Below are 62,044 nucleotides of genomic sequence, written 5' to 3' on the forward strand. Positions count from 1 at the left end.
CGAATGACCAGCTAACCTTTCAAGCATTTGATCAATGAATGGCAGGGGGAAATGATACTTCCTTGTGGTGCATTGAGCTTTTTATAATCGATGCAAACTCGCTAACCTGTTTGGATACGGGTGGGCAAAAGCTCATTCTCTTCATTCTTCACCACAATGACTCTCGATTTCTTTGGAACAACTTGAACCGGCGAAACCCAACAACTATCCAAAATTGGGTAAATCACTCCACAATCAAGTAGCTTGATAATCTCCTTCTTTAAAACGTCCATCATTAGAGGGTTAAGTCGTCATTGAGCCTCTCGAGATGGTTTAGCCCCCTCCTTCAAAAGTATGCGATGCATGCATGTTGTAGGGCTTATACCTTTGATGTCGGCCAAGGTCCATCCAATGGCCGTTTTGTATTCCTTCAATACCCTCACCAACTTCTCCTCCTCTATTTTTGTGAGTGTGGATGATACTATGAACAGCAAAGTCTCTTGGTCTCCCAAGAAAACGTACTTCAAATGATTGTTAATGGTTTAAGCTCGAGGAAGGGTGTCTGAATCATTGAGGGTAACAACTTATTAGTAGAAACAGAATCTGAAATTGAGATTGGAAGCTTACCATGTTGTTGTGGCAATGACTCTAGGGCTGCCACCATCTTGGCTACTTCTTCACAAAATGACACGGCTAAGTCTTCCTCATTGGTGTCGTGGGTGTGTACTACCTTTGCCCCTTGGTTTTTAAGTCTGATTCCTTTTGTAATGGTCGTTTCAAGGGCATCCCCATGTAAGTCTTCAAGGTGATCATGTGCCAAAACATCGAGTATATCAATTGAAAAATAAGAATGATCATCAATAGGATACCTTATGGCTTCAGAAATGTTGAAATTGATAATGTCGCCATCAAATTCCATTGTCAATGTCCCTTTGAACACATCAATCTTGGTGCGGGCTGTTTTCATGAATGGTCTTCCAAGTAGGATCGGCAATGGGGTAGAATGGACCGTATCTTCCATCTCTAGTACATAGAAATCGGCTGGAAAGATTAAATGGTTAACCTGCACCAAAATATCTTCCAAAGCTCCTTTCGAATATGCATTAGAACGATCGGCTAATTGAATAATAACTCCATCATTTTCCAGCTCTCCTAGGTTCATAGATGCATAAATAGAATATGGCATGACATTGATGGATGCACCTAAGTCTAACATGGCATGCTCGAATTTAGTATTGCCAATAACACAAGGGATTGTGAAACTACCTGGATCCTTGCATTTAAGGGGCCATTTCTTTGCAAAACTGCTGAAAAATTCTCACTTACCCATACCACTTCCTTGTTCGAGATCCTCTTCTTTGTTGTGCAAAGTTCCTTAAAAAATTTGGCATATTTTGGAACTTGTTTGATTGCATCAAGGAGTGGGATATTGACTTGCACCTTTCTAAACGTCTCTAGAATGTCCTTTTCACTTTCTTCTTTCTTTGATAGCATAAATCTGCAAGGGAAAGGCGCATTTGAAGGAATAGGGTTAGAATTAACTGAACTTGGACCTAACTTACCTGTGTTGGACATTTGAGAAGCTTTAGGGGGCTGCGGCAAAGGTTGCTCTACCCTTGCCGTGGCCTTGTCTTGTTCCTCTTCCTTAAGCTGTAGCTTTTCGTCCTTCTTTTGGCTTGATTTGGACGTTTGTGGGTCGATTCCAACTTCCTTGCCGCTTCTTAACATGATGGCCTTGGCAGATTCAAATCCTCCCCTTGGATTCATAATGGTTGAACTAGGCAGTTTGCTTTGTTCTCTAAACTGTCCCATGAACTCTGCTACTTTCCCTATTTGCTTCTTCAATTCATCTACCTCTTTAGCTTGATTTTGCATCTCTTTGGTTTGATTTTGTACTCCCTACGTCAAAGAAGTGAGTAATTGAATAACTTTATCATTATCCAAAGACATACCTAAATTAGCTTGAGCCGAATGTGGTTGAGGTTGCATTGGTGCGAATGGCCTTTGAAACATCCCAAGGGGTGGTTGTCGAAATCCTCCTTGTTGTTGAGGTTGTTGAGGCTCCCTCAACTTCATGTTTGGGTGATCTCTCCAGCCCGGATTGTAAGTGTTGGAATATGGATCGTACATTGGCTGATTTTGGTATCCGATTTCGTTGGCACTTTCCCATCCCCCATTCTCTATTAAATTAGGGCATTGATCCAAGGGGTGTCCCTGCATAATGCACACGCCACAAGTGCTTGTTCCTTGCACTTTTGATCTTTCCACAAACTGTGATAAAAGAACAGTGAGATTAGCCATTTGGGATTGAAGTTCAAAAATTGCACTTACCTCATTCACTTGAGTTTGCCATAGGGCTTCTCTTTGTCCAATTCCTTCGTTTTGTTGTGCATTCAAGGCTCGATTTGCAATTAAGATCTTTGCATCAATTGGTGTTTTATCGACCAAAGCACCACCTGCTGAGGCATCTAGCATTTGTCACTCAATTGGAAGGAGTCCTTCGTAGAAAATTAGAAGCTTTTCCTTCATTTGGTGTTGAGGGCACGATGCAACTAGAGCCTTGAAATATTCATAATATGCTGGAAAGGATTCGCCTTAGCCTTGTTGAATTTCGCTAATTTCTTCCTCAAAAGAATGACTCTTGAAGTTGGGAAGAATTTCTCTAAAAACGCTCTTTTCATGCTTTCCCAAGAAGTAACCGTTCCAGGTGCCAATTCGAATAACCAATCCTTAGCCTTTTCAAATAGAGAGAATGGAAAGGTTTTCATCTTCAAAATGTTCCCATCTACGTTGATTGGCGTCATGCTCGAGCAAACAACTTCAAATTCTTTCAAATGCTTGTTCGGATCTTCCATGGACAGTCCATGGTATTTGGGAATGTGGTGTAACAAGCTATACCTCAATTCAAACTCATCGGTCTTACCTTGAGATATTGTAGGGTATAGAATGCAAAGAGGCACGACATTGTCCAATCCCGAGGTGGAGAGTTCCTTGATTGTTCGATTATCCACAGCCATGACTTGTTGTTCTTCTTCCTCTTCTTCTTCCTCTTCTTCAAACTCGGATTCAGAGCTAGAACTAGGTGGATTGGGTTCTGGCTACTTCCTCTTCCTTCTCAAAGTGCGTTCAAAATCGTCGTCAAACTCCAAGATATGTGCACAAACAGGTTGAGAACTCCGAGTCATAAACTAGTACCTAAAACAAAGAAAACAAAGCAGAAATTAGAACACAAAGCAAAACACATGAAAATAAACAAAGGGAGAATAGCAATGTTCCTAATCCCCGGCAACGGCGCCAAAATTTTATGTGAAATTAAACTAGCACACAAATTAAACCCTCTTTTTGACAATTGTAGTATGGATAAATAGGGATCGCTCTAGGCCGGGGATTAAGAGGGACTGCCAATCTACTCAAATTAGACTCAATTTTACTTAACTAGACTTAAAAACACTAAACTAGACTCCTATGACTCAAAAGTGACTCAAACCACTCAAAACAGCACAAAACAAGCAAACTAACTCAAAACTAACACTAAGGATGACTTTGGATGAATTCTAAACTAGAAAGACTCAAAACAATGAAAAGAACCCAATTTGGAGAGATTCTAACCTAAAAACACGAATTATAAAAGGGGATTGGTTTTTAGACGAATTTAAGACTTAAACTAAATACTTGCAGACACAAACTAAAGCTAATACTAAATTGGATGTTTTAGGAGGTGAATGGCTAGCTAGAGGGTCCTTCTCCATACATGACACATATGCATACAAATCGATTTCCAGTTACTCTTCCTATAAACCATGAATAACAACGCCCTAGATTAACCGTGAACAGTACTAATTAACCCTTAGATTCTCCTAAGTTCATTGAATTGGACTCAGTGTCACAACCAAATTATTCTTATCAAGTTCCCTACACGAACTGCATGATAAAAATACATATCAAAGATCATTAAGTTATATGAAAATCATAAACATTGACAAGGCATTCGTAACTATGAACAGCATGATACTCCTGCCAGGAATTCACTTAACACGATTATGGCCAGTGACCTCCATTACTTGTAAATATAAGTTCATAACTATTAGGTGAAACTCCTTATATTTTAGCATCAAATTCATGCATGCAAACTAAGTATGCATTCTTAATCAACATACAAGAATAAGTTTTGAATCAAACAATTAAGCAAATTGCATTCACGATTCATGGAATAATAACTGAAAGTAATCAATTCATATGCAATATATGTTCATGGCTTTGAATTCACCTCTAGCTAAAACGAGTTTAGTTCCTTATGTTCGCTCTCAAACAAAGATAACTTAATTTAAACATTGAAAACAAACGATAGAAAACACCTAAGAATGCTCCAGCAATCCAAGGATCTTGAATGGCAGGGCACGGCAAAGGGTCTCCTCTCTTTTCTCCTTGCAAAGCTGCAGCACAAAAGGGAATTCTGAGTATGATGGATGTATGGTGCGAATTTGTGGTGAGAGTTGGGTGAATTATGTGTGTTGCAGCACTATGTATTTATAAGGAGAGGGGAAGGCACAGCATAGGCTAAGAAGGAAGGGAATTAGGACTCCAAATTAGCAAGGAAAGATGACACTTCTCATCAAATTCTAGGGAGGAAAAGGAATAGTCCTTGCATCCGGAAATATAGCTTCTAGAAGGGCTAGGTGTGGCACCAATTTAGGGATAGGGTTTTGCTTCTAGAAACCTGATTTGTAGGTAACCTAATCTGAAAATAAGTCCCCCTTGCAGCTAGAATTTAGGTAGATTAGGAATAGGATAGGATAAGATAAGATAAGATTAATTTGGATAAGATAAGGTTGGATAAGGTTTTGGATAATGTTCCTTCTTTTTAGCTGATTCCTTATCTTTTTTGTCTTGAATTTATTTTCTTCATCTCTTCAGCATATTCCTAGCCTCTTGGACTTCAAAAACATCCATCCACCTTGCTCCATTCACATGCTATCCATTCTTGGCCCAAAACTGCTCCAAAATGCTTCAAATTTCACTTTCTTGCCCACTTTGTCATTTGAACCTGAAAACACACGAAAATAGCTTAAATCACTATAATAAACAGAAACTAGCTATGAAAATGCAAGAAAACAAGCTAACTAAGTCGCATAAATATGCTCCTATCACTTGGAAAAGAAATAAAGACATAAAGAAAAGGGAAAAATTAGAACTATCTAAAAATAAACCTAAGACATGAAATAGGTTAGAAACGTTTTTGGAACATAAATCTGACTTCAATGAACAAAGGCCTTCCCCTAAACATTCCTGAATAAGTGATATGATCTTTTAACTTATCCCTTTCAAATGCACAACTAAGATGTTCACATATCTAGCATGGCATATAACTAGATTGTATGAATCCTCTCTTACTTTTCATGTTAGATGCATGGTATATACATAAAACTTATATTTGTAGGTGCAACCTAGCATGGCATATACTCAGATTTAGCACCTAGAAACTCATTAAGAACGAAGAGGATTTTGAACATCACATGAACCCTAGAACATGGCATTTATCCTAGAATTTCATGGAATCAGTTTACATGATTAGTTTTGAACCTAACCACATGTTGCTAATGAATGAAAGAAGATATGGCAGTCATCCTTATCATTCTCAACAGAAAGCAAACATAAACAAGGTAGCTAAGCTTGAAAATATGTGCTTGAAATGATGGACACAGAAAACTGATTCTAACTTGCAAATGAAATTGATAAACTAAAACTGCATCATAACATTAATTCAATCATGTCTAGGGCTTCAAAGCAACCCTAAGTATCCATAAAAACAAAATACATAAAAAGTCAGGAAAGCTAGAACCTAGAAACTGCTCAAGGCCGAAGACTCCTGCTCTCTCTCCATATTCTCCTCCTTCTGTTGTGTATTTGTCTCCTATTAAAAGGCTTAGGACTTATTTAACATCTGACACATTTACATCCTTAAATTGACTCTCATTTATAACACATAACAACTAGCTTTTAGTATAGGAGTAACTGAAAACTAGTTGTTATCAGAATTTGTATCTGAACAGCTCCTTTTTATTATGTCATAACTTGTTGTTGAAACCTCCAAATCACAATCTGTAAAGACCATCAGAAAGAAGACTTTCAGGGCTTTCCAACCATGTATGGCTCGTTTTCTAATTCGTTCTGAGCACTTCGGGGCAAAGCTTGCAAGTTGGCTGTTCTGCAAGGGCCTTTTCTGGCGGATCTTGGGCCACTTGTTACAATATTCAAAATAAGATGATTTCTTCAAGCCCTTACTTTCATTCTAAAATACAATACAAACAACAAAATACCTTGTGATGCATAGAGATTTTAAGTAAAAAACCTAAGTAAAAGAGAGCATATAAATATAACTTTATGCACTCAACAAATATAATTTTCAATCATAAACCTATTTGTCCTATGCAGTAATACAAGCCATCTTTTTTGCTTATGAAAACTATAGGGAGGCTAAGCGAAGTCAAGATGATAATCGCCATCAACAAAATACTTAGATGTCTTTGATGCAGCAAATTGGTTGGTATCCTCCATAACACCTTTTTTTTTCACAATAAATGTTGATGCAAGTTGGAATCCAAGTACTAGGTAAGGTTATGTTGGTATTGTGATAAGGGATGCTGGTGAAAAATTTGTGGCAGCCATAAAATCTCCCCTTAAAGTTCCAAAATTTTCTATTGCAGAAGCTATAGCTGTGCTTGAAGGATGTATGCTTGCAAAGCAGCAGGGTATCAATGATGTTGTGATAGAATGTGACTCAAAAGAAACTATATTCTATCTGCAAAGCTCCATAGAAAATGGAAGTTGGGAAGCTCATCCTACACTTCAAAAAATCATGAATAGTGCGGAGTTTTTCAACTTACACCGTTGGTTTTGTGGTTCCTAGATCAGCAAATATGGCGGCAGACTTCACGACATCACCCAGAATTAATGCAGAGATGAGCGTTTGGTACTCGGGTGAAAAGACACCCATCTTCGCTGGTTCTATATAGTGATTTTGTTGGGTGTTTATGGGGAGAGGGGTTAGCATTTGATGCAACGTTAGTGTTCTTGTAACCCATTTTCACCATATGTATTTTGGGGAGTTGTCCGTTTCTTCTCCCCTGTTAGTCCTTTCTTGGACTTTCTTTGTGACTTTGGCTTTTGGCCCTAGTTAATATAATGCCAATTTATAAATAAATAAAACCAAAAAAATAAAATAAAATAAATAAAAAAACACAAGTTTGTCCCTCCTCTGATAATTTCTAACTTGGCCACTGTGTGTATTTATAGAGTATACTTAAAAATGCATGCACTAGCTATTTAACTTGTAAATGTTTGTTAAATGCTTGGGTTTATTGGCTGGACCTTTCAATTTCATTTATTGTGTAGCCTTTCACAACCTGTGTCTTTTGGGGCATCAACTTCCAACTGGCTAGCATATGAGATTGAGTAAACAGCCGCAGGCTTCCAGCTCTCTTGTGGGGCCTCCTTATTAGACTTTGGGTGATGTATCATCGTGTTTTGTTCTGTTTTGTGCTACCGACCGACCACCTATATCTAATTAATGTATTACCATCTCTTCCCAAATTCACCACAAAACAGAAGAAAACGTTGGTATCAAAACTAAACAAAGTCTACCAAATTTTGAACTTTGACACCAAAACAGAAGGCATATATAATAAGGTGATATATATCGTATAAGGTGGAACAAGTTTGTTATTTTCTTTTATCACATTATGCACGTATATATATGTTGATGTAGCACTTAATAATAAATATTGTTGGGAACCTAGCATGTCGGATACTTTTATTTTATTTTATGAACAAACGATATTATCTACATTAAAGGAGTGGGGGATTGAGTTAAGCCTTACAATGGACTACGAATAATGTGATTCGAATTTACCTTTGGAAAGAACCTGACCTAAGATCTCTCACTCTCAAGTAAAGAGGAATATCATTAGACCGTAATACTAAGTATCTTTATTATTCTTACTCTCTAATTAGTAATTAGTATAAGTAATGCTATGTAGATCAATTAGCAATTATCCAATTTGTAATTACTATGGTCTCCTTGGCCTTACCCAATTTGTAATTACTATGGTCTCCTTGGCCTTACCCAATTAGTAATTACTATGGATATAAAATAGGGTCTTAAGAGTCACTCAGTACTACGGTATGGTGCTATTCCTCTTCACTTGTAAGTGAAAGGTCTTAGGTTCAAATCTCATGAATGGCGGCTTCGATACCAAATTAGGTTACACATTATGTGGCTTAACCGAACTCCTCTTAGTGTAAAATATATTGATGTACTAAAAAAAGATCTTAAGAAATCACCTTGGAATAAATTAGTAATATGGAAAGTAGTCTAATTATTTATAAACACATGTAAAATTACTCATTTTTTAATGTGAAATTAATACTCTCAACAAAATCGATGTATTTATGTCCTTCAATTATTTTGTAACTTGCTTATGTGTAATCACTAGCTCGCAAATTTCATGTACCCACCACCTTGATTATACTATAAGATTGTGCAGTGGGTTTCAAGATGAATTTCACTTCTGAAGCTTGAGGAATTTTTTATACTACATTTATCTCTCCATGATTACAGCATGTGCGGTGCTCTTTTTTTTTTTTTATCTCGAAGTTTTATCTTACGTGATTTTATTCCCGAAGGTTTTTTATTGAGTCCCACGTCGTTATTGCACTACATCTACTGTACTATTTCTTTTCTTTGGATATGTATTTGCACTCAGAAAAATACCAAATCTCTCTAGAGTTAACCAATTAGGGTGATACATAATAACACACACATGTAGAGAGATTTTTTTATGTAGCGGTCAAGCGGCATACGTGCCTCAATATAAGTGGAGAAAATAATACATTATTTTTGTTTCTCTACTTATTTTATGACTAAAAATACCAGCTTGAATAACAATTAAAAAAATTTCAGTGTGAGTCCACCAAGGAGCAAAAGAATTGCGACGGTGAAATTAATGTATTGACAATATTAATAGCGATTGGTTTAGTTTGGTAGTCGTTGCGCCCATTTATTAATTTCGGCTTGCCCAAAATTGAGAAAAAACCCTTTCCCACTCAACCCACTCAGCCCAATAATATTTAACTTGAACCTCCTCCTCTGTCCTCCCTAAAAAAACCCCAAAAAACATACCTGGCTACCTCCAACCTCCAAACCCCCAAACTCCAAACTATTTTGTGCAGAAAAAACCAGAGAGCTAGAGCAACAAAATGGGCAAAGCCATTGTTGCTACCGGTTCCATCATGTTGTTGATGACAATACTTGTTCATGGCGTTTCAGCGCAGCCGGCACCAGCCCCGGCCCCGGCAACGACTGATTGCTACACGAGCCTGCTGGGGCTGTCAGATTGCCTGACGTACGTGGAGGAGGGAAGCAATTTGACCAAGCCAGATAAGCCGTGCTGTCCGGAGCTGGCGGGGCTCGTGAAGGACAACCCCGTCTGCTTGTGCTACTTGCTCGGCAACACCAGTAGCAGCTTAGGCTTTCAGATTGACACCAACAGGGCTCTCAAGCTTCCTACTGTTTGCAAAGTTGATACTCCCCCCGCTAGCACTTGCACAGGTATTTTATTATTTAATTAGTTTTTAATTATCTCTCATTCCGTAATTTATTATCTTAAGTCTTCGATGATATTGCAATGAAAACGTGCACCCATCTCATATCAACAACAACCTAATTAAAATTGATTTAACATTGTAGAAACCACTTACAAACTATAATTTATTTAATAGTAAATTGTTTGTTATTTGTTTTTTGTGATAGAATAATATATTTACAATAAATGAGTTAGGAGTTAGTAAATTGATATCAAAATTGTGTTTGAGCCTAAAATTTTTGTTGTATCAGTGAATATGAATATTACTAGACTGAGCAAAATGATATCAAATTTGCGATTTGAGCCTAAAACTTTTGTCGTATTAGTGAATATGAATATTACTAGTCTGAGTAAATTGATATCAAAATTGCAATTTGAGCCTAAAACTTTTGTCGTATCAGTGAATATGAATATTATAGATGGAGACATTTTTCATATGATTTTTCTTAATATAAACAAATCTTTTTTCTTTGGGGTTATAAAAAAAATGAGCTTGGAACATCCAAAAATGATGAATGAAAAACAAGGCACCAAATATATGTTCTCATTCACACACCACTATATGATTAATTAAAGACTGTATATATTCTGATGGTTTTATTCACTTGGTTACCCAAGTCTTGCATTCGACTCACGCGTTTATCAAATATAACAATAATTCTAACCCTCACTTAGTAGTTTGATTGATTTTATGGCGCTTCAATTTTTTCTTCATGCACTTGTTATTTTTCTGTTTATAAATTGAATAAATCAAAAGAAAGTTCAGAAACAAAAATAAGAAAACGAGTGGATAAGGTAAAAATGAATTAAAAAAGAGTGAAAAACAATAACCTATATACGTGTGATACATTTTCCAGTTCTTGATGAGCATTGAATAGCGGCATGATGCATGATGATGTAGGTGAGTTAGGGCTACCAACCATCCACATTTGAACGCTCCCATTAAAGCTTCCTACCAGCTAATTTTATCTCATCAATCATCACATGCATGTCAGTTTTGAAGAAATCAACAAAACACACTCACAAGTCACATGGTCTCTCTCTCTTCTTCTGCCAGCAACCCAAAATCATAATAAACATGCAACTTCAACACACTTTTGGTTTTTGTTTTTTGTTTTTTTTTTTTTTTTTTTTGGTATTGTGGGGGGCCAACAACTCTACCGTTGCTTATTGTCTTGGGGATAGGCAACTCAATCTACTCCCTTCGTTTCCCAAAACACTCCAGCCCACTCGGAAAATTAGGTTCAAGGCAAGCCCGATGGAGCAGTAAAGCAATAATCGTCTGGCCCAACGCCCTGCTTATGTGACGCAAGGATGACGTCAGCCATAATTTAAATTATTAAAAAATAATTAAAAATAAAATTATATATATATATATATATATATATATTATATAAATACCTAATCATGTTCTTCCACTTTACACTACATTTCAATAGTTTCAAATACTTTAAACCAATCTTTTACTATTATCCGAAATTAAAAATAAAATTATCTTTCATTATTTTATAAAATAAAAAATACTAATATGTTAATACGAATTTTCTGGGCTATTCAGTTAGAGGTGGAGATGCATTTAGGCAATTACTGTTCACTACAGGCATTCGTTTAAGAGGATTAAGTTGCCTATTGCCCAGAGGGGCCTTACTACACTGGAAGTGCTCTAAAGTTTAGGGTAATGCTATCCACATACGCATTTTTACTTCTCACACAACCTCTTAATTTTCAACCGTCGGATCAAATGAATTGAAGAAGATCGGTGGCCAAAAGTTAACAAGGGTGTGTAAGAAGTAAAAATGGATGTGTGAATAACATTATTCTAAAGTTTAATGCAAAATTGTTACAAGGAAAAAGAAAACCACTACTCCCTTTTTTCCCTTCCATTTTTATTTCCGGTCATTGATTGAAGAAAAAGGGTGTGAGGACTTGAGATTTCAAATATTGAGAAGAGAAATACAGTTAATTTGAGGGTTACTTTGTAATGTACTTTCATATCCTAAAAATTAAAAGTGGTAATCCTAAGATCCATTGACGTATATTAATTTAGTGTTGTGATTAGTGATACTAACCCTTTTTGTTATAATTTTTTTCTTGAATGATACAGTTCTGGGAATCCCAGTGTCTGCTCCCATAGCTTCTGAAGGGCCGAACTCTCCTGGTATACATTTTTGTTTTAATTCATATATACATATTTATATATGTATGTATGTATATATGTATGTGTGTATATATATATATATCTATGTATATATTAATTAATTAATTAGAATATAGATCATTCTTCTAATTAATAATCTCGTCTTTTTTTTTTCTTTTCTTTTTGTTATATATATAGATTTTGCGGAATCACCTCAAGGACCTGCTGCGGCTGCTGAAGGGCCGAACTCTCCTGGTATACATTTTTGTTTTAATTCATATATACATATATATATGTATGTATATATGTATGTATATATGTATGTATGTATGTATGTATATGTATGTGTGTATATATATATATATGTATATATTAATTAATTAATTAGAATATAGAGCATTCTTCTAATTAATAATCTCGTCTTTTTTTTTTCTTTTCTTTTTGTTATATATATAGATTTTGCGGAATCACCTCAAGGACCTGCTGCGGCTGCCCGTTCACCAGAAGCCAATAAAGATAAAAATGGAGCTTCGAGGACTGCTGACTCTGTTATTGCTCTCCTTGGTGGCTTAGCTATTGCAATTCTTCCCGCATTCTTCTGATTTTACTACATTTGCTGATTTATTTCGTTTCAAATTTATTTGAAAAATGTTTATTTAATCGATTGTTGTTGCATTGCCAGATGATATGTGGTTGTTATTGACTCTAATAAATATATATATATATATATGCTATATTTAGGAATTTTATTTAATTCACTTTGTTAAAGAGGGAGGAGGGATCATTGAGTTGATATACTTGCATTAATCTCAATCGAGGAAGAGTATTGGTTTGTGCACTCAGAGTTTAGTGGAGCAATAGAAACTTGGGTACATAGGTGAGTATTCTTAATTACTCACGGGCCACGGCTGTTTAATACCATTTAGTTTCACTTATTTTGAAAATTGAAAATTGAAAACTCGTTTGGTAATTCTTTTAATTTTTAAATTTTTTTTAAATAAAAAAATCAAAATTTGAAAACTGTTGCAAGACATTTATGTCCGTCTACTAATCAGTGATGGATAGGCCATTATAGTTGGTGATGGATAGACCATAATGTCTCAAATGAATAGGTTAGTCATTCCACAATTAACTGTTGTAACCGTTAGGCTGTTCATCCCTCAATTGATTAGGCAATTGATTCTCACTATTGAATTAGGGTATTTGTGTAATTTTTCAAGAAAGCCACACCACTATATAAAGGTGGCTATGCCTCACATTGTAACACCAAGAATTTCTCTAATAGAATTCTCTCATTCTCTTTCAAATTATTTTCTCTACAACACGTTATCAACACTTTTGCTCTTAACATAATTAAAACCTGAAGTTTGGTTTCTCTTACCTTTGTGGCAACAATCCTCTGAATTTTTTAAGTATTTCGTTTCATGATTTCAAGTTCATGTCAAACTCGAAATTACATGTGGAAACATTTCATGAAGCACAAATCCGATTATTATATTTTTCTATTGCTATGTGATTTTTTTTTTATGTTTATCATATTTTGTTTTATTTTTTTTTTCACTTTTACGAAACCCTCACTATAAAAAATCACCATGATGCATAACCCCTTTAATCTAATTTTATGCATATTAAATCGAAAACAATTGTTTGTGATTTTTTTATTTATGATAAACATCTGTATATAATATGGAGGATCTAAACGATGCCTCAATCCTTATTGGAACAAAACCCTAGCAACTTTGTTGTTAGTGGGCTTCCTAAAGTAAGCTAAACCCGACACCCAGAAGTATATCCCTATGCATTCTAGTCGAATGCCCAAGTTGGCTTTCCAGTCGAAAAGTCCAACCCGTATTCCAGTTGAATACAAAACCCGTATTCCTGTCGAATACAAACTCACATTCTAGTAGAAACCCCAATTTTCTTCCAGTCGAAGGCCCAATTTCATATTGCAGTCAAATATGCGAATAAGAGCCCAAAGAATTCATTCAAATGGCATAAATTGAATTAATTTGTTTTGAGTTTCAAGCTCACTTGACTTTAGAAATTTTCTAAGCCAAGAAACAACAAAACTTGTGCCTAATTGGATCCAGTAACTTATGCTTCACTAAGAGTTCACATCTTTAGTTCAGCCTCACACCCTTGAACTCTTATTCACCAAATAAAAACCTGAAATTTTCTTGCAAAACAACCCTTCAATCTGATTTTTTAACATACATATTCATTAAACCTGAAGTTTTAATCCACTTTTGTTATTGCAAAAAGGATGTCAAACTTGAACAAGTTGGACTTCACAGCTCTTGATATGTCTGGCGCCAACTACCTCAAGTGCGCCTAAGATGTCAAGATGCACATCAAGGCCAGAAAGTTGTACGGCATCATCCAATATGATGCTGCCAATGAATCCCAAAAGGCTAAGGCCCTCATTTTCATTCAGAAGCACATGGCGGAAGCCTTGCAAACTGAACTTCTAGCTAAGGAGGACCCAAAGTCCTTCTAGGAAGCTTTAGTGGACTGCTTTGATCACCATAAGCTCATTTTCTTTCTTCAAGCAAGAAACAATTGGCAGAATCTTCGCTTTCAAGACTTTAAAATTGTCGATGAGTATGGCTATGAAGTCTGCTTCAAGCAAGAAACAATTGGCAGAGTCTTTGCTTTCAAGACTTTAAAAATGTCGATGAGTATGGCTATGAAGTCTGCCAAATCTAATCGATTCTGAAGTTTTGTGGTCAGGTACTTATTAATCCACCCTGATAAGATTTTTACCAGCTACAAAAGTAGGGATCAAAATATGTAAAAATACTTGCAATAGTACAAGGTTATCATAGTATAGCAGCTCAAGCAAGGTCGTTCTTGACAGAGATTGAATGAATAATTTGTACCAAAATCAAATCTTAATTAATTATTTAAAACAAAGTTTAGAACAAGTTGAGTTGGAATTTAAAATAATAAAAGTGAATTTAATTAAAATAATTAAATAAAGAAAGAAACCCTAAAGAAACAAAAAAGATCAAGTATAAAATACATTAGTGTTCCGTCGTCACCATAACAATGCTATGTAGTCTTACCAATTACTTATGAATTTCACATGCAACTTTGCACGTTAGGTTTTTCTTATGCATATTCTCCTCGTGATATTAAGTAAGAACGTATATCTAACATGCAATCCGTCTGTGATATTCAGATCAAATGTATACATGCAAGACTCATTAAGTTTTGTGAAAACCTTTTGAAAAACCATGCAATCCTTAAGAGCGTGATATTCACCTTAAGTGAAATTACAATTATCAATCACAAGAAGCCCTACTCAATCCTTCGGTGATATCCGAATTGTATCTGATTACTTATCTAAACATCCTAATGGTAGCTAAGCATTAAGATATAGAGACAGTTTAAACACAGTGATTAATAATTCAAAGTACACTTGCATAATATCGTAAGCAATTAAATAAGGACTACATATTCGTGCTAAGGCTGATGGCTTCGCCTTGGCAAAAGAGATTATTTATGAACAACCATAAAGTAAAATATCATTAAGAACATAGATATAAAACACTTTGGAAATAAACTTGAATCATTAAAAGCTCTCTAAGCCGAGTTCTCCAAAGTAGTGCGTAGAAAACCCTAATGGCTAATCATCCTTATTTATACTACTACAAAATAAAATCCATCCTAGAAAAGGTCTTAGAATAAATCTAGAAATTAAAATATATTAAGAAAACTAGGAAACAATCTCCCAGTCAAACATGGAGAAATCTGCCAATAAACTGATCAGCCACGTTCTAAGCTCAAAACAGCTCCAAAACAAGCCCAAGACAACTTATTTTAAAGATTAAGATGTCCTAAACATATCTCCAGAGGTACTCGAACCCAAAAAATGCCATCGTGGCCGCCATGCCATCATGGCCGCCAAAAAAGTATAAGCCCAAAACGGCACTTTCATAGTATCACACGTTGATCCTTTATTTCATCACCATAAATTAAACGCTTGGTAGGAAAACCTGAAACTTTGACACAAACAATCAGAGAGACTCATGAACATCCTCCAATTGAAACTCCAAAATTCTACTATTTGATCACTTTTTTATTAAGAGGAAGTCACAAGTCCTACATTTAAAATATAATATAAAGTATCAAAATTTCACCAAATAATAACCAAAATATACTAAGAACAGGGTAAAATATATAGTATGAAATTGACTTATCACACCCTTAATGCCTCTAACATTGTGCTCTAGTAGCAGTACAAAGAGTGGAGCTATCAAAGGTCCTCGCACCTCATAGCAGTTCTACTTCTAGCTGAGAAGAGTAACAACTTGCTGATGAAAAATCATAATTCTTGACCTACTGGTTCCAATGTCATTCCATTGCCAAAAGTCAATGTGAATGTTTCCAACGAAAGGAAAAAAATTGAATCAATGAGACGGGCTAGTTATCCCAAGGTTCGTAGAACAACAAGGGGAACGACAAGTAAAGTTTGAACCAAGAGTCCTAACCTCACAAGAAATCTAGGAATAACAGTGATAAGGTCAGTCGTCATGAACCAAAAAACAAACTGAATCTTTGCTCTTGCTCTAGTGGAACTGATAACTGGCATCGCACCCGTCGTACACCTGTCAATGTTGTTGATCGCTATCATAACCGTCGTCAGAGGGAAGCCAACCTCATTGAGCATGACAACATGATATGAAGTTGTCCAAGATTACACAACTTTCATCGTTTCGGATTTCATGGAGCGGGACGGCTATTAATGGATTGGTGTCATATCGCCAACTTAGAGTTTTTCATAATGTTTTTCGGATAATTTCTATTTTATTTTCATATTATTGGGCTATTTTGGGCAAATTATTGGTTCTTAACCCCTTATGGTTATTGTTTTGTTTCTTTTGGAAATTTTGTTCTCAAATAATTTAAGTTAATAAAGTTTACGTTAGAAAACTTGTTGTGTGACTCAACTTAAATTTTCGTAGGCATGTTCCTTGAAGTTAATTGTCTAGCAAATAGTGTTACCACACACATTGTTTTACATAACATCGTTTATTTTCTCAACTTCATGTCTATTGAACCCTCGGTGACAACAATATGTGGCCCAACGTCATTAACAGAGGGGCGTGGCATGGTACTTTGCTAACCATTGATGAGGCCTTATATTCTTCTCATTCTGATCAACCATTGTTGAGTTTTAAGGACATTCGAGCTAACAAATTTCATTGTGAAACCATGAAAGAAAATGGGGTTAAATATCTTTGCACCACTTTAGCTTCATATGGCCGAAAGCTCATCTTTAAGAAGTTAAAAGTACTCTCGTCGAGTCTTTATAAGACAACTATGAGCCAGATTTCTTATATTTACACGTATTTGGGTGTGTTGTATACGTGTCGATTGTACCACCACAATGTTCCAAAATGGGCCCCCAACGGAGAAAAGGGATTTATGTCGGTTACATGTCCCCTTCCACCATCTATTACTTGGAACCCTTGACGAGAAATCTATTTACCGCCCGATTGGTGGATTGTGACTTTGATGAGTCAACCTTCCCATCGTTAGGTGGCTTTGATGAGTCAACCTTCCCGTCGTTAAGGGGAGAAGGTCACACTCATGTTCCCAAAGAACGTCGAGAATTGACGTGATTTGCTGCCACTTTGACTCATCTTGATCCCCAAACCGTACAATGTGAAACCAAAGTGAGTAGAATCTTAGATCTTCAGAGCGTTGCTTAGAATATAGATCTAGCGACAATCATAAGATCATACATTCCTTCTACAAATGTCCTTGCAAGGATTGATATTCCTAAAGTCGTCCTAATTGAACGTCGTGTTCCTGAAGAACATGTCGCTCCTGATGAATAAAGAATAATATTGGCAGCTAACCAGTGTAGTGTCCCCTTCCTAAATAGAGATAGATCCATTGGTTCGAATGACAAGCTTCCCCGAAAAAGAAAAGTAATGGCACATGAAGACATAGGGTTAGTTATCCCAAGTGTTGGTCCTTCTGTCACTACCTCGTCCGTTCCACAACTTGATATTGTTCTGGATTATGGGAGTGTCTTAGTTGTAGGACCTAAAAATCTGGATCCCAAGAAGTTTGTTATGTCTATCAACTATACTTGTCTTGAAGACATGTGAGAATGTAACAAGACCATCATCAATGATGTATTTTCTTATACGATGGCCACCGATATGGTCGCCAATATAGTAAAAAAATGATGACATCGGACCACAATCTGTTGTTGAAGCACAACGACGATTTGACTGGCAAAAATAAGATGAGGCAATTTAGGTCAAATTTGATTCCTTAGAGAAACATCACGTGTTCAAACCAGTTGTTCCAACACCCTCAGACGTAAAACTCGTAAGCTTCAAATGGGTATTCGTAACGACGCGTAATGAGAATAATGAGGTCATACATTATAAGGCAACCTTATGGCACAAGGTTCCTCACAACGTGCTGGGATTGATGATGATGAGACTTATTCTCCCTTAATGGACATTATTACGTTCTAGTTCTTAATTAGTTCGGTAGTTTCGAAGAACTGAGTATGCAACTTATAAACGTGGTCACTGCGTATCTTTATGGGGATTTAGATATAACAATTTATATGAAAGGCCCAGCATGACTGGTAATACCTGAATCAATGTGTTCCCAACCATGGAACACGTTTTCATTTAGGTTGAAGCGTTTGTTATATGGTATGAAGCAATCTAGATGGTTGTGGTACAAATTCCTAAGCGAGTACTTGATCGGAATGGGATATGTAAACAATGAATTGTGCCCATGCGTGTTCATTAAGACCACCAATTGTAGTTTTGTGATAATTGTAGTATATGTAGTTACATGAACCTCATTAGAACTACAGAAGATATCCAAATGACTGCTACAAACCTGAAGAAGGAATTTGAGATAAAGGATCTTGGTAAGACTAAGTATTATATCGGCCTGCAGATTAAGTACCGTGAAAACAGGATCTTAGTCCACTATTCAAGTATAATCAGAAAGTGTTGCGTCAATTTAACTTCTTAAAAGCAAAGTCAACTAGTACTCCGATGGTCGTTTGATCTTTGGATCCTACAAAAGATCATTTTCGTCCTAAGGAAGATGACGAAAAGATGCTGGGACCAAAATTTCCCTATCTTAATGCGATTGGAACTTTGTTATACTTATCCTAATGTATTAGACTAGACATCTCGTTTGCAGTGAGTCTCCTAGTGAGATAAAGTTTTGTGCCAACATGTCGATAATTTAAAGGTGTTGCGGATATGGGCATGTTTTATACCTACGCATTCTAGAAGTCTAATGCATTACTTGTTGGGTTTGCTGATGTTAGGTACTGATCAAACCCACACAAGGCACGTTCCTAGACGGGCTATGTTTTTACTGTCGTAAACACCGATATATCTTGTGACTGTCGCTAGATCAGTAAAGGCATCAGGCAGATTCTGAGTAATGCTCTGTAGATCTAGAATTCTACGCACTTCACTTTCACATTGTATGGTTCAGGGATCAAGATGAGTCAAATGTATTCAACATAAACTTTGTGGCATTATCAAGTCTTATATATTTTATTGGATATTCCGAGTGATGTGCCATCAACTTAATGATATGGGAAAACGTCTTGCAAATGCAACATTCCTTGTGAATAATAGGGCGATGTGTGACCATCGAGTCGATGCATCAACCAAAACCATAGAGCATGGTGGTTGAATCAGTCTACAAATATCTCCTTGGATCCTTTCCAAGAAAGTTGTGTGCTCTTTAGAGCTATTTATATAGAACAGCTTATGGTCGGCTCTACCTACCGAATAAGCTTCACAGGGTATGGTTGACTGGATCACGTATCTCATATTTCCTAATGGATTACCATATGATGCACGAAGTATACAACACATCATATCCCTTATGAGGTATCCAAGATGATCGTGCCAAAGTTGGAAAGTGCTCGAGCCAATTGGCTTCGGGCAAATGACTAAGTTTGCCTTGATCGTTCAGATAGTCGTCTTATAAAGACCCGGTGATGGTGCTTTCAACTTCTGTAAGTTGCGCTTTTAGCAGCATGAAATGGAAGTGATGCAAAGATATTCAATGCCATCTTCTTCCATAGTTTCATAATGGAATTTGTTAGCTCGAATTCCCTTAAAACTCAATAATGTTTGACCGGAACGAGGATAATATAAAGTCTTGTTAATGGTAAGCAAAGTACCATTAGGCAACACGAGTTGGGCTTTGCCATGCCCCTCTATCAATTGTGTCAGGCCACTAATTGTTGTCACCGAGAATTCAGTAAACGTGAATTTGAGGAAATAAACACGGTTACATAAAACAGTGTGTGGTAGCAGTGCTTGCTAGACAATCAACTTCATGGAACATGTGTATGAACATTTAAGTTAAGTCACACAACAAGTTTTCTAGAGTAAACTTTACTAACTTAAATTATTTGAAAAAAAAAATTGTAAAAGAAACAAAACAATAACCATAAGGGGCTTAAGAAGCCAATAATTTGCCTAAAATGGCCCAATAATGAAAAAATAAAATAGAAATTATCCAACAAATATTATGGAAAATTCTAAGTTGGCAACATGCCACCAATCACATCCATTAGTGGCTATCTTACTCCATGAAATCTAAAATGGCTAAAGTCATATCATTCCAAACAACTTTAATTTTCATGTTGTCATGATAGAAGAGGTTGGCTTGTATCTTACAACAGTTATGATAGCGATCAACAACATTGGCAAGTGCACGACAGGTGCTAGCCCAATAATATGTTCCACCACTGTAGAAGCAAAGATTCAACTTGTTCGTTGGTTTAGGAAAACTAGCCTTATCATTGTTGTGCCTAGACTTCTTGTGAGGTTGGGACCATTGGTTCGAACCTTGCTTGCCTTTCCCCTTGTCGTTATTCGGACCATGGGACGACTAGTCCTTCTTATTGACTAAGTTCCATTTACTTCCCTTGGAAGCATTCACATTGACTTCTGGAAATGGAATAGTATTGGAACCAGTAAGTCAAGAATTATGGTTTTCCATTAGCAGGTTGTTATTCTTCTCAGCTAAAATAAGATCTTATGCGAGGTTCAGGAACCTTTGATAATTCCACTCTTTTTACTACTACTGGAGCACAATGTTAGAGGCGTTAAAGGTGGAATAGGTCTTCTCCAGTAGGTTGAAATCAGGGAGTTCCTGACCATAGAACTTCAGAATTGACCAGATTCAACATACTTCAGAGACATACTCATTGACAGTCTTAAAGTTCTGGAAGTAGAGATTGTACCAATCATTTCTTGCTTGAGGCAAGAAAATTAGCTTCTGACGATCAAAGCAATCCACTAAGGGCTAGTTTGAGATTGTTGTACTTTAAAAAAAAAAAATTGCTTCTGCTATGCTTTAAGAATAATTAACTACAAAATAAAACAATTGAGCAATTGATAAATTGTTTTTTTTTAGTGTTGTGAGTATGAAAAGCAGTGTAAAATCGTTTGTTAAATTTTAATATAAAAGTAATATAATTGTATATAGTGAAAAAAATGGACATAATAGTGTGGGCGATAATGGCGACGAGGGCATTGGTTGTGATGGTGGTGGTGTTGATGCTAATAAAGGGGTATAATGGTTGGGCTGCAGAGATAAAAATGTTGGTAGGGGGACAACAATGGCGATGGTGACAGTTGTGGTAGTAGGAGTGACGAGTATAGTTGCGGTGATGGTTGTAGTGGTGGTGGTAGTGGCGTGATTGTGGAGTGGTGGTGGTGGCAACAATGGTGGTGGTAATGGCAATGGTGGTTTCAGAGGTTAGGGTTTGTAGTGGTAAGTGGTGGTGATCACTTTGTTCTCCAAGGATAAAATATGCGTAGAAGAATAATAATGTCATTTTTTAAAATTAATAAGCATATTACATAAATTAAAAATATTTATTAAAGGCTGAACTCCGCTTTTTTCATTAAAGTAGCTTTAAAAAGTAACCTATAGGTTGCTTTTAGAAACTGCAGTATGGAGGCTGCTGCTTTTAAAATAAGCAGGATATTTTATTTTACCAAACACTTTTTTACTGCTTAATTTTAAAGTGAAGCAACTTTTGGTTAAAAAAGCAATGCCAACATGGGCCTAAGCTTCCCATAAGGACTTTGAGTCCTCCTCGGCCAGAAACTCAGTTTGCAGGGCTTCCACTGTGCTTCCGAATGAAAATGAAGGCCTTAGCTTTCTTGGACCCATTGGCAGCATCATCTACTATAGCGTTAGATAGCTTCTCGCCCTGAGGTGCATCTTGACATCTTGGGTCCACTTGAGGTAGTTGGTGCTAGAGATATCGAGAGCAGTGAAGTCCAACTTGTTCAAGTTTGACATCTATTTTGCAAGAAAATGGTGGATTAAACTTCACGTTAATCAAAATGGATGTAAAAAAATCGAATTAAAGGTTTGTTTTGCAAGAAAACCTTCAGGTTTTTATTTGGTGAATAAGAGCTTAAGCTGTGAGCTTGGACCAAAGATGTGAACTCCTAGTGAGGCACGAGCTCAAGTTTTGTTATTTCTTAGCTTAGAAAATTTCTAAAGTCAAGTGAGCTTGAAACTCAAAACAAATTAATTTAATTCATGCCGCTTGAATGGATTATTGGGCTCTTATTTGCATATATGACTGGAATATGAAACCAAGCTTCGACTGGAAAGCAAAAATTGTGCATTTGACTAGAATGCGAGCTTTGTATTTGACTAGAATGCGAGTTTTGTATTCAACTGGAATAGGGGTTGAGCTTTTCAAATGGGAAGCCAAATTGGGCATTCGACTCGAATGCAGAGAGACACATTTCTAAGTGTTGGGTTAGGCTTACTTCTGCAAGCCCACTAACAACAACGTTGTTAGGGTTTTGCGGCAATAAGGATTGAGGCATCACTTAGATCCTCCATATGATAACACATGTTTATCATAAAAAAGAATCACAAACAACTGGTTTTGATTTAACATGCATAAAGTTGGATTAAAGGGCTATGTATCATGATAATTTTTTGTATCGTGAGGGTTTCAAAAAATTGCAAAAAATAAAACGATATATGATAAACATAAAAAAAATACATAAGCAATAAGAAAATATTATAATCGGGTTCATGCTTCATGAAATGTTTCAACATATAATTACGGGTTCAACATGGACTTGAAATCATGAAACAAAATACCTACTCCAATCGCAAAGATGATCCTACTTTCAAAATTCAGAGGATTGTTGTAAAAAAAGTGAGAAAATCCAAATTGCAGGTTTTGAATCCGTTAAGAGCAAAAGTGCTAATAACGTGTTGTAGAGGAAAATAACTTTAGAAAGAATGAGAGAATTCTATTAGAGAAATTCTTGGTGTGTTACAATGTGAGGCATAACCACTTTTATATAGTAGTGTGCCAATCCTGACAAATACCCCTAGTTCAATAGTGAGAATTAATTGCCTAATCAATTGAGGAATGAATGGGCCTAACGATTACAGCAGTTAATTGATGAATAAATTACCTATTCATTTAAAGTATCAATGACTATTCATTTGAAGTATCAATGACTATTTATTTAAGGTATCAATGGCCTATTCATCACCAATTAGTGGATGGACATAAATATCTTGCAACAAAAACTAAAAAATAAAACAATTATTAGCATTATTATTATTATTATTTGGTCGAAATAGCACTCCATTAATGCAAGGGAAATTACAATTTGTGAAAGATAAGCCTAGGTCCAAACAAAACAAAAAACCTTACATAAAACAAAGCAAGAAATAAAAGATAAAACAGACCCAAGCAAAGTAGAGCTACAATCCAAAACACAAAAAGAGGCTCATACATCTTTAGGCCCGTAGGCAACAAGAAGAAAAAAACAACAAAAAACCTAATCTTCAACATCTAAATAACCGCCGTTTGCACTACGAAAAAAGTCATCGCTCTAAAATGAAAAGAGTACCCGAACCATAAACTAGATCTGAGAATATTGCGCAAAACCGTCCACAAAGAATCAAAGCCACCACATCCACACCTGCAAGGACAGTCACAAAATGTAACAAGAGGAGGAGGAAGGCAAAGGGGGTGTGTAAAACACCCTTGTTCAGATGTAAATCGTTCCATACTTCGCCCAAACTTTTTGGCAAGCCAAATCGGCAGTGGGCTGGGAGGGTTGAGTCTTGTGTCAAAATAAAGCCCAATACTCTGAGATCTAAATCGTGGGTTGGAAAATAAGAGTGGGGGCAAGAGGAAGGATGGAAAAATGAGTGCGAAGGTGAAGGGAAAAGGGGCAGGCAGTGAGCAGCTTCTGAGTGAGAAGTAGGGAGAAAACTGAGATTCAAGAATTCCCAGTTCAAACATTTTTCCTCCGCTTTTTTGACAGCTGATCTTGGCCCCCAGCTATAGTTTACATGGCAATCCATCTTGTTGAAACTGGGGTTGAGCTGGCGCATTGGAGATGGGAAGTCTGTAAGGGTGTATGGCGAACCATGGGAGCCCAGAGATAATGGATTCTATGTTCAGTCTAATCTTCAGATTCCTTTGCATTTGAAGATCTGTGATTCAATGACAGCAAGTGGGAGTTGGAATGTTCCAGTGGTGTATGACAATTTTAATTTTGAGGAAACGGAAACAATCGTATCGATATCTTTTCTGCATGATTATGATGATCGATGGATTTGGCTTTTGAATAGAATGAAAAGTGGTTATTGGACTGCGATGGCGTCTCCGGGTCCTGTTCTAAGTGTGAATTCATCCTCTTGGTCCTCTCGTGTCAACAGATATGGAGCTTGAAAACTACTCCCAAAGTTTCTCATTTTTTTTTTGGATGGCCCATGATATTTTACCGACCAGGGAACATTTATGATATCGTAGAATAACTGACAACGCTATGTGTTCTCGCTACCAAATTTTTTCTTTTTGAGTGAAACGATAGTAGCTACCAAATTGAGTTAGAGACAATGGTGTATGCTAGGGTTGTGCTCGAAGTCGAAGCCAAGAGTTCTGGCTTAATAAGCTTGCTTACGTTGCTTCCAGCGGCTAATATAGTGCGGAATGGTTGCAACAGGTTTAGAATTTGACCCCCAGGTCTCAGCATTTGCTTTGCTTTGGATTATGTGGAAGTGAAGGGAATATTAATTGGTTTGAATCTACTTATAAGAATGTGTGGATATGCTTGTAAAAAAGGCTAAGGACTATGAGGAAGGAGATCTCCTATGTCTAATTGAGCGGTGCTTTGGTGTCTGCCGCCAGAAGGCTCTTTTTAAAACTGAATGAAGACGGAGTTGTTGATAGTAGAGATAGGCGGAGGGGTATTGGGGTGATGGTTCATGACTTGCTGGGTACACCGCTGGAGGGTTTTGTTCTGTTGGTGGTGGAGTCTTGGTTCTTTGAATGCGGTTAATCTAATACTGCAGGAGGAGGAGTGTTGGGCTGTGGAAGGGGCAATTGTCCATGCCGTCCGTGAGCTTATCCTTCTACGTCAGCTAACTTTGCAGTTTGTGCCTCGAAGTAGATAATTGATTGGTTTCTCTTTATGGGAGGGTAGTGGCCTGCCTTGGCTAATGGATTGGATCTCCGGCGAGTATATAATTGTCGATTGAATAAGTGGCATGTGTGGCCCTTTTTCCTTCTTTCGGGATTCTTCATGTGTTTTTCCCGTTCACGGTTTTTTTCAGAGTCTCTTTTATATACAATACCCTAGTTTGTACTGCAGTAGCCTTTTGCAGTTTAATGAAATCCATCTTTACCCTAGAAGAATAACAATTACACAAGTACAAGCAAAGCAACTATACAAGAACATAATTGGTTGGTTTTAGTATATCGCGCATGTGTTCACTTTGGTGACTAGAAAAAAAAAAAAAATAGGTACCACTTTGGTTATCACAATAACCTCTTTGGTCACTTGGTGAAGAGATTTGTCAAATGTGGTACAACATGTGTCACTATACAAATGGTAAGATACTTGTGTTAAAAAATTAACAACTTAAAAAGTTAAACTTCCCTCTACTTATATAATGACAAGTGGTGTACATGTACTATCTATATTACAGGCATAATGAAAATTTTCTCCACTTGGTGATCGTTGCTGTCACGCCCTATCCTGACATACTTCCAAGATCAAAACGTGACATCATCAAGTCTCAGTATATCTAACATACCCTGCCTCCGGGATATGGCAAAGCACAACTCGAGTATCAGTTCGCATAGTAATTTTTGTATACTTTATGGCTACATCTAACCTCTTCGTTAGACTGCCTACATACCCTCAATAGGGATCAAGTCATTCGTAGTTCACCACCAATAAACTCCTATCACCACTGCAAGTCATTACTACATACATGTAAACATAGTAACCCTTGTGAGACGTATAGGCACATAGCTTCAGAATGTGAATTGTCAAATTGGTTTTGGTTTCAGTGTAGTAATGCATATAAATATATACTTATTAAGACACCCATTTTAACATTCAAACAAAGAAAGTGATGTATAAACATGAAGCACTTAATCAATATAGTAATCACACCGAATCGGATTTGTCAAACTATTGATATCTATACCAGCCCTAACGTTACCAACCAATATAATTTAAATACAATCATAATCAATTACCATATGCATACCCCTTTCAAATTCTATATCAAAACATGGAGCCAATAGTCCATATAAAAGCAATAATCAAACTATGGTGTGATAATAATTAGCTGGACTAATTGTAGCAAATAAAATAGCTTGTTAAGTGAGGAAGATATTCATGTACTTTGATACACATGTATATTTTCTCTTTATAAGTAATTTTGTATTCAGTATACAATCGTTTGGAAACAACCAGCTTCCCGAAGTGGACTAGTAAAAATACTTTGCCAAGGGTAGTAATACAACAATATAGCTTTCTGCATAATACAAGTCTTCAGAAACAGGGCAATTAAACAAAACATCCCTTTCGGCTTTTATACCATTCTAGGGTTTAGGCATTTGCATATATATATATATATATATATATATATATATATATATATATAATAGTTTTGCAAACAATAGCTAATCCACGACAGATTAACCGAAAGAAATATTAATAAGAATTAGCTAAACATAAAGGATAAAGAGAGTTGAGAGTATGAACCCATACTGCAGGTTGACATCCCAAGCGAGAAGGATACGAATATCTTCAACTCCCTTCTCTCTGCTCCTAATTAATTTCTAATCCCTTCCTTCCATTTGTCCTTCTTCTCTTTATTTTTGGGTCGACTAATGGGGAGAAACCAATAAGCTCGTAAGGCTGCTCGTCAGGACTATCTGCACATCCTCTCCCATTTCTTTCTCTCTTCCCTGGTAGTGTTTTGGTGATCACACTCGCAAGACTCGCTCCCCATGGGTGTCCTCTCAAACCACCCCAGAAAAAATCAAGAGAAAAGGGAGTCCCCCCTTCCTCCCCCAGAAAAAGAAAGAGATCCTAGAGATCCCCTCTTTTGATTTCCTTCTTCCCTTTTTCTCGATCCTTCTCCACCTCTCATTTTCCTTCTTTCTTTATTATTTTATTCTATCATTAATATTTTATATCTAATGCTATTATCTTTTACATTACTTTACATAAAATGATTTATAAAATCTTTCTTCTAGTTCTAATTTATGCTACGTTTATGATCAGTCGTTAATAATAATAAGTGCTATCAAAATATACTAATTAATATGTCACATGTGACCTAACTAGTAAGTCAATGAAAGTCTACACATACCCTCTAAGGGCATTTTGATCGTTTCACTTTAAAAAAATAATATTATGGACGGGATTGTAACAGTTGCCCACGTGGACTTGTGCAGTATGAGCATATTGACCAGTCAATGTTGACCGCTGGCTGCTCATTATCACTAATTTCACTCGTCCAACTACAATTTCTTTTGTTCAATCTCAACGTAATATATAGCAAGTCAAGTTTCACAACATCTTTTATATAAGAGATAATTGGAGCAATAGTCCCTAAAGTTTAATCTAAATTTGTTACAATGTGGAGAAAAGATCCCTTTTGTATGATTCCGTTAGAACTTCTATCTTTTTTTTTTTTTTTTTTTTTTTGGCCCTTTTAAAACATTTATTCTATCCTTGAGTCTAAAACTGCTTACTAACTTAACCATCGGAGAGCCTTTGGATGGCACAATCCCGTTCTTAAGCTTGCTTAAAGCTGTTTTCTATCTTGCAAGTTTCTTTAGTTTGTGCCTTCACCATCTACGATGGTGCGCAAATTTGGTTCTAACATCCTGGATGAAGTACAACACTTCCTTACACGACTGCATGATAAAGGCTACTTTTTCATAAAGAGTCAAAGATAAAGTAAGAGATCTTCAGATGTCTCCTGCCAAGCATCTACCAAAATGAATATTCCTACATCAGCAAACTTATCAAAAGACACTGCAAATTTTTCAAGTTCTTTGAAAATATCTCTGACTTAGGCATTGGTGGGCTTAGACATTAACTGTAGTGTCATCTTTCTTGCATTTTTTTTAGTCAGTCTGCTTGAACGGAAATTTGGATCCACAGAAAGAAAGAAGGAAACAAACGGAACACTTCCTTAAATTGTAACGTACTTAAATACAATACTCGTCAGTTAAAAAATAGAAAAAAATAAAACTAGATCATGATCGAGAACAACTCGTCAACTAAAATAGAAACGTGTATGCTGATGAGAGTAAGGATTATGGATTATGTCTTCTAAGTAGCCGGAATATCTATTAGCAGCACGATCAGCAGTATTGTGTTGTGTGAAATCTGATGACCCAACTGGATCGAAGGGAGCTGTCGTAGCAGGGAAAACAACATGTTCTGCAGGTGAAACATCAATGGCGCCGTTCGGATCATTACCATCTTCCCCTTTAAAGTAGTTGAGCATTGCAGAATATCGAGTTTGATCCACTGCACCACCTATATCCTCCAAATCTTGCCTTAGCAAGAAGTTCTCCAAATCTTCTGCATTCCAGGTGAAAGGTCCATTGCCGTTACTAACATGATGATCATCAGCCACCCTTGTTAGGGTTGTATTAAGCTGTGTGTCTTCAGATATCAAAAGTGGTCTGATCGAGATACGTTGCGCGTTATTATCTTCCAAAAATTTATCCTGGCTGACAGATCCCTCGCCACCACCTTTGTTACCATGACAGTGATGATTAATCTCAAAATTTATGGTTGAACTAGGCGGCGATATGTTTTCAGATTTAACAATTGGTTTGATTGAGACGCATTGCCTGTTAACGACATCTTGAAACGAGCAATTGTTGTAATGAGGATGCTCATGATCAACCACTGCATGATGACCAGTCTCAAAATTTAGGGTACTTGAATTAGACCACAAGTGATCTTCAGATTTCGGTTGTGGTTTGATCGACACACATTGCCTCTTATTAACAGGAGATTTTTTCAATCTCTTGTTAATATTGTCAAGAAGCACCGAATATTTTTGTTTAAATGCCACCAACTCTTCAACTATTTTGCATGTTTGCAACTCCTTCTCAATCGACTCTTTCACCTTCGCCACCTTCTCCTTCTCCGCAATCTCGTTCTCTCTCTTTCGCTTCTTTTGATTTTCAAGTTGGTTTCTGAGCTCTTGAATCCTGTCTCTTTGCTGCTGATCATCTACTGTAAGTACGCCGCTACTAGAACAAGACGCTAATTCCTCTATTTTAACGCTGCTACTTGAAGGCATTTGCTCTACCTTAACCCGGCTGGTAGAAGGTACTTGCGCTATCTTAAAATAGCGATTGAGAACGGCATCCACAGAAGAGTGTCCAAAAGAGTAAGGCCTACCAGCAGGAGACAACACTAGAATGGCAATTTGTGCATCGAACTTCAAGCAAAAATCCGTAGCCTTGCTAAACAGCCCGTAACGCCTCTTGGAGAAACTCACAAATTTTCTGTTTAGCTCTTTCTGCCGTAGTACTCTCGGATCCACTCCTTCTTGTGGCTCCAGTTTAATTACTGGACCGACTCTTCTTGTTCTCGACATGGATAGAACGATCGCAATATCTAGCTTGGTAAATAACAATGCCTCGTCGATCGATCGTTGCTTCTTGTTTTCAATAGCTGAATTATTGTTGGTCTATGTGTGTTTATTTGTGTGTTCGTAGCTATTATCACAGCGATCTCTCTATATATACTGTAGTTAGTTTTGCGCGCGGTTCACCTTATTGCAGTAGGAAACTGCATGCCTTAATTCGGACAAGGCAAAGTGACGAACGGGAAACTCCTCTTGTCTTAATTTCCCAGATCAACTAGATAAATTAACAATAAAATAATTATATCCAAAAGAAAATAGGAAATATATAGCTAGAACTAGAAAGGTTAAGCGCCGGATTTTTATTTTATTTTTTATCGGGAAAGTCCTTTTTGAACTTCCCAGTAGTAGTATACATATAAACAATAAGAAATAAATTATCCCACCACTTAGTTTTACGGTTTAATAGTATTCCTCTTCACTTGTAAATAAGATATCTCAGGTTCGATTCTCGCCCCACTGTGAGGCTTAGCACACTCCAAAAAAACAAATTATCCCAAAGAATGGAAAAGAACGGTTAACCCAATTCCGTTTGGCACCCCAAGGATTATATTTAATTTTATATATTTGTAATAAACTTCCCAAATCATAAAGGGTTCTCAATTATGCAATGCAATGTTTGTGATAAATCTCGTCTGAACCAAATTTTCTTTCCAGGTTCCAGCAGCGACGTCTATTCTCTTATGCGGTCTAAGATCGATAATGAATGTTGAAGTTTCTCATTCTGCAGCAATGATTCCCTTCCAAGCCGAACCGTACCGTTCAAATACCCATTGTCCCAAGAATACCGACAACCAAAAACACTGGGCGGCTATAAATTAAGAACCTTAATTATAAAGATTGTACAGCATCTAACCTTACCTTTTGTTTTTCAGCGTGTTCATACGTAGTTGGAGTGAGTAGTTGGCAACCTAGAAAGATGATGAGAAAAAAGATGAAACCAATTCCGTCACATTGGCAACAATTTCGTGGTACAAGTGTCATACCGTGCAATATAAAAGTTGATCGAGAAATAGCTCAAACATTCGGAAAGACACTTGGGTTGGTTTGAATCACATATGAGGGAAAATGGTGAAAGTATGAGTATCAATATCAACTCCGACGATGATGTTGAATAATTGAGATTGTAGCAACAGATAGAAGAAATGGAAGGACTACTCATGCAAATTTGAACACAATACGGAAATTGCAATGGGATCAAATGGTTAAGGATATATACAGGTTGTCCAACCTTAGTGATTCAGCACACACTGGTTCTGATACGATAACAACATATATAATAATTACTCTCATCCAGTAACCCTCAAAACCTAGAACAATTTACTAACTATAATCTGAAACCCTGAATTAATTGGATATGATAACAACATATATATATTCAAATCACTGAAAGAAACGAAACGAACATATATATGAGTTTCGGATTATTCATTGGATATATATTGTCCTAAATTATAAACGTTTCACAGTTAGTAATGATAAAGATGTGAAGAGCAGTAGCAGATCAACCTAGATACTGATAACTCGAGATTTAGGAATTTCAGTTGGATCAAAAATATCATCTTTGGCCGCCGTGTTGGTCAGCCTAAGCAGACTCCTAGTGGCCAAAATAGCCTTGGGATTGATATCATGCATAGACCTCGCATACAAACTGGTACAAGCCTTGCTCGCCTTATCAATCAGCTCCTTGTTTTGGTTTGGACACAAAAGGCAGTGTCCCAAAATTCGCAAAACCGGTTGCAGTAATTCCCACGGCAGTGGAATTCTCCCCATGCCCACGCCCACCGCAGCCTTTCCCGAACCACCTTCCTTATTCTCATCATTTCCATCCTCCTGTACTTCACACTTTCCACCCTCTTCTTTACGTTTATTAGTGCTGCTGCTACCACTACTACTACCAGTCATCTCCTTGTACATTTCGCCGTCTTGACCAGCCCAAACCCTACAAAACTCACAAAATTCGATTTTAGACTGCACCGGCATTTCACATATCTTGCTGTAGTACAACTCCAGCGCAACCCCAACAATCCTGGCCCTCCTTGTGGACCTCACTGTGCCATAGGGTTCCAAGCTGGGGGATATAACTGCCAAGTTTAGGCCTGTCGAATTGTTCTTAATGGGTGCCTTTGTTTCGTGGTAGAGGCTGGGGTGAGACAAGTCAGGCACGTTGACGGTAATGGCCTGGCTGGCACGTGTGGTGGTTTCGTGGGCGTAGAGGGCTAACAGAACAGCCTCAAAGCCGGCTATGGGTATACGAAGAGACACGCGGGAGAGGTAGACACCAGCGATGATGGGAAGGAAGCGAAGGACCACAAGTTGGAGGTCGTTATCGGAGGATTGGAAGGTGTCGTAGAGCCAACGGCAGAGGTTGTTGTCGCCCGCACCGGAGTCGGGTAGGCGGAGAAGGGAGGAGATGTTGGAGGCGGTGTGGTGGTCATGGAGGAGGGAGCGGGAAGGGTTGGAGGAGGAGGCGAGGGAAGGAGGGAGAGAGGGGAGGATGGTTGAGAGGGACTGGATTGTTGATTGGGCTTTGGAGAGGGATGATGAGTGGTCTGATGAGGCAGAAGTGGTAATTGTTGGGGTGGTGGTGGTGGTTGTGGTGGAACTGATGGTGTCTTGATGATCTTCTGCGGTGGATGAGGTGGAGGGATCGTTCGACATTGTTAGAGAGAGAGAGAGAGAGAGAGAGAGAGTTATTTGAGGCTTGAGGTAGAAATTGAATAGGGAACGTTTCAAAGTAGGTTAAAACGGATGTTTGTTATATGGTCAAAGGAGATAATTTAGTATTTTTTTTCTCTTCTTTTTTTGGCAAGTAATTGCAGTTTAATCGCATCGAGAAATTTTTTATTGTGACAGGAATATGGATAGTACCCTAGTTTTTATATAAGTGGTGAAATATTGCATTTTTTAAGTTATTAACTTTTTAGCACACATATTCTACCATTGATATATTGACACGTAGTGTACCACTCCCGTGTTCCAATCACATTGAAATCTCTCAATCGCATCTATTCATTTTTCTTTCCATTTTATCAGATAACATTTTTCTTCATTTTTACAGTTACGAAGATTAAAGTGTTACAAGCATTCATTCATACGACAAAATTGCTATCTATAACCTACTAGTACCGTCAGATCCCTACATTTCTTGTTCATCAAGTCATCTTTTACAGAGCAGACGATGCAGAAGCCAAATCTTCGGGTGTTGCTGGTTTGTGCGTCTCTGCAGTTATAAACAAAGATTTGATTTGATGTTTAGTCTATAGTGGCAGGAAGAACATGTTTAATAAAATTAATAATATGTGTCCAAACAATCCAAAATTCCGTAAGAAAAGAAAACAAATGGCATTTCAATGTCATAGTTCAAGAGTTCATGGATATTTCAACTGCGTGCAACTTTGGTCCAGCTCCTCAAATCATTATGGATTATAATTTTTTGGCAGATCTAGTTTCGATTCCTTTCTGTAACACTGTAATCCTTTGAAAATTATTGAAACCAAGATCAGTTCTAATCCAATTATAAATGACTTAAACTGCTTAGATGATAACTTAGAGAGCAAGAGGACTCCATGCAACCTAGCTATTGGCAGGTAAATTTCATAACCATTTCGGAAACGACATAGAAAAGGAGAACCGTTTTCATCATCATGCATTTTCCCTGAATGTTTGAATGTACGTGTGTTTGAATGTGAATGCATATGAAGCAAAATCTATAAAATAGGACCTTAATAATTCAAGGAGAAAAAAGGAAGACAAGAAAAATAGAATTCACAAAGATTTACCGATACAGAAAACACCATCTTCAACTAACAAGGGAATCTCCTTGCCTTGAAAGCTAAATGTTGTTCTGCTCCTTTTAAACACATGAAACATAGAGGCTTCGCCGTTAGGTCTTAAAGGTCGTCACATCTCGATAGCCTCTCCTAACTAGAACCGCAGCAAGTGGCGACGATTAATTGCTTCCTACTTCCATTGTTGTCCCACAGGTCAGCTCACAACATGCAGTGCTTAAACAGCTATGATTTGGTTGCCTAGTTTTTACTCCCTTTCTCTCCAGCTTCTTTTGCATTTTTTCTTTGCTGTGTTGCTACCACTCTAAGGGCTCGTTTTGGTAGAAAGGATTGGTTTGGAAGAGATAACCCTCCAAATATTCAAGGCATATTAAAGGTAGATGAGAATGTTTTTTTCAATTCGAGGGGATTAGCTAGAAGAGGCTTAGACATGAAGAAAACTTTTCCCTTCTAATCCTCCAGTGTTTCAGTCACAAACAAGATAGAATCTGTCTACAAATTGGGCAGAAGCACACCGCTGCAACTCCTTTTTTCTTTCCTTTCTACCTTCACTTGTTCTAGATAACACCATTTTTCACTTTCTACTCAACGGGAAAAGTGCCAGCAGAATATCCAAATACTAACCTTCAAAGGAAGAAGAGAAAAGTCTCTCTATATATACACGCATTAAAGGATTGTTAATCAGGCCAAACAGCAAGTAGTTTTCCAGTGAAGAGATGACACTAACCAATTGAAGAGGGCAAAAAAAAAAAGACATGAACGTGTACAGAAGCATATTGAAGTTTAAATAAGGCAAAAATAGATGAACAAAATGATTAAAGGATAAGAGGCCACAGTCTCCATCTGGGACCTTGCAACTTCCTTCCTTCCTCTGAAATTAATGACCTTCCTTCCTCTTCCTGCACCCTCAAACCCTCAAAACCCATCACTCAATTTTGTCATAAAAAATGTTGGTAGGGCCTCCATTCCATTTGCTCAGTGCTCCCCAAATCCTAAGTCACACTCACAGGTATAAAAAGCCCCAAGAGCATCCAATAGGAGCTTTATGCTACTATATTTAAAGCCCTAATGAGATATTTCATCCTTAATGAGCCTGAAAATGGGATTAGATCCACTACTTGAGCTAACAACTTCCTTTATTGAATAGCAAAAAATTAGACTACATCTAGCCCAAAAATTAGGCTACATCTAGCCCCAAAAAACAATGGGTAACACCTTTCCTCTTCACTATCTCATTTGCTTTCCTTCAAAGTTGGCTTGGCTACAAATATATCATATGAATATGGGAGACATAGTGGTGGCAATTTGATGGCCCATGGTAAATTACCCAATAAAAATATTTTCGACAGTTATTCATTTTATTTTTAATACACCCTTATTTATTTTCCGTAGAATTATAAAATAATCCAACAATGTGAAGGACTCGTTAAGAACTGCTACTCTACAAAGCAATTTTACTCTCTAGCGTTTTTTGTCAGTAGCACTTGTGCCAAATCCAAAAAAAATAAGTTTTCAGTAATGATAAGGACTTTGTTTTCTCCAAATTAAAATTTTGCATCAGTATTTTTTTTGTATATAAGTAACTGTTTGGACCCAAATTTACATCATTGGCCTGTGAAATCAAGGTCGTTGAGTGAATATAGTGCCCAACTGTCGAATCAAGAAATAAAGGTCTTTATTAAAAGATAATGGTTTTTAAAGTTATGATTTTTATCATAATTATCTTTTAATAATGATTTATTATGAAAGATGAGATATATATATCTGGAAGCATGACGGCACAACTGGCGTGTGAATGTGTGGATGGGATTGGATTTAAGTGACAGCCATCATGATGCATGCATGGATGAGTTTAAATCATAGGGAACCTAGGTACACTAGGCTTTTTGTTTTACTTGGTAATGGATGTGGCAGACGTGCCGTGGGAAAGGCTATCAAATATATACATACATATATATATATATATATATATATATATATATATGTATATATTTGGTGGATGTCGTACATTTTGGCAGTCTACATGCCATGGGAAAGGTGCAAACTATATATATATATAATTGGTGGTTGTTTAGGTGAAGGTTATCCGATATATATATATATATATATATATATATAATTGGTGGTTGTTTAGGTGAAGGTTATCCAAGTCACGTTAGATACATGGGAATTTGAAATAGGACTCTACTCGAGAATCAGGCCATGCCAAGCAAGTACATCAGTCCTATAAATACAGATGCAATGGGAACGGAAGAAGGACCTCCAACTCAACACACAAACTGTCCTGCGCAAACCCTCGCTCTACGCGAAACCTCTCAAACATCTTGAGATTTTTTATTTCCTTTTTTGCCAACACATCTTCAGTTTGGATAAACAGCACTGTGAAGGCAACCGGCGAACATCTTCAGTTTGGATAAACAACACTGTTGCCGTAGAATCAGCCGACTGTGAAGCACCTTCAGTTTGGATAAACAGCACTGTGACGGGGCCGACTGGTTAGCTATCCAAGTCTCGGTCGAGAAGTATTTTGAATCTTTATTAGCAGAGGTCATCTCATTAGCCTTCTCGGCGAAGTGAGGTGTTACAAGTTACTACATTCGGCACATTGAAAGCCGAATTTGATATTGAACTTCGCAGAACTAGTAGCCTTGTCTTCAGGCTCTAAAACCCGAAGTCGCAAGATCAAGAAGTCAACAGTGCACCCAACGCAACATAAACAAATTTTACTCATCGGCCGAGCTCGGCCGACAAGTTGGCACGCCCCGCATACAACCGAAGGACGTGGTTAGCTTACTAATTACTCGGCATGCGTGCCACGTAGGCTTAGTAGTTTTTAGGGTCAACATTTTGGCACGCCCAGTGGGACCTAGTGCTAAAACTACGAAGTTCACATGATAGATCAATATTTCAATCAGGTTCCGTTGGAAACTTGGCGCCAAGTGAAGCATTGCTACAAGAAGAAAGCCAAACTCCTTGAGAAGTTGTCTAGAAGATGGGGGCAATTTTCCGCTCCAGCAACAATCAAACTTCGGCTTAGGAAAATTGTCAAGATAGCCGAAGAAGAACCTAGGCCACTTGTTTGTTCGGTCGAGACTGAAAGTGTGGTAGGCTTAAAAGAAAAAGTTCAAGTTTCTGACCCAAAAATTGACTCAGAAAATGATTCATCAAATGAATGTTCCAATGATGAACGAGGCCAATACATGACTTTAGATGAAAAAACCACATCAATTGATATGGTAATTGGAGACATGATCTTAGAGGCCAAAACCACGCCAATTGATATGATTATTGGTGATAAAGCCGATATAGAGAAATCTCAGTCGGCTAAGTTGTTCAAGTTAAAAGTTGAAATTGTCAAAATTATTATGCCCGGGGGGGTAATAATTGTCCAACACAGTCTGCGGCCGATAAAACATCTTTCATCAAGCCAAACGTATTTGAAGATGTTATTCTATTCAGCTTTGAAAAAAGTCAAACTGAGAATTTTGATATAAAAAAATCTCGGCTAGGAATAAAACATCGTTGGCCTCCTCCACTTTATGATTCAGCCACTTTTGTTTTCCTTTGTTAAAAAAAAAAAGAAAAAAAAAAGAAACAACAGGTGAATAAACATTTTCTTAACCATTCGGTCTTTCAGACAGATGCGCAAGAAAGTAAGGTTAAAATTTTAGTCTTGCTGAGACTACATATAATATATATTGAGTTTTGGTGTTGGGCAAAAATCACGCGGTATTTGTCGAGTTTAGTGGTGTTGATTCATGTGGCGGTGTTAACAAAAACAAATTATTTTCTCAATCATTCGGCCGTGTAGGCCGATACTTAAGAAAATAAGGGGGGCAAACATTGGTAGTCGGCGGCGTGGGTTTATTTGCTGCGTTGCTGACATTGGGTTTAATATATCACGTTCAGGATTGATGGACAAGCCGAGTTGCAAAGAATGGTTCTCCTCAGCCCAATGTTTTGCGACCTCGCCCTACTTTTTCTCGACCTCGGCCTAACGGTAGGAATGCATGCAAATTCAACATTATATTTATATATGCATGGCATGCATGTTGGCAGAACACATTCAGTTGAGTTTTGTTATGGAGTTTAATATATATATATATATATATATATATATATATATATATATATATTCAAAATAGGTAGTAGGCTTCAGCCTATGGACATGGTGGCGTGATGAATCATGATTTGCTTCAAGGTACCAAGCTAGTAGAAGTTATGGTTTGCTTTCATTTCATGTCAGAACACAATTGGAAAGAGTGAGAAGTCATGGTTTGCTTTCATGTCATGTCAAAACACAATTGAGAAGACAAAAGTTTTGCTTATTTATTTAGGCCGAGCTCGACCAATTCGTCGAATATACTCGGCCGAATCTGGGTTTTATTGTTGTTTTGCTCAGCCAATTTTTGCCAAGCTCGGCGGACATGAGTTGGTGTTCGGCAATAAAATCATGGGTCTCTTCTCTTCCATAGCATGATATCTACAGTAAAAGGCTATCTAAATGGGGAAGAAGAAGGCCCTTGGCGTTTCATGCTTGCAGATTGGAGCGTTTTAGGTGTACTTCGTTCTTGTTTTCAATGTTTCTTTTGTTATTACTTTCTGATTTTGCTGTAATCATGAGTGGCTAAACCCCTAATTAGTTAGGGGGAAGTTGAAGCCATGAACATGCTTGAGATATGAATTGATTTCTTCCAATTGTGATTTGTTAAGTTATGATTGCAATTCAATTATCTATTTTAGTCATAACTGATTCTTGTATGTTTATTGAGGATGCATACTTAGTTTTCATGCTTGAATTAGACGCTAGAATATAAATGAGTTTCACCTAATCGTTACAAGTTTATATTCATTAGTAGTGAAGGTTGCTTATCACAATCGCGTTAATTGAATTCTTGGCAAACGTATCGTGCATTCATAGTTACAATTGCCTCGTCAACACTTATGATTTTCATGAAACGTAATGACCTCTGATTGTATCTCTATTATGCATTCATGTAGGGGACTTTTAGAGAATGATTTGGGTTGTTGCATGCATTCATCCAATCCAATGAGTAAAGGAAAATCTGAGGGTTAATTTGTGCATCACGGTTAATCTAGTGTGTTGAGCATCATAATCTATTGAAAAGCAATTGGAAATCGATTCATGTACAAATGTGTCATGTGTGAAGAACGGACCTCTAACTAATCCATCCATTATCTTATTTCTTAAATTCATTTTACAATCTGCCTAGTTTTATAACTTGTTTGTTTGTTTGTTTCAAATTCGTCCAAATCAATACCCCCCTTTTACTTTCTGGTTTCAAAGTGTTCAATTTATGTTTTGTTTGTGTTTTTGAGTGTTTTGATTCAAGCCAAAACACTAAATTCGTCCAAAATTGTGTTAAGGTTAGAATCTGCCCAGATTGTGTTTTTAAGCAGTTTTGAGTGTTTTTAAGCTATTTTGAGTCTTTTGAATATGTTTTGAGTTCCTTGAGTCTATTCAAGCGTTTTTAACTTTTTTTTTATGTTTTTGAGTCAGTTTAGAGGTTTTAGCAAGCCCTCCTAATCCCCGGTTTAGAACGATCCCTACTTGCATTTATACTACGATTTGACAACAAGAGGGTTTAATTTGAGTGCTTAACTTTTATCACATCAGCGCGCCACGTAGGCTTAGTAGTTTTTAGGGTCAACAGTAACATTCAACTTGTGTTGATAAAAGTTCAATAAATAAATAAATAAATAAAATCATTAATAAAACGATACCTAATTAATTGAAAATATACAGTGACAATTTGTTTTTTTTAAACAAAGGACACAATAGTTCTATGGCCGTTAACAATTCTCTCACACGACACTAAAGTTGTGCGGCAATTCATAATTTTTCGTTGGCGGCGCATGAAGGCTAACTCCAACCAATGGCCTAAAACCTATAATTCCCCTTCTATTCTCCCCCAATCCATTCCAACTAAGTTCTAATTTGGACCTAAAACCTAAAACCTAAAAAAAACCAGATTTAGGCCAGGATTTAGGCCAAGATTAGTGGTGGAACCCCCACCCACATGGTTGTGTCTCCCACTTGTCTGCCTATAAAATTGAGCCCAACGACTCTTTTGGTTTTGCTCACATTTAAATGAGATGTTGGTTATCCAACGGTCCACATTTAATTTAGTTAATATTTTTGTTTTATATTTATAAATTTATTGAATCCAATGACTTAGATCAAATATGATCAAATTTAACAGTAAAAAAAAATCTAACGGTCCAAATTTAAATTCAACGGTTAAAATAATTATAAAAAAATATTTAACTCAAAATTCACTAAAAAACTCTATAAATATCTATATATTTGTTGAAACATCCACACAAAACTCACATTTCTCCTACAATTCTCCCAATTTTTCTTTCTACCATCTTCCAAAACCATGTGTTTGTTCATGTGTCTTGTGTTTATACATCTCTATCATGTGTTTCATATTCTTATATAGTGTTTCATGAGTTTCATGTGTCGGTTTTAGTGAATTTTTAATATTTATCGGAATTTAAATATTTTTAGGTTAAAATGTTCATAAAATTAATTTAGGATAGTCTACATAATTTTTTTTCAAGTTAATTTAAAAAAAATTAGCCTAAATTCATTCTTTAATAATCTGGGGTTAAAATTTTAGGTTATAAGGGTTGGAGCAGAAAAGCTGTTTCTTGGTTAAAACCTAAATTTTCAGGGCTAAAAATTTTAGATTTTAGGTCAAGGGTTGGAGATGGTCTAAGAAGTAAGCACCTCCCAGTTGTTTTTTTTTTTTTTTTTTTTTTTTTTTTTAAACCACTTTAAGTACTTCTACTTCAAACTTAAAGCAATTTTGCAAATTTTGCCAAAATACCGTAATTTAAAGTGCAATGCTTTTACTTCTTAGCACTTTGACTTTCCAAAAAACACATTCAAACAAGCCCGAACTTTTTGTATGATTGTATTGGCTTCAATATGACCTTTAGTGATGCTGATGCGACTTCTTTGCATTAAGAGGAGTAATAAAAAAGGAAAACTAATGAAAATGGCTTGAAAACTTTGAGTTTTAATCAAAAGGACAAAAAGGTGTTGTAAGTGAATAGTATCAGGAGTGATTTTTTAGAGTAAAAATGTCATTTTCGTTAACAGTGAACAATACTAGGAGTGTTTCGTTAAAACTTTCATAAAAATCATCTTCCAACTAAAGAAAATGCAAAATACTAAATTATACTAATGACATCAAATTCAAAATTTTCAACAGATAAACTATGAACCAGTCACTAACACTATAATGGGTAAATTACAATTTACCACCTTGGGTTTGAGATTTATTGCAACCTCATACAATATCTTCAAAACATTTCACTTTCATACTTCATGTACTATTTTATTTCAAAATAATACCTCCATTACATTTTCCATCCATTAGTCTGTTAAGAGCTGACGTGGCTATCACATTTATGCCATGTGGCTAAACACTTGATAAATTTTTTTTAATAATAATCCCAGAAACCCATTCCCCCGATCTCTCTGCAACTCCAACCCTCTCTTCCTCCATCTTCATCTCCCTCCCATGGCCAATTCACCCCAACCCCACCACTGACCCAAAAGCATATCAACACAAAATCCATACCTCCCCTCCCATTTCCTCCCATTCATCCACCCACCACTGCCATAAACCGCCCAAAAAACACCACCATGTCGATGTTGGCGTCCATGGATTCCTCCAATTAAGCAACCTGAAGAATTTTTCTTCACCACAAGTCCAGAAGGGCCAACAGATCTCACAGCCTTCGTCAATCTACATCAACCGCCCAAAACAAAAAAACCCTAATTTTTCAAAACCTCGCTGTCCAATTGAAAGGGCAAAGGAAGACTTCACAAAAATCTTACCTCGCCGAAGAGTCTGAGGGTGGGGGAGAGGGAGAAGAAGAAAGTGGAGGAGAGGGGGTGGGCCGCCGGGGGGTGAGGGGGGGGGGAATGGTTTTTGAGTTTGATTGTTTCTTTGTTTTTTTTAATAGGATAAATATTATAATATTTAAAATGCATAAAAATTATTTTTTTTTGCCACGTGACACAAATTTGGCAACCACGTCAGCACAAATGTGGATCCCATATTTGCCACTTCATCACTTAACGGTTTATTTAACAAATTTTCTAACGGATGTATGAAATTGAAATAAAATGATAACTAAATGTACGAAATTGAAAATTTTTAAAATGTTGTAAGAAATTGAAATCGACCACAAACCTGAATGGGTAAAATGTAATTTACCCCACTATAATTTAGTGGTATTCTCCAGATTATAAATGATAAGTCTTAAGTTCGACTTACTTGTGTGTAAAGGTAGAGCCATGGTTAGAATTGTGGCGGGAAAGAGGCAAAAAGTGCACAATGTTATAGAATGTGAGGTTAGTTGTTGACTTTTAAGCTACATTTGGTTGGCAGGAAAAGAGACTTGAGAAGAGGAGACTTCCTCTTTCATGTAATTAATGATGAGAAAATAGAGGGGAAAAGCAATCTCCACCCCTAATGGTATCTTTTTGAACAAGGATTCTCTCTTCTTTTATTTTCTCTTTCCTTTCCTTTTTTTTCCTTTCTTTGTGTTTGAACGATCATAATTTCATACTTGTAGAGAGATAGAAAAAAAAAGTAGGGAGAGAGAGAAAGAAGAAAACAAAACCGTAAGAGGAGATGAGGAAGGGGAGAGAAAACAGGAGGAAAGAGAATCTCCTTCCTTTATTTTTTCTTTCTTTCCCAACATTATTGCAACTAATTAACATTAATTTCAAACTTTTAGGACAATAATACTGTTACTTAATATTGAAAAGTCATTTACACTCATAATAACTTCTCGTACCAAACTTTTATTTTCCTACTTTATCCTCACTATTAAACTAAAACACTAACTTGTCTTTCTCTTTCCTATTTCATTTCCCAACTTCACCAAACATGGCAATGGAAATTGAGAGATTTTTCAAACTGACGTAACACAGCATGATACACTAACAAAATCTCTCATTCTCAATCAATTGTATTGGACTGTGTTTCTAACACAATAAAAAATTTATTTTACAAATGAGGTGGGCTGCAATTCAAGCCCACATAAAATAAAGACATTCTTACTTAAATTACGAGTTTGATACTTAATTAACAAAAGACGAAGCCAAAAATTTTCTAGTAGAAAACTAAAGAAAGAAACAGTAAATATGAATAATATTAGGTCTTTCTTTTCAATATTTTTCTCCTTTGACAATATCCCGTGAAGATGCTATAAAGCGGGGTCTGGAGTGAATCGGTGGATCCTATTAATCACACAGATCCGTACGGTCGGTCTTATTACGGAAATGGTGACAGCCCTCATCCCAACCGCTCATCTCTTCGCAAATCCTACGGTCACTAAATTATCAATCCCCTCGTCTTTCAACCAACCCTGTTCTTTTCTTCTCGTTTTCCCTGTCCCCTCCAAACCCAAAGCTTTCCCTTCCTTCTTCTTTCCTGTGAATTTTTCATGCCTGCGTGCTCCTCCAAGGTACTTTCGAAACTCAACATTTATTTAATTCCCAATCTCTCAGCTTCTTCTTTTTTTTTTTTTGCAATTTTTTTCATGATTTGATCTTGTGGGTCTCAATTGGATCCAATAATCTTCTGTTTATCATATTCCGTCTTTGATTTTGTTCAATTCTGCCCCTTCTTATTCCATATTTTAGTTTCATTGTTTCGATTTTGTATTATTCCAGTTTTGATTTGTAGGGTTCACTCTCCAATTTTTAGGGATTTTTTTTTCTTTTGCAGGATATCAATTTTGGATATTAGGGTTCGTCTCTGATTAATTATAGATTTTGATTTCGGGGTTTGTGTAATTGGAGGTGTTGGGGGTTAAGAGAGTTTCCTAAAATTCAAGGTCAGGGCCATATCTTTTTATGGAATTTGAATGCCAAGTGACTACTGAGGTTTCTAAGAATTTGTGTGACTCTGTAGACAATTCGTATCGACGGAAAATTGAATCGAATCAATTCAATTCTAGCCCAGAATCTGAAAACTTTGGCATTTCAGAACAACCATTAGATTCCAATACTGAAAAGGAAAAAACTTCAATTCAAAAATCCACACCAACCAAGAAGCCAAACTCCGATATTTGTGGTTCGAAACAATTTTTTTCTAGTGATGTCGTTCTTCATTCTCGTAGAACAATCACCGACCTTCCTCCAGCTTTGTTATCCGAAATTCTGAATTTCCTTGACCCAAAAGAGCTAGGCATAGTTTCGTGCGTATCAGCTTATCTCTGTAAGCTTGCGTCTGAGCACCATGTTTGGAAGGATTTTTATTGTGAGAGGTGGGGAACTTCAACTCTTCCAACACCTTTGGGAGCAGGAGTCTCTGATGAGACATCATGGAAGGAGTTTTTTGTTGAAAGGGAGTTTAGGAGTAAGACCTTTATGGGACGCTATAGCATTGACGTTATGTATGGCCATACTGAAGCTGTTCGAACAGTTTTCCTTTTGGTTTCCGCAAAGCTCATATTTACTGCTGGGTATGACCAAACGGTAAAAATGTGGAAGATGGAAGAAGGATTGTTGATTGCTTCTTCAAGATCTCTTGGTTGCACTATGCGGGCAGTTGCTGGAGATACAAAACTCCTGGTTGCTGGTGGTACTGATGGGTTTATCCAGTGTTGGAGGGCAGTGGAGGGCTTTCCACACTTGTTTGATATTAAGGGTTCTCAAAACCAGAATACCGAGTTTCGGCTATGGGACCATGAGGGGCCCATAACTTCTCTTGCTTTGGATCTGACTAGGATTTATAGTGGTTCCTGGGACATGACTGTTCGTGTATGGGATCGATTTTCACTAAAGTGTGTAAAGGTTTTGAGGCATAGTGATTGGGTGTGGGAACTTGTGCCTCGTGATCTTACAGTTGCTAGCGCATCGGGTTCAGATGTTTATATTTGGGATACTAGTAGCGGCGGACTGATGACCATTATTCATAAAGCTCATGTTGGTAACACCTACTCTTTGGCACGAAACCTCACAGGGGATTTTCTATTTACTGGAGGAGATGATGGTGCAATACACATGTATGAAATCACTAGTCATGATCTCGAGACTAATCCAGTACCTGTTGCCACATGGGTTCCTCACTCAGGCCGTGTCTATTCCCTTGCTTTTGAATTTCCATGGCTTGTTTCTGCTTCTGCTGATGGTAAACTTTCGCTAATTGATGTAAGAAAGCTTCTAAGGACTAAAAAGCGTGCTTCAGATAAGAGTTTCTCATGTGTTAAGCATGTGGTCCCAAGCACTGTGGAACCCCCACAGAGGATGTTACATGGTTTTGGGAAAAATCTTATGTCAGTGGACATTGGTGCTGATCGCATTGTATGTGGAGGTGAGGAAGGTATTGTTAGAATATGGAACTTCACAGAAGCTTTGGAGATTGAGCGGAGGGTTTGTGCTTCAAGAGCAATACGGTTGGAGAATAGGATGAGGCGGCGTAAGCTCCACTTAGAGAATATCAGCAAAACCAGTAGGAATGATCAATGTTTAGTTGCAGCCAAGAAGAATCAAGTCACCGGTGACAGGAGTGGTTGGCACAGTAAACGTGCATTGAGCGGCAAGCTGAAGTCGTAGTAGCAGATAACAGTTTGTATTGTATGCTTCTAAACTTTACTACTTTTTTTCCCTTGTTAGGATGTTTATTTAACAATAGAATACAATTTATGGTTTAAGCAGTTGAGCAGACTAATTGTAGATTTCTCATTCTGCACTTGGATTTAAATTGTTCGTTGTTAGATAAACTTTATACGTGTTGGTTTAATTTTAGTGTTGAAAGCTTTTGAGACGTAACTTTTGGCTCTCAATCATACGGAGATTTCTTCCGTTATACCGAGTAAGTGATGTTAGTGTGTGGAGGGGACAAACTTACCATTACTTTGGCTTGAAATCACTTTCATGTAAAAATTTGCACCATGTTTCGCTCAGTGATTGCATTTTACGTGACAGTGTATGTCATATATATATGGATCCCCATGTGTTTGATCGCTTATGGTTTCAGATAGGAATAGGTATAAGAGTGTCCTTCTTGTGCAAGTCGTGTCGTTACATGTGGTCAGTAGTAGAGAAGGATATACGTACAGTTCATCATTCTTACCCGAATGACTTCTCATCCGTGACGACGCTCAACTTGCATCAACTCTTATCACAGCCACTGTTCTAAAAATCCCCGCCTAGGTGCTAGGCTCTGGTTCACCACTCCGATTAGTCCCTAGACGTTGTTTTTAATATTTTCTAGTACTTTATGATTTATATGTCATTTCATGTTGCAATTTACGCATTCCAATACAATTATGTATGTTTTTTAAGTATAAATAAGCATTTATTTATACAATATATAATACATTTACTTAAATCTGCCTAGGCGGGCGCTAGGCCCCAGCGTGCCGCCCGACTAACACTTAGCGTTTTTTAGAACCTTGATCATAGCATGATTCATCTTTTATATGACCAGGAAAGGTAATTCTTTTGTGGAAGCGTTGCATGTGATGTTTTTATTAAGTTATCAAATTACAAGTTTTCTAAGAAACAAAATGTGCCAGCCTAAAATAGTTGACATATTGTGAATCAAACTAAGCTGCCTGTTTTTTTCTCTCCTCGTGAGAGCCTTTCTCTCCGTTTCGTGAGTATCTCACCATGTGTGAGCTTTCAAATTTCGTCCAGTAATTTAGCCAGGCCCTCGCCTTGGCAAGGGTGGGGGTGGCAGTCCCTTTTCTTTCTTGCTTTCCTTTTCTTCCATCTTTATCCACCTGATTTTGGCCACGTTCTCCGGCCCAATTTTCTTCGGAAAGCCCCATTTCTCATCCCTCCATCCCACAACTGTCCGATCTGCAACCACCTCTTTCCGTCGCTTTTTGCGACTTTATTGGAGGGTGTGTAGAGCTCCGGTTCGAGTGTCCACACCACCACCTTCCTTGTGTTTCCCGTTCTTGACTCCTGATGCGAAATAGATAAGCACACAAATTAAACCCTCTTTTTGTCAAATTGTAGCAAAGATGTAAGTAGGGATCGTTCTAAACCGGGGATTAGGAGGGATTGCTAAACACTTGGAAACTGACTTAAAACTAAAAAACAAAGGTTAAAAACACTAACTTAGACTCAAAGAATGCAAAAGTAAAGGTTAAAACACTTAAACAAACCTAAAACTCAAAACAGCAACTAGAAGGCTCAAAACTGCCTAAAAATCACTTTCTGGGCAGTTTTGAGCACCTACACTAATTTGGACGAAATTTGATGAAATCTTGAATCAAAATACTTAGAAACACAAATCAAAACACTTTCTAACTAATCTAAGACTTCAAATTAAAGGGGGATTTGTTTTGGACGAAAATTTAACACAAAACAGAAACTTTAACTAGCACAGATTGTAAAAACGATTTTGGTGAAATAGATGGATAAAAGGCTAGTTAGGAGGTTCTTCTCCACACATGTCACACTTGCAAACAAAACGATTTTCAGTTGTTCTTCCAATAAATTATGAATACTCAACGCCCCAAATTAACCGTGAATTGCACTAATTAACCCTCAGTTTTTCCACAAGTTATTAAGTTGGATGATTGCATACGACAACCCAAAACATTCCCTACAAGTTCCCTACATGAATTGCATAATAGAGATACAAGCAAGAATCATTACGTTCTATGAAAAACATAAGCATTGACGAAGCATTTGTTACTATGAATTGCATGAAACTTATGCTAAGAATTCATTTAACGCGATCGTTTTCAAGCGATCTTCACTACTTGTGATTATAAGATTGTAACTATTAGGTGAAACTCCCTCATAATCTAGCATCATATTCATGCATGAAAACTAAGCGTGCACTCTCAATCAACATACACAAATAAGTTATCAATCAAATAGATGAATGAATTGAATCCACAACTTATGAAATAACAACTGAATGTAATCGAATCAAATTGCAAGCATGTACATGGTTTTGAATTACCCCCCAACCAAGGGGGTTTAGTTCCTCATACTCACAACATAAAGTTTATTGAATTGAAATATCGAAGACATAAGAAAGATTACACCTAAAACGCCCAAGAATTCCACTTTGAATTTCTGCACGTCAAGCTCCTCTTCTCTTCTCCTTGCTGCGGCAGAGATGGTTTTGGGGGTTTTTGGATGTGGTTTTGGTTTAAGGATGGAATTAGGATGGTATGGTGGTTGCGGCAAGGAGTGGGGATGGTGTATGGAGGTGTAGGATGGTGGCTAGAGGTGGATGAAGGCTGCGGCAAGGTTGGGAAGTGGCTGGAATGGATGAAGGCTGCGGCAAGGAGGTGTATGGGTGATGGTGGCTGCGGCAAGGTGGGGGAATAGGGTTTAGATGATTTCTGATTTGTGGAGAGGGATGTTCTCTGCGGCAAGGTGGTAAAACACCTATATATAGGTGTTGGAAGTATGCCCACAAAGCCACTCATTTGATGTAATAGCTTTTTGGAATACTTATTGTATTAAACTTTTATATGTTTAATGGAGGGCAAAGCTTATTGTTAATCACTATTTATTGTATCATGTGTTTAAGCAATAAGGGAATCCAAGGAATGTATTTGTTCTAAGAGAGAAGTGATCTAATGAGTTAGATTATCGAGACCTCTCTCTTATGTTCATTCCTAAAACGTTCCTAGCCATAGGATTGCCAATTGGGCATTGACAATCCGCTAAGGTTAGTATGTGTTATGTTGACTCAAACGTGAGTATGAACTAGTCTCAAGTCATTTGGTGTTGGACACTGAGACAAACACATAGGTGCTCGAAAGAGTAATCGAGTACACTGAACGTCGATCAAAAGAGAGTTCGAACATACATGTCATGTATGAACTCTAAAGTTGCAATATGCAAAGTAGTCCTTTGACCTGAGGCATCATAGATGTCTAATGGTTAGGTCCTTGATCTTTGATCATGTCAATGGCATTCCTTCGGATTGTCCACGGCATTGTTGGGGTCAAGCTATCTAGTCATGTAGGCATATGAATGTACAACAAGGGATCTCTAACCTTCCATGGTGGAAGGAGAATACTCTAAGATATGATTCTAAAGTCTTTGGCCAAAGCATATGAATATGACTTAGGAAGTTTGTTCCAAATCATATTCAAAGGAGTCATATAGGAAAGTATCACATTGGATAGTAGACATGAAACAAACTATCACTTAAACAATGTGATTAAGAGTATTGTATTAGAGAAGGACCGTATTGCATTGTAGTTGTAACTGGATAGGTTCTCCAACCAATTCTACTTAGCTTGGGTAACCATGATATGCTGCTAGGTGTCACTCATGGTTTGTGGAAGCCCTGAAGATTAGCAAGCACTAATCTTAAGGGAGAATTGAAATGTGGTTTCAATTCACAATCGATCGTTAAGAGTAACATCGCCCACTGCCTCGCTAATTGGAACCTAATGGATCGCACACCACATAAGGATGTTAGTGAAGAAATTATATGAAATGGATAAGCAATTAAATGGTTTAATTGAAGAATGGTCAAGATTAATTAATTAGTTAATTAATTATACGAAAAGTTCGTATTGGGCTTATAAGTTGGTTTTGGGTTTCGGGGCCCAAAAGTGTTTTGGTCCACAAGGCCCATTATGTTTAAGTTGTATGACAACTAAAACAAAATGGGCAAATTAGCCCAATAACAAGGAGAGGCCGGCCATTAGGGTGAATGGGCAAGCTTGCTTAATTACAAGTTTGCCACTCACCAAAGAAAATGTTATAAAAGGAACTTTATAGCAATTTTCTCTTTAAGGGTTTTCTAATAGAAATTGGGTGAAACATTTTCTCTCTTTTTCTACATAGAGGCCGGCCACTTAGAGGATTTTTACTAGCATCTAAAATCTCTCTAAGTCATCCATATCATCTTCACAATATACAACCTTGGTGAAGAGACTTAGAGACATCAAGCTTTTGATGTTTTTGGAGAACAAATCCTTTTTCCTCTAATCATCAAAGGAGCACTAAAGGGAGGAAAACACAAGGAGGATTCAAGGAGCTTGGAGGTGACTTGAAGGCCCTCCACTTGGGTGAATCCCTTGTGTAAACAAGGATGAGCTTCAAGGGTAAAGAATCACTAAATCTTTACTTCTCTTTAATTTTGTTAAAGAGTTTATTTTGGTTCACCATATACTAGGCTTTGAAAGTCATGGGTTTTATGAATTGTTTTTGGATGCATGCCTACTTTAAAGTGTTGATAGCTTGCATGTGTATTCAAATGTTCATACTTGTTCTTAGCTAGGACAAAATTTTTCCTTCAAGTGGTATCAGAGCCTAGGCCTAGTGTATGGTGAATCCTTTTGGGTTATGTGATGTTCATATTTTGTGATTTAAATGTTGTAAATGTTACAAGCTTTGTTCTTGCTTTTGAATATATAAATTTTGCTAGAAAATTTAGCATCTCAAATGTTGTAGATGTATTTCATTTAAGCATGAATATTGGAACTAAAATTTGGTGCCATGTGTTTTGGGAAATTCGGCCAAATCCTTAGGGTGACTTTTTGGGTTCATGTTTGTCTTGTTAAAATGGTTTTAAGGTGACTTTTGGAACCCCTAAGTACCCTAGGATATTAGCCCTCTTTTGAGAGGTGAAAAATTGAGTTTTGGTGAATGAAAACATCCATGGAACTATTATGAGTTTTCATGGTGTTCTTCATTGTTCTTGAAGTTCTTGCCAAGAACAAAAAGGTTTGAAGTTTTGATTCAAAAGTTTTATGTTTTTCATAAAGTTTTGGTTTAATTTTGATGGGTGATGGATATTGGTGAAGCATTAATTTTGGTTTTAATGTTAGACAAATATCTTTAATGTTTGTCTAAACTCATTAATGTTTTTACAAAACATTTTCTTACAAACCATCAATTTCACCTCACCCACCAAAATCAACTTGCATATTGCACATGCATGCACTAAAACCCTTTCACACTTGTTCACACACTCCCTTGGCCGGCCACCCCTCAAGTGGGGTGTTTTTGGGTCTTTTGTGCAATTACATAAAGTTGTGAAAATTTTGTGTTTTTGCATTTTGGCCCAAAAGTTTACGTTTTTACGTTAAGGTCCTAAAACGCTAAAGGACAAATTGTTTTGATCCTTTAATGATGTTTTTACATTAATAAAATTTTGGGATCTAGTTGTATTTACATGAAGTTGTGGACTATTGTGTTTATACAAAGTGACCCCAAAAGTTTTTGTATTTACATTATGGCCCAATTGTTGTGGTCATAGTTTCCTTTTGGCCCAAATAAAATGAGAACAAAATTGTTTTGTCTCCTTAATGAGAATTGGATTTTCATTCTATTTAGTTCCATTTAAATCAATTCTATGGATCCAAAAACCAATTGTTTAAAGTTGTTTTCTTAGTTAATATGATTGATTAAGAAAAAGGTGATTATGAACCAAAGGCCACGATAATTGAGCTATGTGATTGGCCGATATACATTTTGAATGTTTGGGTTTTAGTAGTATAGATTTGAATGTAATTTGATTAATTCAATTTGTTGTAAATGGACATAAGTCCATCATTTGATTTATGTTGTAAAAGGGCATAAGCCCTTATTATTATTTCATGTATTCCTTTTGTTTATATGTATGCAAATGGAATAGTTGGGTCCAACGCCCAATAGGAAATAACGGTTTAATTGGATTAAACGCGTAACTAAAATCAACAACTATCTACCTTAAACCCAAGGTCCAACACAAGGCTCGTGTTGGATCAAATCAAACGGTTCATAATCATCCTAAAACCTAATATGACTATATAGTCCATATGAGGATGCAATGCATTCGTTAGTAGTACCATATAGTCTCGCTTGTTTCAACGAAACAGTGGGAGTATTATATGCTACTAAATCATATTGACTTGGACCAATAGTTGTGATAGGCCCAAGTTCTTTTAATGTGATTAAAATGTTTTGATGTAGCCCAAAACTACTCCCTCAAATCAAATATTAAGTTGATAAGCGAGAGATGTTTTGAACATCTCTTCGTAGGCCTTCCACCGTGGTGGGTTCCAAGCGTTTGTGACTCATGCACCGGCTTCACCCTATCATGGGGAAGTACAAAGCATGTGCTTACATCCAGGAGGAATCCATATACATATGATGAGGTGAATGTAGGCAACGAGGATAGCCGACATCGTATCATCGTGAGGCTATTCTTGAACCCCTATACAAACTAAGCATGGTGGGAATAACTTAACTAAGTGCAATGAAGCCGACATCGTATCATCGTGAGGCAACATTCTCTAGAGGCCAAACGGATGGGTAATTACAAAAGTTGTAAATGAATAATGCGTTATTCTCTCATCATTATTTTTGCTAGCCAACATCGTATCATCGTGAGGTGGGCTTGGTAATGGTGAGTCTCCCATAACCCGCTAAGAGTTCAATATAACTCTCGAATTCTATTGAGGGATGTGGAATTTGCCAAAAATAGTGGGTAGTACTATTTGATTCAAAGACCCAATCAAATAGTTTTAAACAAACAATCTAATACGATTTCTGTTATGTTATGTAGTGAACGACATGCCTAAAATTATACCCACCATTATACTTGACAAAAGGGGCCTTAAGGGCCAACGTTTCCTTGCTTGGTATCGCCACATTGAGAATGTCTCAAAGGTGAAAGACATATTGTATGTGCTTAAGCAATCCCCTCCTCATGTACCTCCTACGAAATTAGCTTCAAATGAGGAGTGTCAAAACTATGTTAGACATTATGAGGATGACTTACAAGCCAAATGCTTAATCCTCACTTCACTTAGTAAGGAGCTTATGAAGCTACATAAGCACATGGACACTTCTTGTGCCATGGTTGAAAGTTTGCATAAGATGCATGACATTGAGACTAGTAATGTACGATTCTCAAATGTTTGTAGTCTAATGAATGCCAAAATGGCAATGGGGACATCGGTCCATAAACATGGACAAAAGATGGAAAAGATATTTAAAAATCTTAAAAGTTTAGGAACTTCCATCGATGGGAAAATGGCCCAAGACTTTTTCCTTGCATCTCTCTCGGATGATTTCACTAAGTTTATTGTAAACTATAAAGTGAATAGATTCGATCATTCTTTGAAAGAGATGATTGACATGTGCTGTAGATTTGAAAAAGGTTTCAAAATGGACAGTGGGAGTGAGATTGCAAACATAAGGAAAAGGTTGCATAAGAAGAAGGCAAAGAAATCCAAAGGAACATGCTTTCATTGTGGAAAGGATGAACGTTGGAAGAAGAAATACAGGGTGCGCGTTGCGAGCCTTATGACACGAACTTTTGAAGAGACTATTTCTGTCATAGAGAGTGCTTTTACAGTGAGCTCCAGTTCCTGGATATTTGATTCAGGCGCTAGTCAACATATCTGTAATACGATGCAGGGACTAGTGGGGAGCAAATCACTGCGCAATAATGAGATGGTTGTGCGAGTTGGGAACGGCATTAAAATCTCTGCAAAAGCAATAGGCACCTACATGCTTAACCTACCCTCTGGGGAAGTCCTGGAACTTAAAAATTGTTTATATTTTCCTTCATGTATAAAGAATTTGATTTCCATCTCTAAGCTTTTACGAGATGGGCACTCAGTATTGTTTGACAAAATGAGTTGCACTTTATACTTGAACGGTCGTATTATCTCTCATGGTAATATGATAGAGGGACTTTTTCACCTAGAGACGAATAGTGGGATGCACTGTATTGCGAGCAGGAATACCTCAAAACCCAAAAGGGCTAGAGAAGAAGTTAACCAAGAAAAGATGTGGCATCTTAAACTTGGACATATGAACCTTGAAAAGATTCACAAGATGTCGAAAGACGGATACATCCACCCATTAGGTAATGACCGGATGGGTACTTGTGAATGTTGCTTGAAAGGGAAAATGACCAAATCTCCATTTACTGGAAAATGAGAGCGTGCCACTGAAATTCTAGGGTTAATCCACATTGACGTATGTGGACCTATGTCTACTACGTCGAGAGGAGGCTTCTCCTACTATATCACATTCACCGACGATCACTCTCGGTTTGGCTATGTGTATCTTATGAAGTACAAGTCAGAATCCTTTGAAAGGTTCAAAGAATTCAAGAATGAAGTTGAGAAGCAAACTGGGAAACAGATAAAGATCCTAAGATCGGATCGAGGGGGTGAATATCTGAGTAACGAGTTCCTAAATTACCTCAAAGAGTGTGGAATAATATCACAGTGGACTCCACCGGGAACTCCACAACTCAATGGAGTTTCTGAAAGGAGAAATCGAACCTTGATGAACATGGTTCGTTCTATGATGAGTTCTGCTGATCTACCAGTAACATTCTGGGGATACGCTCTATATACAGCAGCTTACTTGCTTAATAGAGTACCTTCCAAATCAGTTTCACAAACGCCCTATGAGATATGGCATGAAAGAAAGCCAAGTCTTAAACACATTAAGATTTGGGGTTGTGAAGCATATGTCAAGAAGCTTGAAGCTACTAAGATTGAAGCGAGATCAGTAAGATGCTATTTTGTGGGATATCCTAAAGAAACTATGGGATATGAGTTCTACCATCCTGACGACCAGAAAGTCTTTGTCGCCAGAACTGCTAAGTTTCTAGAGGACGAATTCGTTCTCAAAGGGACTATAAGCAAACAGATGGAAATTAATGAGATTAATAATGAACCACAAACAAGCACTAGACATATTGACAACCCTGTTCCTGAACCCCTGGCTCCACGTAGATCTGAACGGGTTAGTAAGCCACCTAAGAGGTATGGCTTAGACAATGACTTTGATGAATTGTACCTTCTGGGTGACAATGAAACAAAGGAGGACCCTAGAGACTACATTGAAGCAATGTCCGACATTGATTCATTCAAAGAGATGGCAAGAGGCCATGAAATCCGAGATGGATTCCATGTATCAAAATCAGGTCTGGACTCTTGTAGACCCTCCAGAAGGTATTGTACCAGTTGGAAACAAATGGGTCTTCAAGAGGAAGATAGGCGTTGATGGGAACGTGGAGACTTATAAGGCTAGATTGGTAGCCAAGGGTTACAGGCAAAGAGAAGGGATTGACTATGAAGAAACTTTCTCTCCTGTAGCCATGATTAAGTCCATTCGAATTTTGCTTGCGATAGCTACGTACCATGATTATGAGATATGGCAAATGGACGTGAAGACGGCCTTTCTGAACGGCTACCTAGAGGAAGAGCTCTATATGACTCAACCCGAGGGTTTCGTGTCCAAGTCTGAAAAGACTAAGGTATGCAAGCTTCAAAGGTCCATTTATGGACTCAAGCAAGCCTCCAGGAGCTGGAACATTCGTTTCGACACTGAAATCAAAACGTTTGGTTTTACTCAAAACGAAGACGACAATTGTGTTTATCAAAAAGTCGTTGGGGATGCAGTTGTATTCCTAGTGTTATATGTAGATGACATATTACTATTCGGGAATGACACTGCAATACTTTCTTCTGTAAAAGTGTGGTTGTCCAAAACCTTCCACATGAAAGATTTAGGAGATGCATCTTATGTACTTGGGATAAAGCTCTATCGTGATAGATCCAGAAAATTAATTGGATTATCCCAATCTATGTACATTGATAAGGTGCTAAGTAGGTTCGAGATGGAACAATGTAAGAAAGGCTTTCTTGCTGTAAGACATGGAATTCACCTTTCTAAGTCCATGGAACCTAAGACTCCTGAAGAGATAAGGCATATGAGTAGAATTCCTTATGCTTCAGCCATAGGAAGTCTCATGTATGCCATGATATGCACAAGGCCTGATATCGCATATGCTGTGAGCATTACTAGTCGATATCAATCTAACCCAGGATTAGAACACTGGGCAACTGTCAAGACGGTCCTTAAGTACTTAAGAAGAACTAAGGACATGTTCCTCGTATATGGAGGAGCATCAGAGTTGCGAGTGGAAGGCTATACAGACGCAGATTTCCAATCTGATGTCGATGATAGAAGTTCCAACTCCGGATATGTATTCACTCTGAATGGTGGGGCTGTCAGTTGGAAAAGCAAGAAGCAAAGTGTAATTGCTGATTCCACGACAGAGGCTGAATATGTCGCTACAGCTGAAGCCGGCAAAGAAGCGTTCTGGATGAAGAAGTTCATTACTGAACTTGGAGTGGTTCCAACCATTACATCACCAGTAACTTTGTACTGTGATAATAGTGGGGCGATAGCTCAAGCCAAGGAACCCAGGGCACATCAAAAGAACAAGCATTTTGATAGGCGCTTTAATATCATTAGAAGATATGCTGCCGAGGGGAAAGTCAACATCCTCAAAGTTGCCTCAGCCGATAACGTAGCAGATCCACTGACAAAGCCAATGTCTCAAATCCAGCTTGATCGTCATATGGATAAGATGGGTATTAGATACATGGGAAGATGGCTTTGAGTGCAAGTGGGAGATTGTTGGAAGTATGCCCACAAAGCCACTCATTTGATGTAATAGCTTTTTGGAATACTTATTGTATTAAACTTTTATATGTTTAATGGAGGGCAAAGCTTATTGTTAATCACTATTTATTGTATCATGTGTTTAAGCAATAAGGGAATCCAAGGAATGTATTTGTTCTAAGAGAGAAGTGATCTAATGAGTTAGATTATCGAGACCTCTCTCTTATGTTCATTCCTAAAACGTTCCTAGCCATAGGATTGCCAATTGGGCATTGACAATCCGCTAAGGTTAGTATGTGTTATGTTGACTCAAACGTGAGTATGAACTAGTCTCAAGTCATTTGGTGTTGGACACTGAGACAAACACATAGGTGCTCGAAAGGGTAATCGAGTACACTGAACGTCGATCAAAAGAGAGTTCGAACATACATGTCATGTATGAACTCTAAAGTTGCAATATGCAAAGTAGTCCTTTGACCTGAGGCATCATAGATGTCTAATGGTTAGGTCCTTGATCTTTGATCATGTCAATGGCATTCCTTCGGATTGTCCACGGCATTGTTGGGGTCAAGCTATCTAGTCATGTAGGCATATAAATGTACAACAAGGGATCTCTAACCTTCCATGGTGGAAGGAGAATACTCTAAGATATGATTCTAAAGTCTTTGGCCAAAGCATATGAATATGACTTAGGAAGTTTGTTCCAAATCATATTCAAAGGAGTCATATAGGAAAGTATCACATTGGATAGTAGACATGAAACAAACTATCACTTAAACAATGTGATTAAGAGTATTGTATTAGAGAAGGACCGTATTGCATTGTAGTTGTAACTGGATAGGTTCTCCAACCAATTCTACTTAGCTTGGGTAACCATGATATGCTGCTAGGTGTCACTCATGGTTTGTGGAAGCCCTGAAGATTAGCAAGCACTAATCTTAAGGGAGAATTGAAATGTGGTTTCAATTCACAATCGATCGTTAAGAGTAACATCGCCCACTGCCTCGCTAATTGGAACCTAATGGATCGCACACCACATAAGGATGTTAGTGAAGAAATTATATGAAATGGATAAGCAATTAAATGGTTTAATTGAAGAATGGTCAAGATTAATTAATTAGTTAATTAATTATACGAAAAGTTCGTATTGGACTTATAAGTTGGTTTTGGGTTTCGGGGCCCAAAAGTGTTTTGGTCCACAAGGCCCATTATGTTTAAGTTGTATGACAACTAAAACAAAATGGGCAAATTAGCCCAATAACAAGGAGAGGCCGGCCATTAGGGTGAATGGGCAAGCTTGCTTAATTACAAGTTTGCCACTCACCAAAGAAAATGTTATAAAAGGAACTTTATAGCAATTTTCTCTTTAAGGGTTTTCTAATAGAAATTGGGTGAAACATTTTCTCTCTTTTTCTACATAGAGGCCGGCCACTTAGAGGATTTTTACTAGCATCTAAAATCTCTCTAAGTCATCCATATCATCTTCACAATATACAACCTTGGTGAAGAGACTTAGAGACATCAAGCTTTTGATGTTTTTGGAGAACAAATCCTTTTTCCTCTAATCATCAAAGGAGCACTAAAGGGAGGAAAACACAAGGAGGATTCAAGGAGCTTGGAGGTGACTTGAAGGCCCTCCACTTGGGTGAATCCCTTGTGTAAACAAGGATGAGCTTCAAGGGTAAAGAATCACTAAATCTTTACTTCTCTTTAATTTTGTTAAAGAGTTTATTTTGGTTCACCATATACTAGGCTTTGAAAGTCATGGGTTTTATGAATTGTTTTTGGATGCATGCCTACTTTAAAGTGTTGATAGCTTGCATGTGTATTCAAATGTTCATACTTGTTCTTAGCTAGGACAAAATTTTTCCTTCAATAGGCACCTAGAACCCTAATTAAATCAGATTGAAACAATGGGCTAGGGTTTAGGTGCGGCACTTAAGTGGACTAGGGTTAAGGTTTGTGAAATAGGGCTTCTAGGATGGACATGTGCGGCATGGGCTTAGGAGAAATGGATTAGGGTTTAACATGGCAGAAATTGAATGATTAGGCCCTGGGATGCGGCATGGACTTAGGGTTCACAAGGAATTAGGGTTTAAGTCATCTAAAAGCCCAAAGCCGAGAATAGAAACTCACGAAAATGGAAACCTCCAAGAATAGAAACTTCCAACTTTAGAAACTTTGGTTGCCAATTCCGATTTAGGAAAGATCAACCCAAAATGGAAACTTTTAGGCTTAGCTTTCCTACTTCAAGTAGGAAACCTCAAATCTCGAACTCTTCAATTTCATCCCAACCTTGTGTTCCAAGCATGTCCTTTTCATTCCAAGCTCACTTTTTGCTCCAAAAGCTCCAAATTGCATCATTTCATGTAATATGTCCTTTAAACCTGAAAACACATGAAAGTAGCTTAAAAGACTACTTTAACGAAGAAAACATAACAAAGATGCATAAGAACTAGCTAACTAAGGCGCATAAATATGCTCCTATCAACTCCATAGCCCACTAGCTTCCATTGCTTTGTGGCATAGATCTTTGTTGCGGTTGGTAGTGGATGTTGAAGATCTCTTATTTTCCCGTTTTGGGGCTTGGAATGGCTTGATCTCCAGCCTTCTCGGATAGAGGTGCTCCGGCGGCGGCTGGGATAGTAGGTTGCTAGGTTTATGCTTTGTTCTGCTGTTTTGGGCTCCAAACCTTGTGTTGGATTGGGCTTTATTTTTGCTGCTTAGGAGGTTCATTATTATGCTTTGTGCTTTACTTGTGTATGGACCTCTATTTGTATAAATTAGTTTGTGTTGGTAATAAAAATTATCTTTGACCAAGAAAAAATAATTTGACATTAGTTTTGGATGATCATAGTCCATTTTTGGAAAAATTTCATATTCTCTACTTAAATTTTGCTATTTTCAAAGTTTGTTTACGAAAATTTGTGTCGCACATGAAAGTTAGAAAATGGGGTGAAACCGAAAATACTAGGACTACAAGGGATAAATCTTTTGCCTCCACCTTCAATGTCTTGAAATAGTAAATTGTCCATTCTAATTCAATCCTTGAGATAAAATGAGGCTTACGTCGATGTCTCTCGTGGTTAGAGAGCAAAAGAGGGATGCTCATCATATGGCTAACCCTTGGTCAAAGGCTTTCTATAGGGATTTAAGTGACCTCCATCCTCCCAAGTTAGTTTGTGTTTTGAAACTTTTGTTTTGGGCTTTGCTTGCCATCCAATTAAAAAAAAAAGAACTTTAACGAAAAGCTTCTGTTACTGTTCACTTTAACGAAAAATCATATTTTTACACTAAAAGTAAAAAGTCAATCCTGGTACTATTCACTTTACCCTTTATTTTGTCCTTATCGTTAAAACTCAAAGTTTTCAAGCTCTTTTTATTAGTTTTCCTTAAAAAAATGGTTATGCATAAAACTAAGAGCAAGTGTACCTGGTTTTAAGACGGCAATGGCAAGGGTATGTAAATTGTCCTTTGAAAAGTGATTGTCTTTGTACAAGTCCGTCCGTTTGGCAAGGGCAATGACGATTACTATTCACAAATATTTTGTTATTTTTTATGCCTCGTAAGTGTGTTTAAGTGTGTACTTTGTAAGTTTGTTCTTTGAAAATAAAACTCCCTGTTTAACTCCGACAATTTAATTTTAAATACAAAGTAAAGCATACAATTACATTTACAAGCAAGCACAATTAATTAAAAATAAAAGCAAATGAAGAAGATGGTTGAATATTTATACAATTAAAAAATTTCCCAATTTTTTGTTTTTTTTCGGGAACTTTAACGAAAAGCTCCTAGTACTGTTCACTTTAACAAAAAACTACATTGTTACACTAAAAAGTCAATCCCGATACTATTCACTTTACCCTTTATTTTGTCATTTTTATTAAAACTCAAAGTTTTCAAACCCTTTTCATTAGTTTTCCTTTTTTTCTTTCCACTTTTAATGATTAGATTAATCTTGACGTTTGAATTCTTTTATTATTGACATGCCACGTGCCACGTGGCACAACAAAAACTTTTTTCAAAGTTTTGTTTTAACGTTGGATTTCCATCGATCTGGATCATGAGAGCGCTGGAAATCCAATGGCTCTCATCTCGCCATGTCAATCAATAGTTAGCACAAAATTTGAATCTGCAATAGTGGGACCCACGACAGCAAAAGTTAACAGCCCACTCACTCAATTTGCGCGTGTTTCACACGTGCCAGACCAAAAAAAAAAAAATTTAAAGGAAGCACGTTGCAAACATCAGGGTGTGTTGGTCCACCAGTTGTCCTCCATGAAATGGTCCCATGGAAGTGAGTTTTTGGGCTAAAGGGCAGTCATTGCCTTGCCTTTTGGGTAACAGTTGGGATTGCTCTAAGGAACTTTGCTTGCCCGGACATTTATTTTTCATGTGTGGACAGTTGAGATTTAACTTAATCTTTCACTCTCGGAGAATTTCTATACAACTAAGAACATCTTCAATAAGAAATCTCAACTTTTCACTCTTGAAGAAATGAGCTCGGAGAATTTCTATACAACTAAGAACATCTTCAATAAGAGATGGAAAATGTTTGGGAAGAGGCACCATTTTATTTGGTTAAAAAGCTCTTCAATGATGTGATTTAAAATAGGGAAATACCCATAAATAGGACATTTTCTTAATCTTAGGACAAAAAATAGGACAAACCGGCCATGCACAGTGCACACCATGCACAAAACTGAAAGTACTAAAATACCCATATATAGATAGTAAAAATTCACAAATGATGGCATCATTTTTCTGGTTGGAAGAGAGGGACATCTCGAGAGAGAAGTCTCGAATTCTAGGTTGAGCTCGAATCTGTGAGAGCAATGTCTAGGAGGAATCGAACCTACTTCTGAGCAAGCACTTTGAGGAGCACCAGAAGGATCCTAAGAAGCCCGTTAAGGCCTCGCCGGAGAAATCACGGCATGTGAATGGAGGTGGTAATGGGTGCGCATGGACCGTCGATGGGCTGCCATTGGGGCACGGGAGCATGATGGGTGAGCCTATGAGTCGGGCTCAGTGACACACCCCGACCTGGAATATCCACATAGACACCCGAATCGCGATGTGTCGGGCGACACCCAGAAGGTGATGAAGCCATAAAGTGTAGTGATGTACAAAATGTGAATAAATTAAAATCTAAAAGTGACTAATTTAGAATGCGCATGTGAGTGAGATTGAACCTATATCACCAAGTGATGACAGAGCATAGATAAAGTGCAGTAAAAGAAAAGTAAGGACATTTATACTGAAAGGAGAAGTTTCCTACATAACAGCTTTTACCAACAATCCTCGTTGTCACAAAACCTCAGCCACTAAAATCTTGGAGGGGCGAAAAATAAGGGTGAATGGGCCTGAAAAATAAAGTTTTGTAAATCGTTTTCGAAAATGTGTAACCCTTCGCTGTTAAATAAGTATATAATTTCCCGAAAATATATAACTAGTATGTAATACGGTACCCTGCAGTAGAAGTGAGTGAAAAGATGTATGGGACACCAACAAGGTATCTCAACATTAAATCTCAAATCGTTATTACAAGAAATCAATGCTCATTCATTTATGTAGGCACACAAGTCCATTACAGAGATATTCAAACAATGGAACAGGCTGGGTGTATGTTTTACATTTTGGTACTGCATCACGTGAGTTGCACTAGTAGCATCACAAACGAGTTCAAAACATCACACAAAAGGACAGGTTGTCACCTAACTCTAGATCCAAACAGAATGTAAACGGTGCATGCGAACTACACGTGAAGCTAGTCCTTGGCCCAGGACATACAAATAACTAAGAGACATTGTGCGAACATGTAATAATGAGCATATAAGATGCAAGGATGCCATGCCACATGTTTATGCTCACAAATAATATTACAAATATAAAGTGTACGAAAAGTCTATTTGTAAAGCTAAACATAACATGTCACATCAACTATGCATAAACAATTATTGACAAAAACCATATATTGTTGTAAAATCGACGGTGGGTGCAGTGGAATAAATAAAATAAGACACAAAATTTACGAGGTTCCTCTACAGTCAGTGTGACTGGAGTACGTCCTTGGGGT

General features: G+C 37.3%; 3 protein-coding genes and 1 long non-coding RNA gene across 5 annotated transcripts; 2 read left to right on the top strand and 2 right to left on the bottom strand.

Moving 5' to 3' along the window:
• The first annotated feature begins 9,080 nt into the window (after window positions 1-9,080).
• On the top strand, window positions 9,081-12,511 carry LOC126588209 (non-specific lipid transfer protein GPI-anchored 2-like). Of its 2 annotated transcripts, XM_050253282.1 has the most exons (4): window positions 9,083-9,586; window positions 11,725-11,778; window positions 11,956-12,012; window positions 12,214-12,511. In XM_050253282.1, exons 1-4 carry the CDS (start codon window positions 9,235-9,237, stop codon window positions 12,357-12,359), a joined length of 609 nt encoding a protein of 202 aa, XP_050109239.1. In that variant the 5' UTR covers window positions 9,083-9,234; the 3' UTR covers window positions 12,360-12,511. The 2 variants fall into 2 exon arrangements, with proteins under 2 accessions (XP_050109240.1, XP_050109239.1); XM_050253283.1 differs by lacking the exon at window positions 11,956-12,012 and having other exon boundaries at window positions 9,081-9,586.
• A 13,174-nt stretch (window positions 12,512-25,685) lies between these two features.
• Window positions 25,686-27,311, bottom strand: LOC126588214 (uncharacterized). Its single transcript, XR_007611369.1, has 2 exons — window positions 26,850-27,311; window positions 25,686-26,053 (listed from the first exon to the last, which is right to left on the bottom strand). It is a non-coding gene; the product is annotated as an uncharacterized LOC126588214 (long non-coding RNA).
• Window positions 27,312-30,994: 3,683 nt separating this feature from the next.
• LOC126588208 (uncharacterized) lies at window positions 30,995-32,574 on the bottom strand. The gene has a single exon (XM_050253281.1). It carries the CDS (start codon window positions 32,422-32,424, stop codon window positions 31,273-31,275), a length of 1,152 nt encoding a protein of 383 aa, XP_050109238.1. The 5' UTR covers window positions 32,425-32,574; the 3' UTR covers window positions 30,995-31,272.
• A 10,344-nt stretch (window positions 32,575-42,918) lies between these two features.
• On the top strand, window positions 42,919-45,381 carry LOC126588207 (F-box/WD-40 repeat-containing protein At5g21040). Its single transcript, XM_050253280.1, has 2 exons — window positions 42,919-43,070; window positions 43,334-45,381. The coding sequence occupies exon 2, from the start codon at window positions 43,462-43,464 to the stop codon at window positions 45,163-45,165; it is 1,704 nt and encodes a 567-aa protein (XP_050109237.1). The 5' UTR covers window positions 42,919-43,070; window positions 43,334-43,461; the 3' UTR covers window positions 45,166-45,381.
• The last annotated feature ends 16,663 nt before the right edge of the window (window positions 45,382-62,044 follow it).

The sequence above is a fragment of the Malus sylvestris genome, chromosome 11, assembly GCF_916048215.2.
Source record: "Malus sylvestris chromosome 11, drMalSylv7.2, whole genome shotgun sequence".
Classification (NCBI taxonomy): Eukaryota; Viridiplantae; Streptophyta; class Magnoliopsida; order Rosales; family Rosaceae; genus Malus; species Malus sylvestris.

Bases quoted from the DNA above. Each gene is read 5' to 3' on its own strand.
- LOC126588209 (XM_050253282.1), top strand. From the start codon at position 9,235: ATGGGCAAAGCCATTGTTGCTACCGGTTCCATCATGTTGTTGATGACA. The intron at 9,587-11,724 runs GTATTTTATTAT...TGAATGATACAG, and splicing joins CCCCGCTAGCACTTGCACAG to TTCTGGGAATCCCAGTGTCT. The intron at 12,013-12,213 runs GTATACATTTTT...TTATATATATAG, and splicing joins TGAAGGGCCGAACTCTCCTG to ATTTTGCGGAATCACCTCAA.
- LOC126588208 (XM_050253281.1), bottom strand. From the start codon at position 32,424: ATGTCGAACGATCCCTCCACCTCATCCACCGCAGAAGATCATCAAGAC.
- LOC126588207 (XM_050253280.1), top strand. From the start codon at position 43,462: ATGGAATTTGAATGCCAAGTGACTACTGAGGTTTCTAAGAATTTGTGT.